This window comes from Corvus cornix, chromosome 4 (genome assembly GCF_000738735.6).
Source record: "Corvus cornix cornix isolate S_Up_H32 chromosome 4, ASM73873v5, whole genome shotgun sequence".
NCBI lineage: Eukaryota > Metazoa > Chordata > Aves > Passeriformes > Corvidae > Corvus > Corvus cornix.
Genome location: NC_046334.1, coordinates 70,757,536 through 70,828,274, shown reverse-complemented (window position 1 = coordinate 70,828,274; position 70,739 = coordinate 70,757,536). Strand labels below are relative to the sequence as shown.

The 70,739-nt window shown below is 48.0% G+C and overlaps 1 protein-coding gene across 1 annotated transcript; it reads left to right on the top strand.

The window, feature by feature from the left end:
* Positions 1–26,719: 26,719 nt before the first annotated feature.
* DDRGK1 (DDRGK domain containing 1) lies at positions 26,720–60,964 on the top strand. The gene is made up of 9 exons (XM_039551115.1): positions 26,720–26,862; positions 33,701–33,868; positions 42,891–42,997; positions 44,549–44,650; positions 51,840–51,962; positions 53,995–54,033; positions 57,165–57,221; positions 57,895–57,943; positions 59,439–60,964. The coding sequence occupies exons 1-9, from the start codon at positions 26,775–26,777 to the stop codon at positions 59,609–59,611; spliced, it is 906 nt and encodes a 301-aa protein (XP_039407049.1). The 5' UTR covers positions 26,720–26,774; the 3' UTR covers positions 59,612–60,964.
* Positions 60,965–70,739: the final 9,775 nt, after the last annotated feature.

The window sequence follows — 70,739 nt, the reverse complement described above, 5'->3', positions numbered from 1 at the left end:
GTAGAGGACCTTGTGCTGCCTGTCCTGTGCTCTGTGGCTGCTCCCTCATGCCACCACTGTGACTCTGAGCACTGCTGCAGATCAAAACATCTTCACCGTGCACAGCAGCAGCTGCGTCTTTGCCTTCCCTTCCCCCCTCGGAGCTTTCACTGCTTCCAGAAGTTCTCCATGGGTAGAAGTGTGTCAATTTGCATCACCTTCCACCCAATTTGAGGCTCCCAGCACATCTCTCAGAGTGGGTATTCCCAAAATACGTGGCACTCACTGAAGCAAGAGCAAAGCAAACACGGCAGAACAGCTCCTGTGCTTTCCAGGATTTTCTCATCTTCCTCACAAATTTCACCAAGCGGCCTTGAAATATCACAAAACTGCAAATAAAAGAATTGAGGATGAAACCTCAGCCTAGGGAGAAAGTGGCTGCTCATTTCTCCTCCTCGTTTGCTTCTCCCATGAGTTGTTTTGTCTTTGCTCTGGGATTTCCTGTACTTTCCCGTATACAGGAATTTCCTGTACCAACCTATAGGTTTGTCTACGCCTTCTTCAGATTCCAGGACAGCCTGTTTATATCCACTGGGACACCCAAAAATTCAGCTGGAGTTTTAGCCCCCCTCAGCTAAGCTGAGTTTGTGTCTCAACATCCCCCTGACACCTCTGGGCAGGTAAACCTGACTTTTAACACTTTTGCTGTCTGAAAATTGTCCCGAATGCACAATGCCTTATTCATCCCAAGGGAATCCCAAGGGAATCTGGGGTAGCCAGAGTCAAAGGATCAAACTGCCAAAGGGAAGGGACTGACCCCACTGCATCCACGCTGCAGGCAGAGGAAAGCAGGCAGAAGGGACCCCTGCAATTCCCTGCTCCTGGATTTTGCTCTTATCTGAGCATCTGCTCTTCCTTCCTCCCACACTGGTGTGAGGACCAGCCTGAGATGGGAGGTGAGCTTTCTTAAAACCCATTCCAGGAAAATCTAACTCCTATCAGATAAGAAAGAGAAGGTGGGGAGCTTTGGGATGAGCTGCAGGACATGAGAGGGGTGGAGGTAGGGCCAAGGCAGTGTTCGCAATAAAATCACAGAATTCCAGAATGGTTTGGGTTGGAAAGGACCTTCAAGACATTCCAGTTCCAAGCCTCCTCTCCTTGGGCAGGGGCACCTTCCACTATCCCAGCTGGCTCCAACCTGGCCTTAGACACTTCCAGGGATCCAGGGGCAGCCACAGCTTCTCTGTACCAGAGCCTCCCCACCCTCACAGGGAAGAATTCCATCCCAATATCCCATCTAACCTATTCTCTTTCAGTTTAAACCCAGACTGACTTCAGGACAGGACAGATCCATGGTAAACATTCGAGATAATGTCAGTGTGTGATCAGAGCTTGTTTTCTTGTACCTGTGGCTGTTTTCAGCATCCAGCACCTGCTGTCTGGCAAGATCCATGAGTCCAGGGAGCAGGGAAGGGAGAAACACCACGCAAGGAGACACATTCCCATCTGCTTGTCTCCAGCAACAGGCAGAAACAGGTGGAGGAAAGCAACATTTTTAGCTGAGGTGATGAGTTGTTTTGTAGGACATCACAACCAGGCACAGCCAGTTCTTCTGGGCTCAACCTCAACCAGCTCTTCTGCTCTGACCTCAACAAACTCCGAGGGGAAGTCACCAGAATCCCAGTGGAGAGGATGAAAGTTTATGGCTTGAGCACTGCAGCCACTAAAGGACTCATGATCTCCCAGCTGGAGGATGAAGTCAGCCCAGGGATGGCAAAAAGAAGGTTAAAGATGCAATTCCCTGCAAGTCCTCTTCCTAGGTATTTACACAGCTGCTCTGCTCTGGTGCCTGGCAAGTTCAGAGGAACCTTTTCACCTCCAGGTGTGGAGCCTGCAATAAATAAATCTCCTGTTATTCCACGAGCGTGGAGCCACCCTCCAGCTTTGGAGAGTGTTTCCAGCAACAGTGTGAGCATTTAAAAATTCAATTTAAAAAATTTCAAATGGACTTTTAAAATTAACATCAAATTAAAATAAACATTTTGAAAATGAAAATAGGCATTAAGGTTTCCAGTGTGAAAAACCAGGGACACAAATGACCGTGATTGAGGTGTAATTACGCCACTGATGAGAATCTTTTGGGTTGGAGGAGGCTCAGGTCCCCCAGCACAACACAGAGCATTGTCAGAAGCAGGCAGCTGGCAAGAGAGGCAGGTATTTTTTTTCCCCCTGTCACGAAGCCAGCAAGTCTCCTCTTCCACAGCAATTATTTGCCTCAGATGCCTAAAAATACAATGCTCTGGGATTTGGAAAACTTTTCTTTTTGAAAACAAAGGGAATGCTTTGAACTCTTTTGTCGTGAAGCAAATCAGCGCTTGTGTGGATTTCGTCTCAGCTCCATCCCTAAGCCTGCCCAAAGCCCTGTTTCAGATTTAAGTCTGTTGTGGATTGTTTTAGGCAATCCCATCACTTTGGAGGTGTTAAATCCGAGTTTTTGTTAACCTTGCCTTTGCTGCCACCACATCCCGAGCACAGGTGACGAGGGAAGGGGAGGCAGTGGAGCCCCCGCGTTCATTGAACGCCACATCTCGACGCACTCACAGCCAGTCTCCACTTGTCACCGAAAATATCCCCGTGGCAGCAGCTGCAGAGCTCGTTTTAGCTCCAGGCATGCCTCCAGCCCACACGAGCCGATGCCTCTCGCAGGATGCAGGCTGGGTGCTCTCCTGCTGGGTGCTGACAGCAGGGCTAATGATCATTAATCCCCGCTTTATTATCATTTAATCTTTTTTTTTCCGGGTTCCTAAGGGAAGGAGAGCTGTCTGTGTCACTCCCCTCTCCTCTGCTTTGATCTTCAACACTTGTTGACCACTTTTCAATGGAATGGAGTGAAAATATCCAGCAAAGGGATGATCTTAAGGAGATTAGAGCCCTTTCAGGCATCACCACTTACAGGGGATGATCACTGTGAGCCAGACCCCACTTTATGAAGAGCATTCATGTTTCTCATGTTCCCCAGTGGAAGATTTACATTTTCCTCCTCAAAAGCCTCTCCAGCAATCAGAGAGTCACAGAATCATAAAATCATGGAGTCATGGAATGGTTTGGGTTGGAAGAGACTTTAAAGCTCATCTTGTTCCACTCCCCCTGCCATGGGCAGACACACCTTCCACTCTCCCAGGTTGCTCCAAGTCTCATCCAGCCTGGCCTGGAATGTTCCCAGAGACGGGAATTTCTCTAGGCAACCTGTGCCAGTGTTTTACCATCATCATTGTAAAAAATCTCATCCTAATATCTCATCTAAATCTCTCCTCTTTTTAGTTTAAAACCATCAGCCCTCATCCTGTTGCTACAGACTCAGCTAAAGGTCTGTCCCCATCTTTCCCAGGAGCCCCCTTTAAGTGTTGAAAGGCCACAAAATTTGGTCTCCCCGGAGCCACCCTTCCTCTGCGTTCACAGGTACCATGTGTCCCCAAGGAGGGAGGGGTGGCCACAGGTTTGTTTTTCAGTGTTGTTTGGAGATCCCAAAGCTTCGGATGCGTGAGTCATTCCCAGCACCAAACCCACCCGTGCCATTTCAGAAGCTCTTCCCCGGGAGTTTGTTCGGCTGCTTGGCTTCCAGCTCCCGATCCGCCGCTCCCAGGCATGTGCTCTGCAATCCGTGGGAGGAAATACTTTCCCAGATCCTCCTGGGTTTGCCCTGAACTCCTCAAGAAACTGGGAAAGGGATGAAACAGAGCATTTCCTGCCAGCAGAGGGGATTTGACCTGGCATTAAACCCATCGCCTGCAGAACAGTCGCTGGAGAGGAAAGAAAGGACAGAGGGGAAATGCACAAGTCCTTTTGCATTCCGTATGCCCGGGCTCCCAGCGAGGAAACCCAGTGCCAATGAATTATACAAATGCTTATGCAATTAGAAGGAGCTACAGTCAGTCCTCCTGCAGCCAAAAATAGCTGTGTGCACCAGCAAAGGGCCTGCCTGCCTTCACATCTCGTTAGGAGGAGAAAACACTCCGGGCTGCTGAGTGGGAGAGCTTCAGACAGAACAAAATATCCCTGGCTGGGAACACTGGAGGGCAACGAGACACAGGGGTGGAACACACAGCTGGCCCCACGTGTCCTCCTTCCCAACGGGTGTCTTGGAATCATGGAATGGCTTTGGTAGAAAGTGACCTTAAAGACCAACTAGTCCAACCCCCGCCATAGGAAAGGACACCTTCCACTAGCCCAGGCTGCGCCAAGCCTCATCCAACCCAGCCTTGGACACTTCTTTTCTGGGCACCCTGTGCCAGGGCCTCATCAACCTTAAATTCAGGTCACTGGATGATCTTTAATGTCCCTTCCAACCCAAACCACTCTGGGATTCCATGAGAGATGGCCCTGAAATTCTCCCCGAAGTATCTACACTCCCAAGTGGGAGAAGGTTTCCTCCAGCAATCAGACATGGAGGAAATGTGCACACTGATGGGAAAGGGGACACAGGATTGCCGTGGGACAGGACTGAACACAGCTCTAAGCCCTGCTGGCCTTTGGGCAGAAAGATGTGGAGGTTTAACCTGAGTCCACAGTAATCTTCAAACTGGGATTTGGAGACACCCACGCTGTGTGCTGGCCAGGGCATGGAGAGGAGCCTGAAGGAGAAGGGAAGCAGAAGTGCCATCTGGGCTTGGCAGAAACGCTCCTGAGATCCCTCTTCTTGGCAAATCCCAGCACTGCCGAGGCCTTCCAGGATAAAGTGGCAACAGACCAAAGATGCCAACTCAGCTGTACTTGGCCCAAGGTGCAGAGAGGGTGGAAGGGGGCCAGGAGTGCTCTGGGAGTCCATGGAAGTCACTGGAGATGTTATATCCTTCCTGGCAGCAGCGCTGCTGCCGGGGGGGAGGCAGATGGCTGCGAGTCCCAGAAATGCCACCGTGGCAGGAAGATGACGAGGTAGGAAGATGTTGAGGTGGTACACACCATTTCTGAACAATTTTGTGGAAAAGAAGGTGGAAAGACAAGTGATCAGGAAGCTAGTCTTCTTCTGGTGGTCCATCCCAGGGTGGGAAATATCCCAGGGCCACACCTGCATCCACGGTAGCTGAAAATCACTGACTAAAAATTGGCCAACAGCAAGGCTTGGAGATGGCAACTGGGCCTGGATTTGCAATCAGAGCTGGAAACCTGCACCTTTCCCACCTGTGTCACACCTCACAGCCTGTCATATTCCTGAGGGCACCTCAGGTGGCTTCTGGCACAATGATCAGGCCACCAAACCACACCCCTGCACTGTGGACATTGGTGTGGGTGTCTCAACGCTGGTGAGACCCCGCACTGGTGATGGTGGCGGTGGTGACACTGAAAGAAACCACCCTGTCCCCAGAGCCTACACCAAAGAGGGACCACCAGGATTCCTGGGATTTATGGCACAGTCCAAGGGCGGTCACTTGGTGCAAGATTTCACATCTCAGTTTGTCTGGGAATGGCAGAGAGGCTCCAAGCCCTGTGTCTGGGAGCGTGTTTACTATCTGGGAGCGGGAGGTGTTGCATGCAGCGGGACCTCTCCAGCCTGCCAGGGAATTGATGTCGAAGTTTTGCTCATGGAAAAAACACATTGGGGTAGATAATGTTCTTGCTGACAAGCCGGATGTCAAAACACGGCAGGATAATGTTACTGAAAGCCTCAGCTGCTCTAAAAGGGAAGGGAAGAGATGATTGTTGCTTCGTTAGACATCAAAATTTGATGGCATATCACTACGACTGAAAGGCTCATGAATGCTTAAAATAAAACAGGGCTGAAAAGTTGCCTGGGATATCGGCTGGGGAGTTTCCTGCGAGAGGCTGACCACGTTTGGTCTCTCTTGTGTGCATGCTCAGAGCCAGGAGATTGGCAGGGCTGTTGGGAGCTCTGTGCACCTCTGGCAAGAGCTGATCCACCCCAGGCGAGTCCAGACAACAGAATCAGAGATTCATTTAGGCTGGAAAAGCCCTCTAAGATCATCCAGTCCAATCAGCACTGCCAAGGTCACCATTAAACCCTGTCCCCAAGTGCCACACCCTCACATCTTTTAAATCCCTCCAGGGATGGTGACTCCACCACTGCCCTGGACAGCCTGCACCTTTCCAGTGAAGAAATTCTTCCTAATATCCAACCTAACCCTCCCCTGTGCAAACAAAGGTCTGTCTAAACCCATGGTGGACAGTAGCCCACAGTGGGTGGCTTCAGGACCATGTAAGAGCTGCGAAGTTTGGGGCAGTGACTTTCCCAGGACACACCACTGTGGTCACTCACTGGAGTTGCCGTGGCAGAGCTCTCTCAGCCCACTTCTTGTCCTGTCCCCTGGGCTCCTGAATGTCCTCAAGGAAGGCTGGTGAGTAGCTTTGCTCATAGAAGGTCCCAGGGTGCCTCTAGAAGATGAATTTGACTTTGACACCAATTTTTTTTTGTTCCCAATATCTAATCTAAATCTTCCCTCTGTCAGTGTGAAGCCATTCCCCCTGTCCTGTCACTCCATGTCCTTGCTCAAAGTCCCTCTCCGGCTCTCTTGGAGTCCCTTTAGGTATTGGAAGGACCAACAGCAGCTCAGTCAAAGGAGTCACTGATTTTGTGACACCTCCGTGACCCTGGTCCTGTGACAGAGCTGCTGTGCTGGGAGCACCAGAGAGCTCTGAATCATCAGCTGGATCATATCTTGCTGTCCTACCAAGCTTGTAAGGAAGTGAGAATCCTGAAAAACATAAAAATTAGAGGGTATGGGCTGGTTGTTGGCTTTTTTTCCCTGAACAAGTGTTGTACTATTTTAATTTTACACGCATGGAATCATGGAATGGTTTGGGTTGGAAGGGACATTAAAGACCACCCAGTTCCAACCCCTGCCACGGGCAGGGACACCTCCCACTATCCCAGGGTGCTCCAAGCCGTGTCTGACCTGGCCTTGGACACTTCCAGGGACACTTAGCAAGGATTTCACAAGGGAAGGTCTCCCACGTCCTCTGGTTAACAAACCTGTTTGCAAACCAAAACAGAGGGTGCTGCAAGTTGATGGGAAGTTACTGGGAATGGAGGGAATTGTCCGCCTGCTTTGGCAGGGCGAATCCTTTGCTCTGTGCAAGTTCAAAGGCCTGGAAAGCCCAAGTTTGCTGCACAAGGTCGGTTGCCCTCTTGTGCCACGCCGCTCCTAGACTGGTGTCTGAACAAGCTCGATGGATCATACCAGGATAATACTGGACAGATGGACATAAACCTACTGAATCTTGCCCAAAACAACAGGCAGAAATATCTCCCACGATTTACAGGCAGAGCCCTGTAAATCCTGCCCACAGAGGGGCTCAGGTTAGATCAACACCAAGGACCAGGGGACGGCTGCCCAGGTCCCCATCGTTTCCTGCCCACACCAATGTGCCAAACACCAGCCTGAGCCCTGCCATGGCAAATGCGACTCCGGGGTACCATCCAGAGGAATCACCATCTTCATTATGAGCCACAGGACAAGCAGAAACTGTTGAGGCTGCTTTTGAACTTTGCTGGTATCATTTATCGACATTCAGTGCTCCAAGCCCCATCTGTCTCGCAAAGATTTTCTCTTGACATCAGCTCTTCGTGGAATTTCTTTATCAACTTCACTGCATCTTTCAGCACAAAAGCAACCTGCCACGACTCTTCCAGGAGGCTTTGTAGCAAAACAAAATGGAAATGATCCTGTTCATAATGCTTTACCTACCTTGGGAGTGATTTATGTGTGTTGCTGAATGCACTCAGAGATAAATCTCAGTCGGTTACGCCTGGCTCATCTCCTCAACACCTTTGAAGTAAAGAAGGAGAAAAAGAATCCAAACATAAAACTAGAGCAAAGACCAGCCCAGAAAAAAGGGGGATTCTTAGGGTAACACAGATCTGCAGGATCTCAAGACCTGTGAGGGAAGCTGTCGGTGCCATCTCCCCATTTTAGAGATAAGCAAACAGAGGAAATGCTGTTCCCACTTGTTTATGAAAGGGCTAATGGATTTGAATAAATAAATAAATAAATAAATAATAACGCTCGCTGCCACGTTTCCTCAGCGTTAGAAATTCCTTCACTCTGCAAAACAAAAAGCAACAGGACTGTGCACTTGGGTACAAGTTTCAGCTCAAGCTCCCACTTCTTCTCAATCCCAAGCAATTTCCTTTGCATTAAAAAGGGATAAAAAATTACCAGATCACACATTTATAGCACAGCAGTTCTGACTTCCTCCAGCACTGGCTGCCCTGTGCACCCCAGAAAGGCTCCCTCGATGACAAGCAGCTCTTTTGGCCAACACTGGTGCTCCCAGGACCGGTGCAGCCACACAAACCCTGGCTATTCCCTGCGTTTGGGGTTGTCCCCACACAAACACAAGTCTGGAAGCCCAGAGCCACAGCAGATCTGAGCATGCTGAGCACATCTGCCCAGAAAATATAGAGCAGAGCAGCCACACTGCGCACACACAACAAAACCCAGCTGGAGATGGAGGGAGGATGGGATGTGGGGCTGGAGGCTCCTCAGCCTTGGTGTGTTCCTCCCTGGGAGCTCAGCCCCAGGGCCTGCAGGAGCCGTCAGCAGCCCCACGTCCCTGTTAATGGTTAAACAGAATTCGTTAAAACATGAAAAAGGAGGTCCTAACACAACTGAGAGGGCCTTCAAATCCCTTTTGCTCGCCTGGGAGCAGCACTGATACGAACCTCACATCCTTAATTTCATGTTAAGGAGCATTTTGATGCTGATCAGAAAACAAAGCCGGGAGCGGAGCTGGTGCACAAAGAAGCATTCAGTGGGTTTGTTCCCAAAATGATCTGTTTCTGAACACCTCACAGAGATGCAGCCCCCACAACCTTCTTCCAAATGCTTTTTACGTGAAAGCCCTAAAACAGCAGGCAGAGCATTTTCTCCGTTTCCCAGTGATGAGGAGCAGTTTATTCATCAGCTGTCGATTTTTACCACTTCCTTTCAGGGTGTTTTAGACACCTTTTCAGGAAAAGAAATCTGGGAGTGCTCTTAATCACCCTCATGCTTCATTAGAGGCTTTCACACTGAGCCGGGAAGGCAACACCCTGTTACATCCTCGCTGTGTCTGGGGACCAAGAGGAGAAGGGATTGCTGCAAGGCCACCCAGGTTGGCGCTGGAGGGAGCAGAATGCAAGGCCAGATCCTTGGAAGCTGTGAGGATGATTTAATTACAGACCCTTCTACACCACTGCCCTGGGCAGACTGTGCCAGAGCTGGACAACGATTTCCGTAAAGAATTTTTCCCTAATATCCAACTTAAACCTGCCCTGGCACAGCTTGAGGTTGTTTCTTCTCATCCCAAACGCAACTCACTCCCACATGGTCTCCATCCTGGATTTCATCAGGGAAAGTGATCCAAACCCTTCCTGCTGCAAGAAGCCCCCCTTTCCCAGGAGATGTCACCAGGCTTGATGGCAGCCTTCCCCACACCCCCAGACCCAGCTCCCCTCTTACATCTCTCAGCACCCTCTCAGCAACTCTTTCTCCTCTGCTCCCCTCCTCTGGAACCCTCCAGAATTCATGTCCTTGGGTGTCCCACACACGTGGATCAGGCATCATCAACTGGCCAAAAAAACAGCTGAAGCTTCCTGAGGGCACCTGGGGATCTTCTGGCCATGTTATCCCCACTCATCCTGGATAAATACCAGAGCCAAGCTGAGCACTGACCTGGAGAAGAGTGGATGGAGGTCCAGGAGGGGCAGGGAGTGAGAAATGGTGACTCCCATCCCACCCAGCCCTGATTTTTGGATAGTGTTCTTCATCACACCTCACTCCTCACCCACACAGCCCAGAAGAAAAGAGCAAATTAGCCACGTCACACCAAAAAAACCCCTTCCTCTGCTTTCAGCCTCGAAAAATGAAAAGCTCCTTGGCCTCTGAGTGAAAGGAAGTTTTCCCACACAATAGCTCAGATCCCATTAAAGCATTGACAAGCAACCACTTTGTGCTTCACTTAAAATTTAGCCAGGAGGGAAAATATTACTTTGGATGGCAAGAAGAGATTGCTTTTAATTGAAACTCTTTCTGCGCTGAACTGCTGTTGACACTCAGTTTTCAATTAACAGTTCCACGGGTTTTAGTTCAGTTCAAGTCAAGGCTGTAAAGTGAGAAAAAAAAAGAAGTAAAATCAAATCAGATCAGAGCTTCTGGCTGATCTTGGAGAAGTTCAAAGGGATTTAAATTCAAGTCTGTGTGGGTTTTTTTCCTTCATGTCCTTGAAGGGGTGTTCTTCTATTTCCACCACAAACATTGAAGGACTGAGTTTGGGAGGGACCTCTGAGGTCTTTAGTCCAACCCTTTGGGTCAGCTTGAAGGTTAGAGCTGGCTGTCCAGAGCCTTTTCCAGGTGGGATGAATATCTCCAGCAGAGTTGGCTGCACCTTTAGGGGGAAGTTTGGGACATCCAGGTTTGGCTGCAGCTGGGATGTGCCCACCCTTGGTGCGGGAGCTATGGCCACACATCCATACAGCACAACAGCCTGGGGCAGGGTGGGGAAAAACCATTTCTGACAATGGAGAAAGGTGCAAATCAGGTGCAACCACTGCAGACACAGATTTAACAGAATTGCACTAAAAATACTTTATATGGGCAAAGTGGAAACACCCCTTATTTTTATATCTAGAGATGTGTTTAAGTGGTGGTGATGCCTTAGGTTTTAACTTTGATATTTTTCAAACCCTGCACTGCCCAGTGTGTAGCTCTGAAGTTTCGTGTGGCCCGTCAGCTGCTGTTCTCCCATGCTGGGTAGACATAACAAACCTCTCTAGGTTTGCTCTTCAAGGACACCTTGATTGTCCCAGGCCCCAAAATGTGTAAACTAAAACCTAGAGGAGGGGCGAACTTGGGGTAATGACATCATGAACTGAGGTTATAACTGGAGAATTAACCCTGGTATGCAAATGGACCAAACTTAGAAAAGTGTGAAGAACCCGTGACCCAAGGTCCATCTTGGGTGTGGCCTTTTGACTGCCCAGGGTGAGCCTTTGAAGGCCCTTCAAATAAACACCTACTTTTATTCTCTTATTCTTGTCCAGTCTCTGTTTTTAGGTGGCCACCTCAATGCATCAGTAGCCTTGGCAGTGCTGGGTTAATGCTTGGACTCGATGATCTTTGCCAACTAACTGATTCTCTTCTGTACATAAAGTCAAGGATTTACTGTTGGTATAACTGGAACCACAAGTGTGCATTCATGAAAATTATAAAAATATTTTTAAAAAGGAAACAAATTGAAAATTAAAAAATCAAAACTGTTTTCTGGCTGTTTCCTCCAGCATTCTTACACATGAAAAAAATCTCTCTTTACTCACCAGCACAGCCAGGGAGGTTATTTCAAGTGGAATTGTTCCAGCCAAGAGCAGGAGGATGCTGGAAGACGTTTGCTCCCGGCAAAGCCTCTCCATGGGAAAACCATTTGGAGAGGAGCAGCCCCGGCAAAGCCCAGCCCTTAAAGCCAGCTCCTGGCAGAGTGGTCCAAGCTGCAGTCAGCAAGTCTTCCCAAAAACATCAATCTTCACATTCCAGCCTGATTCAAGCACTGGAGCTTTCATTGTCTTCGGTCCCCAGAGGTCGATAGAAAGCACGTCCTGACGGTTGGGCAATTTATTTGAGTCGATGTAATGACTCTGCAATGGGCCGTGAAGGCAAAACAAGATGCTCCATGCTTGAGTCTATCCAGAGACTGCGTTTGTCCCTTTTCCCTTTCATCCCTGGTGATAAAAGTGTAACTCTCCCAGGTCCTCCAAGCTATTTGCTCTTGTTTATTACCCACAAACCCAGAGAGAAGTGCAGCTCCACCTCTTAAATTCTGTGCGGGTTGTTCGTTATCATTTTGGTGAGGTTTCTTTGGGAGGGGTGTAAAAGGAAAAGTTGATTTTATTTGTGGATTTTTGTTTCTCTTTAGTAAAAAAGGATGATTTTAAAATTGTGCCACAGAGGTTTATGTACCACAGGCGCTTTTATGGTCTTAAAACTGGCCTTGCTTTTGATCTAAATTGTCTATCCTACAGCACATCCGGGTGGAATTTCAGCCCTCTGGAATTCAGATGCCTGGATTCCATGGCCAGCCCTGCCAGAAACTCACCCCATGCCCCTGAGAAGATCACCCAGGCTTAGATTTGGGTGGGAAAACTCACCATGGAGGCACAGAATGACACAGCCATTAAGGCTGGTAAAGATCTCTAAGATCTCCAAGCCACCCCAGCACCACCACCATGTTCACCACTAATCCACATCCTCAAGTGCCACATCCACATGTTTTTGGAACACTTCCAGGGCTGCTGACTCCATTGCTGCCTTGGGCAGCCTGTTCCAGTGCTGGACAGCCCTTTCTCTGTCTTGCTTTGCAAGCAGTTTGATGTGAATAATTTCACATGCCTCCATCTGTTCCATGTGTCAATACTGCAGAATAATTGAGGTGGGAGGACAGTTTTGGAGGCCTCCAGTTCAACCTCTGGATCAAAGATGAGTCCTCTTCTAACACCAGTTTATTGCCCTTGGTTATGTCCAGCAGAATTTTGAATATCTCCAAGGATGGAGAATCCACAGCCTCTCTGATCCCCCTTGTCCTATGTTCCACTCTCACAGTGGAAACTTTTGCATCTCACTGGATTTGTCACCTCATGTCTTTCCCTGTGCACTTCCAAGAGTCCATCTTCTCTAAAACCCTCCTTTAGGGGTTGTAGACACAATTTGGATCCACCTTAGACCTTCACCTTTTCCCTACCAGTTTGCCACCTCTCCTGCAGACACAGAGGGGACACTGGCTGGGTTTTGGGACACAGCTGCACTTCCCACGGGCACTCCACCACTCAGATGACCTCACAGATCCCAGAGGATTGGGCCTAGGCTGGTCTGCGTGAGCTACAGGAACATTTGGGCTCCTCTGGCCTGAATATTTCTGGAACTGTCAAAAGCAGCTCTGCAGCATATGGTGAGGTTATGAAGAGCTGGTATTTCACACTGAAAACAGGTAGGTTTAGCTTGGATACAGGGAAGAAATTCTTCCCTGTGAGAGTGGGGAGGCCCTGGCACAGGGTGCCCAGAGAAGCTGTGGCTGCCCCTGGATCCCTGGAAGTGTCCAAGGCCAGGCTGGATGGGGCTTGGAGCAATGTGGGCTAGTGGGAGGTGTCCCTGCCCATGGCAGGGGTTGGGATTGGATGATCTTTAAGGTCCCCTCCAACCCAAACCATTCCAGGACTCTGTGATTACGTGGTCTGGGAAGTGGTGGCTTCCCAAGTAATGAAGTTCAGTCCACCTGATTTATTCTCTGGATCAGGATGTGCAGCAAGAAAAAAAAAAAAAACCAGAAAGGGAGGAGAAAAAGGGGGAAGAAAGGGAGATGTGAATCCAGCATGGAAAGCTGATGTAGGGTGGCAAAATGTGTCTGCTCAGCTCTTCACAGGATTTCTTCCACTTGAATTTGAATGGAGAAGGATGTAATTCACTGTGATATCGTAGTTCTGGTGTCCAGCGTGGGTGGAAGAAGATGTGCATGATAAGAGAACTCCAAAGATAACAGCAAATTTTTGAAAGAATTTTTTAAAATGCCATTAGAAGTGGAGGTGGCCATGCAAGCCCTGGAAACAGGCTGTGGGGATGGGTGAGTATCCAAGGTGAGGCACGGCTGGAAGTTCCTCCTGTCAGTCTTCCAGAGCTTCCCATCCACACATCCTTGGCAGGACCAGATCACTGCTGCTCTGCTGCTCTCCAAGAGTGTGCCTGTACTTTTCCCCATCCCTGGCATAGCTTCCACTTTTATTTGAAAAAAAAAAAAAAAAAAAAAAAAAAAAAAAAAAAGTAAAAAAAGTTTTGTTTTGCTGATTTTGTTTTTTAACAGAGCCTAACAAAACTCCAGATAATGACAAACAAGTGAGCAAGACTCTGGCACAAGCAAACGAGATTTAATCTGTCAGCCCGTGGGCGGCTGGAGCAGGATAGCGCTGGCTTATTTTCTTAAGGTGGCTCTTTCCATCCCTGGAGCTGCTTAAAATAAAGCAGATGGGAATACAGAATTATCTTCGATGCTGAAATGTGGTGCTGCATGCAGGAAATGTTGCTTTTTGTGGAGTCTCTGCTCTGACACACTAAATCCACACCAGCCACTCAAGCACTGACTGGAAAATGATTGCCCAGACACTTCAGTGGCAGCGCTGGAGCCAGGGAATCAGAAACCCCGGGATGTTTCAGCCTGGTTTAGGGGTTCAGGGGATTGAAATGTATGAGGAAGGGTCACCTGGACTCGATGAAAAGAAGAAGCCTAAGATAGTTCACTGATAGTTAGAACCCAGAAAGCCCTCACTCGGCATGGGTTGCACAGGGAGGTTGGGTGTGAGAGCTCCTGGTCCATGCTGGGATCCAGCCAAGAGCCCATTTAAGGAACCTGGACCAAAACCATGGAGCTGTTTAAGTCACCCCATGAGCCAGGAGGTGGCAGTGGCTTTTGTCCTCCAGGTCCCGGTACATTTTTTGCTTCCCTCTGATCCAGACTGTGTTGGGGAGATAAAGGTCAGCTTGGTTCACATCAAAGACCTGATGCATTAAAGCAGTGGGTCACACCAGGGTGGGCAGACAAGACAGAACCACTTAACCACAGAATCCCAGAACCATACAATCACAGAATCCTGTCGCGCAGTGGTAGGGAGGAGAAGAGAGATCCAGCAGGCAGGAATTGTGCAGCAAGATTGATTTATTTAATTATTTTACAACTCTTTTATAGACTTTTTTCCTTCATAGTCTAATTGATCAAAGGATCAGCCACCCCTTGGGGTGACTGGCTAAAATCCTAAAATATCCATTGTCGAAATATTTTTCTACTGTACTATAAACAAAGCTTTGCATGGTCACAGGTGTTCATAGCTTATAGAACTCTACTAACATCTTCCGTGAGAGAGAAAAATATCTCACAGGACTGGAAAGGAGCAAGAAAAATTCTTGCTAGCAGCATATTTGTATCCACAGAATCCCAGAACCACAGAATCTCGGAAGTGTTTGGGTTGGAAAAGCCTTCTAAGATCAACAAATCCAACTGCTTCCCCCAGCACTGCCCAGGCCACCACTGAGCCACGTCCCCAGGTGCCACAGCCACACGGCTTTTAAATCCTTCCAGGGATGGGGACTCCAACACTGTCCTGGGCAGCTGTGCCAGGGCTGGACAGCCCTTTCCATGAAGAAATTTCCCTGAATATCCAACCTGAGCCTCCCCTGGCCCAGCCTGAGGCCGTTCCCTCTCCTCCTGTCCCTGTTCCCTGAGAGCAGAGCCCGACCTCCCCCCCCGCCTGCCCCCTCCTGTCAGGGACTTGTGCAGAGCCACAAGGTCCCCCCTGAGCCTCCTTTGCTCCAGGCTGAGCCCCTTTCCCAGCTCCCTCAGCTGCTCCTGGGGCTCCAGACCCTTCCCTATCTCCATTCCCTTCTCTGGACACTCTCCAGCCCCTCAATGTCTTCTTTGTTGGGAAGGGATAAAACTAAACCCAGGATGTTTGTCCTCTCTGCAGGCAAAGGAAAAGTCAGGAAAGGTTACGTGACTTGGGAGCGCCATGGGAGAAATGGATGAGCACAACTCCATCACTGACAGGACCCTGAAAGGACAACGCTCTCAGGCACAGGGTGGGATTGTTGGGGTGCCCTGTGCAGGGCCAGGAGTTGGACTCAATGATCTTTGTGGGTCCCTTCCACCTCAGGAGATTCCATGGGTCTATGATCCTTTAAAAATTTAAGGATATATACAGAAGAAAATAGGATCCCGTGGGCATTCTCATGCCTAAAGGTGATTAAAGCACCTTTTCAGCACCTCCTCCTACACATTCTGTCCTTGTGTTTCAGAAGGAGATTGGAGGACAAATCCCTGTCCCTGTCTCTTGGCTTTCACCCCTCTCTGCTGGCTCGGTGGGAGCTTGTCCAGCTCCTCTTTTTGGGGCGTCACTGCCAGACCGATGTAGCCCATCAAGCCCCTCCCTTGAGACCGGTCCAGTGGCTTCAACGGGCAGCGCCCATGGGATGGCAGCAAAATCCATCACTGGGGACATCTCCAAGCCCAGTTTTCCCGGTCCCTCTTGGCTGGGTACCACTGCTGGCACCAGGACACAGCAGGGCTGGGGCTGGCAGCACAGAGCCCAAACCGAGGCTGCAAAAGGACAGGGATGAGGGGAGGTTCAATGGTCTTTTTTCTCAGGGCTAGTTTTGCTTCTCTGTTGAAAAGCAATCCCTAAAAAAACCCCAAAAACAAACCAAAGAAGAAAAAACAATATAACTGCAAAGCATACCATTCTTTTTGGATGAATCCTCCAGGGCTGGATGCTTTCTGTGGATGGGGAAGAAGGTGGATGGCAGGGGTGAAAAATTAAAAATCTTTGCCAAAAACCCAGCTTTTTTTTTTTCCCCCCCCCCCACAAATCCATATAAATATCTCAGGGTAGGATTCCAAGGCTGTCCCTCTCCAAGCAGGAACCTCTGTGGATGCTGGGAGAGCAGAAGGCACTCAGGGCAGGCAGAACAGGCTGTTCTGCTCAGGGATGAGGAGATCTCTGCCTAATGAATTGGCCCCGTTTCCGGAATGACTGCCAGGATGAAATGGGGTCTCTCCTCCACTTATTCATGGGAATTGGCTGCTTCCAACCTCTCTGCCTGTGTAATTTCTGGGATGGAAAAAAGTGAAATGGGAAGGAAAGGAATGAGTTCATATTTATGTCCTGGTAGGAATTTTGGCTGAACCCCATTAAAACCAAGGTAAATCAGGCTTTTTATCAGGGCTTTCTAAAGTAACACCTACCTGGCATCCTTTTCCTTGCTCCTCTCTTTTTTTTTGAAGCAGATAAAAATTGCAGGAGGGAGGAAAACTAAATCTGTGGGGTTTGGGATTTTTTTTAAATTATGAAGTTTTGGGAATTAATTTTTTTTTAATTATGAATGTTGGGAATTTTTTTTTTTAATACAGTAAACATGTCCTGATTGACTTTCCCCATCCTCCTTTTTAACCTCCGTCACAGAATCACGGAATGGTTTTGGTTGGAAAGGGCTTTAAAGACCATCTTGTTCCATGCCCTGCCATGGGCAGGGACACCTTCCACTATCCCAGCTGGCTCCAAGCCCTGTCCAACCTGGCCTTGGACACTTCCAGGGATCCAGGGGCAGCCACAGCTTTTCTGAGAAACCTTTGCACGGCCTCACCACCCTCACAAGAAAGAATTTCTTCCCAATATCCAATCTAACCCTACTCTCTTTCAGTTTGAAGCCATTCTCCCTTGTCCTGTCACTCCATCCCTTGTCCAAAGTCCCTCTCCAGCTCTCTTGGAGCACCGTCAGGTACTGGAAGGCTGCAGTGAGGTCACCCCAAAGCCTTCTCTTCTCCAGGCTGAACAGTCCCAATTCTCCCAGCCTTTCTTTATGGACAGATGCTTCACCCCTCCTTTCCCCCCAGCTCAGAACAGGAGCAAAGCACCCTCCTCCTCCCTTTTCCACCCGTAGCAATTATCCAGCACCTCAGACCTGAGAGCACTGACAGAGGGGAACCTCCCCACCCATCCCACTTCCTGAAAAGGATGGGGTCATGTAATCATCTTTCCCAGCAGATTTAATTGGGAATCCACCCCACTGACAGAGGATGGATTCACTCCATCACTTTGAGGTCAGTGCGCATACAAATTAAATTCCTGTGCCTCCAGTGTAAAGAGATCTCTTAGGACTGTAGGGTTAGGATTGAAGAGTCTAATAAGGGGAGAGAATTAAGCCTGCAATCACTTGGACTGATTTAAATTAGGGTTGGTTTTTTTCCCCTCTCGCTTTGATTAAAATAAGCCGATTTTCCCTTCCACCTGTGTTTCTTATGCGGGCAGAATTTCCATTAACTTCAGTCAAAGCTTTTTTTAACTTCTTCAAGCTAAAACTTCACGGCATCCCTTCCTCCTGGTTGCCAGGATTTTCCTTAGCACATTCCCACCCTTGTGATATTAATTATAACATCTCCCTGCTTTATGTACCAGTCACCTCTGTTATTAAATGGACCTCCTGTGTGCCTTTCTTCTCTCTTATTAAAGAACACTGACCTTCATTATGTGTTACAGAATATGATGAATATTCATTATGGGATGGGGATGATCTTGGGCTTACATTGTCTGCAGGAAGATTTAGGTCAGGAATAAAGGAAACCCTTGCTGTGACAGGGACAGTGATGAACTGGAAGGGTTTGGAGGTGGGATAGGGTACGTGGCTTTCAAGCATTCAGCCAGATATTAGGGATGCAGCATAGAGGTGATGCTGATTTGGGGTGAATATGTGGGATCCTGGGCAGCCCTCGTCCTTTTGCACGCTTCCTATGGAAACAGGAGTACTGGAAGTCTTCCAGTAAGTTCTCCCAGTAGCCATCCACTAAAAGGGAGAGCACAATGTTTAATAGCATAATTTTCAAGCTCTGCACTAATTGTACAGTGCTTAAATCAAAGAGAAGACAAAGTAACCTGGGCACTCTTCTCTGGCCATCAATTCATCCTCCAGCCCTCTGTTAATGACACTAAAGACAGTGCCTGTCCCCATCCCCATCCCCCAGATGTATTCATCAATACCCAGGGAATCCTCCAGCAGCCACACTGAGCTCATCTCCCCACTTTTCACCTGGCTTGGAGTTGGGATAATGCCCAGCAATGGGATGGGAAGTGCCTGAGGAGCATGGAGAAGGCTATGGGAGCCCTGGGAGCTCTGGCTGGAATCCACTTTCCTGAGTGCCATGATATTCACAAGGTATCCACACCCTCCTCTTGACTTACAGGAAGCATTCCTTTAAACTCCTTGGATGGGGGCAATCCCGAGCACAAACACAGGCTGAGTGGAGAATGGATTTAAATGGATTAGAATGATTTAATTCCTGGCTGTGAGGGTGGGGAGGCCCTGGCACAGGGTGCCCAGAGAAGCTGTGGCTGCCCCTGGATCCCTGGAAGTGTCCAAGGCCAGGCTGGACGGGGCTTGGAGCCAGCTGGGATAGGGGAAGGTGTCCCTGCCCATGGCAGGGGATTGGAATTAGATGGTCTTTAAGGTCCCTTCCTACCCAAACCAGTCTGGGATTCAATTATTTGGTTGCTACTGGCAGATAAAATCCAGTGAATCTCATTTATGAGGTTACTGGGTTTGCACCTCTCTCCCAGTTTAGCCACTTTAGGACCTGCAACCCAGAGCAAAGATCATTTCCGAGCATCTTGACCTGTGCTGGAGACAGATCCTGCAGAAAGAGACTCCTGAAAAAAAGGTTTTCCCTCTGAAACTTTCTGTTCTGCTTTTAAAATGACTCCTGGAAACCTGCTGTGCTGGTCATCGAAGAAAGCAAGGAACTGGATTACCTATGCCTTGAGCCTAATCCAGCCTGACAGTCCTCACAATTCCGTGTTCCCTCAGTTATCCACAGAGCACGGGCAGCACACACAGCTCTGTTCCCTTTTCCCCACCACCCAACCGCTAGGTAGGAGCACCCCCATTTGCGGGAAGACAAGGCAATTCAGTCCAGACATTTAACACAGGCAATAAATTCAGCACCAGCAAGGACTGGTGCCTCCTGATCCTGCTGAACCCCTGCTAAATGCTTTCATTTCAAGGATTTCTTTAATTTATTTTTAAATAAAGATACTCTGTCTTCTCCTGCTCTCCCCTGACTTCCCCCAGCAACATGATCCATTTGGATTAGCTCCAGGAAGATGAAAGCCGCCTTGCTGCTCCCAGAGTTATCTGTGTACTCCACGCAGTCCGAGGAGAAAAGCGAATATTCCTGGTCGCTGATGCAGCTCTTGGCCTGCTGTCAGCGCGGAGCTGCTGAACGGAGCAGTGGTATTTCAAAGACAGATAAGGAGACTCTGCAGGCTGCATCCACGCTCATCTCTGCTTGGACATGCAATTCCTTCTGTTCTGTTTCATGGGCATTTGCAGAATTGCATCAAAATTGAGCGGTGCCTTGTCTGGCTGAATGTGGGACACCTCCAAGGGAAAGCAATGCCCCCAACCCCTCTGGGCTCGTGGTCTAGCATTTCACCATCCTCACAGTGAAAACATTGTTCCTTGCCTCTCAGGATGGAATTGCCCTTGCTGCAAATCCCTGTTGCTTCTCATCCTTTTATCACACCCCTCTGAGGGGAGTCAGGCTCTCCACTCTCTGTAATCTTAATTTACGAAGCTGAAAAAGAAATTAGATGTCACAAGGCAAGACCACAACTGGCCAATTGTTTGTATGCAAGACTGAAAGATGGACAGACACAGGAAGTGTGGAGAAGTCTGCCACCACTAGGGCAGGGAGCACGAGGACCTGGGCTTGTCACTGCAGAAGTCTGAAAGGGAGATGAATACAGGCAGATGAACATCAGCCCTTGGGTTACACCAAGGTGCTGCTGTGACACAGACACGTGTTTTGCTGATAACAAGGTTATCAGAAGCCAGGATCCATCCCCTGGCCAATCCCACCACATACTCAGGAGCACAGAGGGAAGGCAGAGGCAAAGGGATGCTGAGAACGGTGGGGAAAAGCCGTTAGAGGAGGGGAGGCTTTGCCCCAAAGACAACAGGCACCCCACAGTTCAGTCGCCAGCCAAGCCAAAATAAAAGTGCTTTCTTCTGTGCTGCATCCAGAAAGAGAAATGCAGCCCATGACTCAAGCTGCTTGTGCCAAAACCAGGATGTGAAATGGTGAGCAACGTTCCTGTTAAGCAGAGTCTGCAATCCAACTGAGCGCCCTGGATTTATGGGAGTTGGCTGGAAAGGTGGATTTTTGTAGCTAAAAGCCTCCCCTCATGCAGCAAACCCTCAGACAGCTGCAAGTCCCTGTGGTCCCCGGGGACAACCTGAGGGAGGTACTGCTTGGGCACAGGGGCTCCCCTTTTCTTCACCTGCAGCAAAGAAACCAAATTCCATTTTGGCATCTCTGGTTTTCTTTCCCCTTCATGCTGGTGGATTTTTGGAGACAGGAGAACAGTTCTTTGTTAATTTGTGCTGGAAATCCTGATCATCCAGGTCTTGGTCACTGCTCGGGTGTTGTCAGCTGAGTCACGGACTTTGAGGGACATTTATTACAAACGGAGCTGACGCCCGGAGAAAGAGATAGGTTTGTAATTAAATGGGGTTTAATGGAAACACGGAAGGGACAGGTGAAATTAAAGCGGGGCTGCAGTGACCGACTTCTTAACTAATGACTTGTAAATTGGTTACAATTTACATTTTGAAAAGATACAGGAAACTCATTATAAGGCTCTAGACAAACAGCTCAATGGGCATGAGCAGAGAGGACAGAGCTCTGCAGTGGGAGCAGCTTGCACTGACAAAGAGCCAAAACAGCAGCGACCTCTGAACATTTCCACCACCGCTGTCTGTGATGGCTGCCCTCCCCAGGACTGACTTTAGGAAGAAAAGTATTTTAATCTTTGATTTTCAGCTACAAAATGCCAGAGGAGTAGCCTGCTCAGTGCTGGGACCATGCTCAGATAATACAGCTGGAGCTAAGTCTTGGAAAAGACCTCCAAGATCAAGTCCAACTTTTGGCCCATCACCACCTTGTCAACCAGCCCAGAGCAGTGAGTGTCACCTCCAAATGTTCCTTGAACACCTCCAGGGATGGGGACTCCAACAGGTCTTTTCTATGAATGTGCCCATTCCCAGGAAACACTGGTTAAGAGTCATATGGAATAGTTTATAGTCCAAAGAGATGAAGAAAACATCGTAGATGGATAGCTGGAAAGACATTCACAGATGCAGGTACAGCCACACAAGGTGTGGTCAGGGACATCCAAAACCACCAGCTGTGTGGCTGCACTGTTCACCAGAGCCTTTGAAAAGTTTTGGTTCTGTGCCCACAGGAAGGAAAGCATCTGAATTTCAGACACAGGGATTTCACTTCACCACTATTTTTTCCTTTAATCCCCTGTTAGCACAACAATCTTGATCTTCAAATATTTTTGAAGACCTACTCAAAGAAATCCTTAGCCTGGCTGAATTTCTTTTAGACTGATATCTTTACTGGCATTATTTGTTTCAAATCCTCCCCCAGCTTTTAAGGCAAAAGAGGCCTTTATCTGATCAAGTCTCACTCTCTGCATCTCTCAGACATCCTGGCCCAGAAGCAGCTGTGGCTGAACTAGACCAGACACTCAAACCTTCAGAGCAGAAATGAGCTGCCATGAAACACAACACAGAGGGAATCACCTCACAATGATTTCAAGCCTTCAAATTTTCATGCATTTCTTAATTTTGTAATGTTGTTTTCAAGAACTGGGATTCTATTTCGATTATGACCATTACTTGTATTTAAATTTCACTGTTCAAGGTAGATTTGGAAGGTATCTCAAGCAACAATAAACCATCTTACTTCTCCTGAAACCAATGACACAAGTAGAGCAGTGAGAAGGAAGCAGCAGGGCCTCAACAGACCAAGACAGATCTCAGAAGCTTCTTCAGAGGCTTTGGGGAGGTGCTGAGCTCCAGATGGTGCAGGGAGGTCCTGGGTGGAGCTCACTACCCTGCAATTATAGAATACACCAGCAGCTCTTTGGCACCCTGATGCAGACACTCCCCAGAGTGTGATCCTGCAATCCAGAGCGCTTCCTGGAAGGTGCTGTGTCCCACTGGCACAAAGGAGTGACGCAGAAACGCTCCCCTCCATCAGCACATTTAGAGAGGAGTTGGAAGAATAGCCGAGGTCCACATCCAAGTGCGAGGGAGGCAGCAGGCAGCACTTGTAGCGTTTCTCCGTGTAAATAAATTCTCCTGCACGAAGGTTGCATCCCTGCTGGAAAATAAGGCGTGTCCAGGCACTGGGAAGTACATCCATGGGAGAAAATTGTTAGAAAGTCCCGCTGCACAAACTTGGGTGCCAAGCTACATTTTCCTAGATAATTCCCGGTTCAAGGCACAGAGCAGTCCAGGAACACCTCCCAGCAGGCATTTTGCATCCAGCCACTCTCTCCTGGAAGGCGAGGCAAGCTGACAAGTGTGGAAGAGGGCGTTTTGTGCCAGTTGGCCCCAGGGCCCGGGATACACCGAGTTCCTGGATGCACTTTAGTTTATTAGCAGGGAATTGCCTCTCCTCAGAGCCTCATTAGTGGCCATCGATACCTGACGGCCCCGCGCGTCACCGGATCAAAGCCTCGGGTTTGCTCTGCCAGCTGGGCGAGTTCTCCCGGCTGCTACGAAGAAGGGACGAGCGCTCACACGTGGATGTGCCTCCTGCCCGGCAGGGATTTAAATTTAAAGGGAGTTTAAGTGTAGAGGTGGAACTGCGGGGTGGTTTAGTGGGGCTTTGGCAGTGGGGGAATGGTTGGACTTGATGATCCAAGAGGGCTTTTCTCACCTCAGTGATTCTGTGATTTTATATAATTTCTATATACAATGAGGTGTTTGAGAGGGGAATGTACTATTTGACCTTTTGTTAAAATAAAGAATAAATTGAAAAGATACCTGTTTTCCCCCAAAACTGCCTGTACTGGGACCAGGTGCTGCCCCCACGCTGGGTGAGGAAATTCCATAGGTCGGCATAAATACTGGATTGTTGTGATACAGGATTTCCAACTGCTGGGACAAGGAGAAACACTTTTAAACTAAATGAGGGCAGATTTAGATTGGATATTAGGGAAGAAATTCCCTGTGAGGGTGGGGAGGTTCTGGCACAACTTTCCCAGAGAAGCTGTGGCTGCCCCTGGCTCCCTGGAAGTGTCCAAGGCCAGCTTGGATGGGGCTTGGAGCAACCTGGGACAGTGGAAGGCGTCCCTGCCCATGGCAGGGGGTGGAATGAGATGGTCTCTGAGGTTCCTCCCAACCCGTATCATTCCATGATATTCTTGCAGTATTTGCATGACTGAGTGGAACAAGTCACGCTCCAGCAGCAGTCACCAAACTCCATCACCACCCACAGCTCATCACAGCCTTCACACATTCTCCCAGTGTCCTGGTAGAAAGCCAGCCTCAAAATCCTCTGGAATTTACATGGCTATTAAAGAAACCAGAGGGATTTTTCCAGACCTAATTTAGGAAAAATATAAAAAGGTTTCTGTAAAACACAACCCAAGGGATGTCAAATATTTCAGAAGACTGGTGTCCTATCAAACTGACCTAAGCATCCCTTGCTCTGTCCTTCCTCGGGAGTTTAAGCTCAGTTTCTACACGGGGCATTGGTGACACCTACAGGAAAAACTCCTCTGCTCCCTCTGCAGCCCAGAGAGGAGCGGGTGACATCCCATCGTTAACATCACCTCCTTATAAAGGCTGTAGGGACCATGCAGGGAAATAAAGCACTCGGCACTGGAACAAGTGTGTGCTGCCTGCAGGGCTGGGACACAAACAGGGCCTGGGAACCTCCAGCTTCCCCACATCTGCTTTAGCCAAAACTGAACATGAGGGAGTGTTGGGGGTGGATGAGAAGCTCGCACGGCCCAGCCAGATCCCTCCGTGCCCTGGGCTGATCCCCCAGCGTGGGCAGCAGGGGAGGGGGGATTCTGCCCCTGTGCCCTGCTCAAGTGGACTCCCCCTGCAGAGCTGCCCCAGGCCTGGTGTCCAGCATAAGGAGGCCAGAGGAGGCCACGGAGCTGCTCCAGGGCTGGAGCCCCTCTGCTCTGGAGCCAGGCTGGGAGAGCTGGGAATGTTCCCCTGGAGAAGAGAAGGCTCCGGGGAGAGCTGCGAGCCCCTTGCAGGGCCTAAAGGGGCTCCAGGAGAGCTGCAGAGGGACTGGGGCCAAGGCCTGGAGGGACAGGACAAGGGGGAACGGCTTCCCACTGCCAGAGGGCAGGGATGGATGGGATATTGGGAAGAAGTTCTTCCCTGTGAGGGTGGGAACGGGCTGGCAGAGGGTGCCCAAGGAATGGTGGCTGCCCCTGGATCCCTTAAGTGTCCAAGGCCAGGCTGGATGGGGCTTGGAGCAACCTGGGATAGTGGAAGGTGTCCTTGCCCATGGCAAGGCGTGGAATGAGATGGGCTTTAAGGCTCCTTCTAACCCAAACCATTCTACAATTCTATGAATGATTCCCAAAATAAGATTTGAAAGACTATTACAAAAATAAAACTTTGCCATAAAACACTCAGGCTGTAGTTCAGTTCCTTTTTGAGGACTTCCCACCATGTTGCTGGTTCTACATTGCTAAAATTCAGCAAATCCCTCAGCAGAAGCTGCTTTTCATGTGCTGCCAGATCTGAACTCATCTCGAGCTCGTGACAGGGACACAGGCAGCTGTGGAGGCCACGGCAATGACTAATTAGCTAAAACAGTGCTTTTGATCACCTTTAGATGTCCCATAGCCTCTAATTTGCATTTTCAATTTATTAAAACACTTCCCACACCAAGAGTGCTTTAAAAAGCCATACTGAAGGCATTTCTGAAGCAAGAAATGATCAGCCAGAACTTCACAACTACAAAGCAAGTGAAAATGGGTAGAGCTTAAAACACTTCCCTTCTGCCCAGGATTGGGGCAGAGCCTGACAAACAGTTTCAGATCTAACAGTGGGTGACCATCCAAAGAGGGGAAATTTGTTCTCCATCTCTAGTGCAAGTTACTGCATCTTTTTGGGCTGAGACTTGTCCTGATCTAAAACCGAATCCAGAAAAAAATAAAGAATGAATTAGTTGCCTGCTCTGTCCTGTTGCATGGAGCACTGCTGCCTGCACAAGGGAGAGACAGGAGGCAAAAATCCTCATTCGGCTGCACACCAGCATCAGGCCAGCCTGAAACATTATCTGCAGCCAAAGCCCGCCCACCCGTCCTGGCTCTGCACACAAAAATGCAAACCTGAGTTTTAAACAAATCACGCAGAACCAAAGACCTCCAAGGTCATCACGTCCAACCTGCGAGCGATCCCCACCTTGTCACCAGCCCAGAGCACTGCGTGCCCCGTCCAGGCGTTCCTTGGACACCTCCAGGGATGGAGACTCCCCCACCTCCCTGGGCAGCCACTTCCAGTGCCTGACCACCCCTTCCATGAAGAAATTCCTGCTGGTGTCCGACCTGACCGTCCCTGACACAATCTGAGGCCGTTCCCTCTCCTCCTGTCCCTGTTCCCTGCGAGCAGAGCCCGACCCTCCCGGCTGCCCCCTCCTGTCAGGGAGTTGTGCAGAGCCAGAAATTCCCCCCGAGCCTCCTTTTTCTGCCAGCTGGGAGCCCTCTTTGAGTAGGTTTGTTTCCTCCGTTTTTACCAAGTTAAGCCAGATGACTGCATCAGACAGCTGGTTTTGGGCCAGCTCAATGTCAGCCTGCCTAATTTTGCCAGGGGCACGTTTGGTTCAGGCCAAGTCAGGACACAGCTCCTGACACGCTGCTGAGCCAGGCAGCTCCAGCTTCATCCCATTCCCAGAGACCTAAAAGGCAGAAGACAGAAATTACTCGGAGGCGTAACTTAAGTTTCACCATTGCCAGGGACACCCCGACAGCTGTCAAGGCCTGCCTGCGGTGGAGCCGGTGCGGGGTCACGGCTGACGATCTGCCCAGCCTGGGCCCACCCGCCGCGTGTGGAGGACGGACGCGTCACCAGCCGCCCGCAGCACCCGTGCCGGGCGGCCAGGCCCGCGGGCGCCGCGCTCACGCCTGGTTTTGGCTCAGAGTTTTTAATTTCTCTTTTAACTCCTGCTTTAATTCCGCCTTTAATTCCTTTTTCCGCGCCCGCCCTCAACGCCCGCCTCAGGGACACGCCAAGACCCTTCCCGCGGGCTGCCCGTACCGCGCCTGCCCGAGCGCAGCGCGCCCGCCGCGCCGCGCCGCCACAGGCACCCCGCGGGGCAGCCCGCGCGCGGGGGGCCTTGCGGCAGGGGAAGGGGATGGGGCGTACCAAGGGTGATGTGGGCGGGGCCGCCGCTGCGGGATGGACGCGGTTCTGCTCGCCGCCGCTGCCGTGCTGCTCGCCGTCCTTCTCTTCTTCGCCACCCGCCTCCGCGGCCAAGCCAGGGCAGGTGGGTCGCGGAGCCGAGCGGACTGGCCGGGCCTCCCTCGCCCCCCCGCGGCCCGTTCCGATGGGCGCGGCCCTGCTCTCAACCGGGTCCGCACGCGCGGGGGGTTGGGGGGGGGCGCGTTTCTGAGCTGCCGCCAGGGGGCGCCGTGCCGCGGGCGGCCCCCGAGGGGGACCCGCCATGCTGGGGGGAAGCGCGGATTTTGGGGCGTCCCGAGGGGTTTTGGGGTGTCCCGGGGAGGGTTCCGGGGGTGTCCCGGGGTCTTAATCCTGCCCTCCGTCCGGGTTGCCCCGCAGGCCGTGGGGTGGGAGCGCTGAGGCCTGGTGCCGCTGGTGCGGGGGGCTGGGGGTTCCCGGCCTGAGGCGGCCCCAGGGTGAGGGCGCCGGGTTGGAAGTCTGAGTTCTCTCTCGGGGGTTTTCTCAGGGGCTCTGGGCTGGGAAGGTGTCCCTGAGGTTCCTGCAAACGGGGAGGGGAATGGAGAACAGGTCCAGAGAGTCGGTGTCAGGGGCACAGTGTGTAGTGGGAGGCCTGTCACTGGTGGTGTCCTCCAGGGTTGTGTACTGAGTCCAGTGTTTGTAACTTGTTCAGCAGTGACTCTGACAAAGGAGTTGATGCTCCTTGAGTAGTTCGCTGATGGTACAAAACAAGGAATGGCCGATGCCTCAGAGGGTTGTGCAGCCCTTCCGAGGCACCTCGAAGGGCCGGAGAGAGGATCCGAGAAAAACCTTCTGAAATTAAGCACAGACAAGTTCAGGGTCTTGCACGTGGGCAGGAACAACCCTGAGCACTGACAGAGACTGGGGTCTGCTTTCATGGGAAGGACGTGGCTGTTCTGGTGGACAACGAGCTGTCCCTGAGGCAGCAGTGTTCCCTTGTGCCAGGAAGGCCAGGGGGATCCTGGGGTGCATCAGGAAGAGCATTTCCAGCAGGTCAGGGGGTGATCCTGCCCCTCTGCTCAGCACCTGGGGGTGCTGTGTCCAGCTCTGGGCTCCTCAGGATAGGAGCGACCTGGAGTGGCTCCAGCAGAGGCTGTGAGGATGATGGAGAGGCTGCAGCATTTCCTGATGAGGAAAGGCTGAGGGAACTGAGGCTGTTCAACCTGGAGAAGAGACAACTGAGAGGGGACTTCATCCATGTCTGTCAGTATCTGCAGGGAGGGCTCCAGGCATGGCCCAGGCTCTGCTCCGTGGGGCCCAGCAATGGCACAACAGGAACAGGCAGGAACTGATCCCAGGAAGCTCCACCTGAACATGAGGAAGAATTTCTTTACTGAGAGCGCTGGAAAAGATTGCCCAGAGAGCGAGGGTGTGGAGTCTCCCTCATTGGAGATATTCCAGAGCCATCTGGATTCAATCCTGAGCCATGTCCCACTTCTCCTTCTCCACCTCTCCCAGTGCTGGCCGTGGCAGTTCAGGTGTTGTGGGAAGCAGGTGGATGATGCAGCACTTCCAGCCCTGTGTCACTGCTGACCAGTGTTAGATCAGAGAATCATCTGGGTTGGAAAAAACCTTTAAAATCACCGAGTCCAACCATAATCAGCACTGCCAATTCCACTGTGCTGGAAGTGGCCTTGTGTGGATGGGAGCTGAGTGTTGTGGGAAGGAGTCAGATGTGGCTGTGAACTGGCTGACCTGGTTGTGTTCTCACAGTGGGAGGAGGGAGGTTGTTTGGCTGCCAGGTGTCACATTAAGATGTTTAGTCAGGACAAACTCTGAACTCCTGGTCAATATCTCCACAGATTTTGGGGATGTGGGGTGTTTGGGGATAGAATTTGTATTATTTTTCTTGTGGGGGAGTAGCTTTGATAATTTTTAATTAAGAGGAAAATAACCCCACACCTTTATTATAAACACAGTCACTCAGTGCAACACTGCTGGTAAGGAATCTGTGTCAAAAGCAGGTTTTGCTGATAATAATTAAATTTTCCAACACATTTCTCACACACCTCTGCTTCCACAAACCTGGTCTAAATCTTTCTCTTGGAAAGGTTTAGAAGCTGATGTCATTTCATTGGATTCTTGTGAACGAAGAGATGAACTTCTGGTAAAAGTGAGGGATGCATGTCCTGGAAAAACCTTATCATTTCCTGAGCTTGACTCCTGTCATGATTTAAATAAATCAGGGGCTGTGGGGCTGGGGAGGATTTATTTTCTCTTTAAGCATTCAAAGTTCTAAATTGAAGCCGAAGCATTTGTTTTAAATAGTGGGAATTATTTTTTTTTTAAAGTTTTAATACTGATTTTGAGTACGTTGGTTGAAGTTAATTTACATTCAGGATAATTTAATCATGTTGAAGCCTTTTATTGTGGCAACTTTTTGACATTTCCAAATTGGTCTTGCATTTTTTACTGTGGTTTCAAGATATTTTTTACTTTAATATATTGGTTTCTGTCATGATAAAGCCCTTTACAGGATTTCAGCTGCCGAGGATGACTTTGTTCTCTGTACACAACAGAAATTATTTTTCAGAACCACTGGGACTGCGGTGTATTTAATAGCTACAAAATTTAGTTTTAAGCAGGAATTTGCTTTCCTGTTCAATTTTCTTAGGTGGAAAATGGAATCTGCCACAATTCTGCCAATAAATCTGTGTTGCCGCAAGGAAAGGACTTGAAACCAGGGACATTTGTCTTAAAGAAGTGGTGGGAGCTCTCACCTTTCCTCGTTAACATGCAGGGATTGGGGCAGCAGCTTCCTTTCATGTTTTCTCTTGGAAATTGCTTTTTAAAAATGTTCAAGACTTGCATGCTTTAGGGAGCTAAGGATCAGGAGAGGTAAATCCTGTACCTTTGTAGTCCTTGGAAAGGTCACTTGGAGCAGCACAGTGTTTCCAGCAGGATCATGCCTGGACTTGTTCTGCTGAAAATGAAAAAAAAATAGTATTTTTGGTTTTTCATGTGGTTGCCACATCTCTTTGTGATAAACTGCACTGGGCTAAAGCACCTCGCTGGGAGGCTTCCACCTGTTAAATGTTGAATCCCTTTCTGAATTTGACAGGTTTTGCATGGAGGCAGAAGGTGCTGGATGGTGCCACCAGCGTGGTGGGAAGTGCCACCACGTGTGAGGGTGCAGCAGGTGGAGCTCTGTCCCTTTCTGAACACCCTCCAGACCTGCCAGCCCAGGTGTCACCTGCTTGTCTGATGGAACTGAGAGGAAGGTGCTGTCATAGGCAGGGGGTTCCTTCTCAAGAAAAGCAGCTTTGCTGTAAGCAGAAGTTTGCACGATTTTGTGAAGGGGCAGATTTCTACCTGGAGAGTGTAAAACCAGGTCCTGATCTGGGCTCTGAAAGATTCCATGGTGTTTTTTGCAGTGGTGCTTCACGTCCAGTTCAGGAAATATTTCTGCTTTCAGAGCACAGTTCAGTTCTCTCTCCCTTCGGGAAGCAGACACAACCAGAGTCTCCAAGCTGCTGCTGTGCCCTGGCTGACAAGTCAGCTGAAATAATCTCTTGACTGCACTGATGCTTCCTGAACACCGAGGTAGAGCTGCTGTGCCCAGCACAGAGCTGTTCCTGGGCTTTGGGGGCTGAGTCAGACCCTGGACAACACAGCTTAAAATACAAATTGAGCCCATGTCCATTTCCCAGACGGCTGTTGAGTGTTTTGTTTGTATTACCTGCTAATTTGAGGGGTTTATCTCATTAATTTAGGCTGGTCTGCCATTTTGCAAAGCTTGTGGATCACTTGTCTCACCTCTTTAATGCTGGCCATTAATTTTCACTTAGATGGCTCTGGATCAAGGCTAATTAGTGCTTGTGTGACTAATCTCTGCATGATCTGACTAGCCTGGGGTGCCACTTCTGAGACCTCTGCAGCTACAGGAAAATGAAGAGATGTGTTCAGATAAGTGCAGCAGCCAAACCCCGCCCTGTGCTGCAGGAGGGGGTGAAAAAAAACCCCAGCAGGGACAGACCCCAGAGCAAATCATTCTTGAGCTCAGATCTGATGGTCAGTCCAGTTCCAAGAAAAAGCAAAAGTGATTTTTAAGTGTGTCCTCTATTCTGTGGAGCCTTCCCTCTGTGTGCCATCAGTGGCATGGGGGGAGAGAGAGCACAGCTTAACTTTCAGCGTTCTGCAACAAAGGCTGTGTCTGGAGTCACGTCGACAAATCCCTGACCCCTGAGGGACCAGGTCCAGGTGTGTTATAGCAGAGCAAACGAGGGTTTGCTCTTCCTCCTGAGAAGGACAGGAAGAAATGCAATGAGTAACATTCGTGTTTTCCAAATGACTGCCCAGCTGAGTGCCTGGCAAACAGAAGCTGTAGAATGCTCGAGTCAGAAAGGTTGGAGAAGCCCTCTAAGATCATCCAGTACCAGCCATTCCCCCAGCACTGCCAAGGCCACCACTGACCCCTCTCCCCAGGTGCCACATCCACACGGCTTTTAAATCCCTCCAGGGATGGGGACTCCAACACTGCCCTGGGCAGCTGTGCCAGGGCTGGGCAACCCTCTTGGTGAAGAAATTTTCCATGATATCCAACCTAAACCTCCCTGGCCCAGCCTGAGGCCGTTCCCTCTGCTCCTGTCCCTGTTCCCTGGGAGCAGAGCCCGACCCCCCCCAGTTGCCCCCTCCTGTCAGGGAGTTGTGCAGAGCCACAAGGTCCCCCCTGAGCCTCCTTTTCTCCAGGCTGAGCCCCTTTCCCAGCTCCCTCAGCCTCTCCTGGTGCTCCAGCCCCTTCCCCAGCTCCGTTCCTTTCCCTGGACACGCTCCAGCCCCTCAGAGTCTTTCTGTGAGGGGCTCAGAGCTGCCCTCAGCACTGGAGGTGCCCCAGCCGTGCCAGCACAGGGGACGGGCACTGCCCTGGCCCTGCTGCCACCCCAATGCTGGCACAAGCCAGGTGCCACTGGCTCATGTTCAGCCAGCTGTGTGCTGCTGAAAAAGAAACTGCAGTCAGGAAAAATATTTTAGGAACTGGAAGGAAGAAAAAAGCTTCATTAAAACATTTGTTTTCCTACTAAATGACAGTCCATAGTGGCTGGGTGTCTTCTGCTGTTAATGTGGATGTTTGGGAGATGTGACAGATACTCTCCAACAAGTGCTTTGTGTGTTTGACTGTGATATGGGTCAGGTTTGGTGGGGTTTACTGCATCCTGAGCCCACTCCATGCTGGTCACCTTGAGGACTTACTGAGTCTCCTGTAGAGAATTTAATGGAGAAAAGAAGAGAGCTTCGTTCATACATTTTTATCTGTGAGGGTTGAGCTCCTTGGTTTGAAATAAATGCATGACTTATAAATAGATTCCTCTTTCATGAAATGCAAAGCAGTCTCTGTTTCACAGGACAACAGGAACCAAAACCAGAATGAATGAGTGCTGGAACTGCACAGCTCATCTGCTGGGCAGGAGCATCTTTGGAATTACTGAGGGACAGTGAAGCTTGCCAGGTGGAAGGATGCTGACGTTTGAATTGCAGCCTATCTCAAGAACTTAGGAAGAGAAATATAGCATTTGTATAAAAAGCTTTTTGCAGTTTTTGGCATTTATCAGTGTCCAAGAAGGGATCTGCTGCTCTGCCTCTGCAGGAAAATGTTTCCTGTAACATTCCAAACAAGCATTATCATGCCATGAATAGCACTGGGCAAGCCTTGAAGCGGAATGATGGCATCTGGAGTTTGCACTCGGTGCTTTCTCACAGCCCTGTTTTGTCTGCAGAGGTGGATGGGACCGGGAGGGTGACAGCAGTGTGACAGTTCAGTGACTCACTTCCAAATGTCACGGCGTGCTGGGGCTGGAGTTTGTGGGGGGCCTGTGACATCTCTGCTGCAGCAGCCTGAGCTGCTGAGGGCTCTGCTGGCCAAACCCTGCCCCAGGTGGCTCTGCTCTGCAGTCCTCCTGAGCTCGGGGCTGCAGCTGTGTCCTTATCAGTCCCAAAGTCGGTGCTTTGAAGACTGAGATTACTGAGGTGAGCTGCAGGCACACCTTTGGCCGCTGCATAGATTCAGTCATAATGAACCTCATTTTCTGATCAGAGATATGCTAATAGGAGTTTTTTTAGGAAGGCATTGTTTGGATCAGGGGATGCTGGAGACTTGGCACGGTGTGCAAGGCATTTTGTGCTCCTGCTGGGACACATCATAATGCAGCAGATCACAAAATAAATGTGTCCTGAGTTGAAGTAAGTGAGTAGTTCTTACTGCAGTTTTCCGTGAGACTATTTGAATATTTGCCTGAATTAAGGCTTCAGAATTCATACTTTGGAGGATGGAGCAGATAACACTGTACACAATATTGGTTAGGCTTATCAACAGAATATGCAAAGCAGGTATCAAGCATGATGATATTTTACCATTATCTAATTTTTTTTTTTTTTTTGCATGACTGCCGTAGTTAATAGCAACAGGAGGCCTCAAAAAAAAAAAAAATCTGACCGTTTTCTCTGGACAATTTCTGGAATGAACCCACTGGTCAGTTCTGTCCTCCCAGCTGCTCCTGTTAGGATAGTCTTCATTTGCCAGATCTTAATTAGTGACTGCAGCATATGCCGAGAGGATGGCAGTGAGAGCTGCAGTGACCCTTGGTGTCCTGTGTGTACCTACCTGTGTTTTGGGGAGTTGGAATGAATGAAGTTACCCTGTAACTGTGTTTATTTCAACTGTAATTTGTGATCCTTGTTTGCTCTTCAGGTTTTGTTTTGTGTGTAATGATTTACATATTCCTCTCTGAAACATTCATACTCCGAGGTTTCAGTCAGACGAATCTAAGTTACACAAATACGAAATAAAAATAAATCTGAATACTTTAGAAAGAAAAATGCCCTTTTGGGTCCTTGCTGTTTGATAACTCAGAACTGGAGGCAGAAGGGAAAGTCAGATTTAATAGGAATATTTTATTTCCTTCTTGCAGCTGACGAGGAGCACCAGCAGAATGTGGCAGCAGCAGCAGCAGCAGCAGGGGCCAGGCCCCGGCCCCACGGGGAGGAACGAGGAGAGGGGATGCCCAGGCGCCGCAGGAACATGGGGAACAGGCTGATGGCCCAGAGGAGAGCCCAGCAGGCAGAGGAGTGGCTGGAAGGTAACAGCGGCTTCAGCTCGTCTTGCAAACACTGAAACAAACCTTCACGGCAGAGGCTGAGGTTGGGGAAGGGGTGCAGCTGCCTCCTGGAGGAAATTGTTGAGTTTTTCTGATGGATTAGTTACAGTTTGTCTATAATCTGTCTTCTCTCCCTACTTCATCCCCTTTCTCTAAATACTCCTTACATTTAACCTCTGCCTCCTCCTGAGGTGAATCCTGGCTATTTGTGGTGCCACTCTTCCCCTCCTTCCTAAAATCTGCCTTTTGTATTTCTTGCTCAGCCATGCAGGGAATTAAATTAAATTTGGGAAAACAGAATCCACACCTTGCACTGAACAACAAGCTGTAGTAAAATACTGATTTCCTGCAAATTGGTGGGAAGCATTAATTCCCTAATGTAATGTCTGCAAAATGTGGAGTTGTCTCTCCGAAGAGCCATCCAGGTGGGTGATCAGGATCATTTAGATTACCTGGAGATCACCACAGACTGCAGCATTTTGCCAGCAGGTTGTTGGCAATTTACAGTTCACAGCTACATTTCTGTGGTGTGGTTGTAGACAAAAATATGGTGATAAATAACGTCTTTCTACACCCTGTAAGTATAACTCCCTTTTCTGGTGAAGCTTCACACGTTATTATCTTTATTGCTGGAGAGATGATATCACCATGATTCACCCCCCTGGATTCTTTCTACTTTCAGATCGTGGGTGAAGTGTTCAGGCTTTCTGCTCAAGTGGGCTCTGCTGCACTTGAGTTTGCAGTGGAGATCAGGGTGTCTTTGTGGTGTGCAGGAGGTGAAAGCACTGAGCACACACCTCTGTGATGCCTTCATTAGGGACTGTTTGCCCTTTGTTCAGCTCTTCTTGCCCTGCAGTTTGCAGAAAGCCTCACGTTGGCAGGTGAACGTGCTTTTCCAGCTAATTATGCTCAGCACTTTCACAGATGGAGAATGGACAGGTGTGAACTTTTCAACTTTGGTTATTTCTTCTCATGTGATAACATCCTGGAAAGAAAATGGAGTCTAAAAATATTTGGTTTTCAACTCCATACATCAAAAGTTTGAATGCTGAAGGCCGACAGCGAAGCTGTCAAAGCAAACGGCTCATCTTATCTTATCTTATCTTACTTTGTCACTTTAGCAATAGAAGAATCTGTGTCATTGGGCTTTATAAATAATTCTTTTGCAGCTTTCTGTACATCACATGCAAGTGCTGCTGCTTTTGCATGAAGTTCCCTTTGAAATGACATGCCTCCTTTTATTTGTTTTCTCTAATTTCTTACCCAAATTAAAACGGCTTCTTGCTCTTTGCTTCTGTTTTGTGCTGCTTCTCTGGGTGGTTTTATTCGTATTTTGGGATGGTTTTTCCAAGTGGCTGAGCACAGGTGCACAGCAGCAACACCAAAGCCTTTGGAGACTGAGCACAGACTTGAGCAGAGGAGCTGTGGAGAGAAGCATCTGTCCCTGGTTCCCCAGTACTGAGGTGCTCGGTGACCAGTGGCCATTATTGATTGGGATTAGCCACCCTCTGTGCTGCAAATCCTTCAGCCTGGCCCTGAGCTACCTGTCTTACTGTGGGGTTTGGGTTTTCCCCTTACAAAATGATGTGTTACATGATTTAAAGCCCTCTCTGTGGACATGTGGCATAAGCCTGGAATCACTCTTGGATTTATCCTCTTTTTTTTTGCATTTTCTCTGTGTCACTGCAGTGTAGAGCAGTTCTGCCTAATTGCTGCCTGCATTTGAACCAGCTGGAATAGCAAGTTCTCTCCACAGCAGAGTTTTGTGCTAAAGAATTCATTGACTCCATGGGAAGAGAGCCCAGTGCAGTGCCAGGCAGTGCAGGACAGGGCTGAAGAGCAAAGTTATTTGGCAATTTAGACAGAAACGCCAAACCCAAGCCAGTCTGCTTTCTCCACTCTTATCTTGTAAATGCTCTGAAAACTTCTGAACATCTGCAACTGAAGCAGATTTTTTTTGTTTGTTTGTTTGAATGTGTTGCAATACTTTACTGGTAAGTTTCTGTTCCATGCGTGGAATTTCCACTCTGGGCCTGTGCTGAACTTTGGGCGAAGCTGCTTGATCCTACTCTGTCACTCTGATTCACTCCAATAAGTGATTTCTTCACCAGCCCCTCACAGCAAGATACCAAGCACTGACCTCAGGGAGGGTGTGAGGATGCCGTGACCATCCCTGTGTCCCTGTAGTAGTCACAGGGTGGAGTCAGGTGGGAAGTGCTGTTGCCACCCAAGAGTTCTGCCTGTTGGGAGCCAGTTCTGCTGACTCTAGGAAATGTCCCCAAAGCAGCACTTGCAGACTTTGGAGTTGTGGTTAGCACGAGGGTTTTCTGTTTTCCATCTAACAATCAGATTTCAATTCCAGAATGAGAAAGAAGCTTCAAGGGTAAAGTCGTAGGCCACGGTTTCTGCTGCCTGTGCTGAGCTGCTGCATTTTTGCCAGGACTCAGATCTCTCACAGAGTAATGGGGGAGGAAAAACAACCCCAAACCCTGGGCATGAAGATTGAAACCTTCTAATTGTCCCTTCTGTAGCTGAAATCTTACTTGCAAGTCTGGATAAGCAGTTATTTAATACAGACAGGGATAGTAAATGATTATTTTCAGTATTCAAATCCACACCCATTGCCAGTGGGGCTAAACCAAGTTGTAATTCTTCCTTCAGCTTGCTGGGGTAGGGAAAGACCTCTAAATTAGTGATAGATTGTCACAGACAGAAAACAGTGTAGCACTAAATATCTTGACTTTCCTCCCAGAAGGAAAACCCAGACAGGTGCTGGGTTCCCGATTCCTGAGTTCCATGTGGGCTGTGCTGTGGGACGGGCCCAGTCAGGTGCCCACCCTGCCTCAGTTCACTGAGCAGTGTTTCTCAGTGGGGCTTGAGTGCTCCAAGGAGGTCACCTGTCAGGAGAACATCAGCACCTGCAAATACCCTCTGATAACCAAAGATTGCTGGGAGATGGTTCTCCTTGGTGACAAAGTAATTCTCAAAATGACTGAGACCCCTGAGCCGTTCCACCAGCGTGACTTTCAGGCTGGCTTTTTGGCTGATAAATGGTCTTGATTACCTTAAATTGCTCAATTTAATTCCAGCCACAACAATCCTGCCTTTCCTGCAGCCCTCTGCAATCTGGGTGACTTGTTAAAAAAAAGCCTCTGTGCTCTGCACATTGGAGCAGGGTGCTGCTCCTCTCCCTGGGGAAAAGGAGTCTGGAAGGAGAGTTGTGTATTCATGTGGTGAGGTTGAGATCCCAGCTAGCAGACTTAATTAACTCTGTGTGTCTTAATTTAAATTGAACCCAGACAGAGGTGGCTTTGTGGACTTGCTACAGCCAAGATGAAAATGCTGCAAGGAATAAATGGGTGAGGATTTCAGGCATTAATCATTTCGGGCAAGAGAGGCCAAGCTAAGCAGTGGGAAAAGGGGATAAATTGGAGTTGGACTGAGGGTTGTTTGGGGCATGGGGTAGTGTAAATAAATAGCATTACCCATTTCTAATTTCAAATTCCTTTTATTTACCATCCAGGGAGGGTGTGCTTGGCTCTTGTTTTGCCTGACTGATGCTCTGAGTGCATCCACTTGAACCCTGCTCACCTCTGGGTGGACATAAGGGTGTTTTGTTGAGTGCTTTTACTTGGTTGCTGATCATGTGCAGAAAAAACACTTGTCCAGCTCTCAAACTGAGCTTGTCCCTCCAAACCTGCCCGTTGTCCTTGAACACAGCAAAGAGATCAGAGGTGAAGAAGTTGCTTCTCTTGAGACTGCGTTTTGGAGCAGAAAGTGACCCATCCGTCCGATATTTACATCAAAAATGTCATTTCCTATGAAGTAACAGGAAACTCGTGAGGATGAAATAATGACAGGTACGGTTGGGTCATCTTGATCCTGCCATGGTAAAAATGACAAGAGTGAGGATGTGAGGCAAATGTGTTTGCTTGGAGGACTGTTGGACTTTATTTCTGACAGTGGCTTTGTAAAAACATGCAGGGAGGGAGCCTGCCTGCCTTGGCACTCTGTGCGAGGGCTTTGTGGAGAGGCAGAGGCACAAAGCCTGTCCCAGCCTTGTGAGTGGGACTCAGGTCTTGCAGTCTGAGTTTTCTGTCACTTGGAGGGATGTCTGGGCTAAAACTTGCTGCTGTTGATGTGAGGGAGAGAGAAACTCGTGAGTGTAACTGCCCTAAATCATGGTGTGGTGAGCAAGAAACAGACTTGTCTAAGAAATGACAGCACTTTCCAAAGTGTCCAACACAACAGGGCCCACTGGGCAGCGCTCTGGGCCTGGCGGGGGTGTGGGTGAAGAAAAGAGGCAAAAGGGAGGGATGTGCCAGAAGAGCTTCAGCAGCCCAGTCCTTTTCCAGGGAGTACTTTGGAGGGTTTAATTTTGAAAGACACTCATTTTCACATCCTCAAAATGACCTCTCTGACTTGTTGCAAAAAGTGTTGCCGAAAAATGGGACTTAGTGCGGATTGTTAGGTTTTGCTTTGGTTTTTTAACAAACAGAAAGTAAGGACTCCCTCAAAGAAATAATCTGGTTTTGGCAGGTTGCTTTTATTATTTACCCCAAACTGATACAAACTGTGGGCTCTCTACTTCTGGCAGCAACATAAAACTCCAAAAGGTTAAATATCCCAACATCTGCATGGCTTTTCTCTGAGCTTTTAGCATTGTACATCTGAGCACAGGTGTTGGAACCTCCACTACAGTGAACATCTGGTTAAATTATTTTACTTCCACAGCATCAGTAATGATAAATCCTACAGCTTTTGACAGTCTGGGTGCTCGAGCTTGTAAAATAAAACATGATAAAGAAAAGTTAATGAGTGCAACATAAATGAAATCATAATTTCCTCTCTTCTTTTGCATGGCAAGACTTGGAGATCAGAATCTCACATTTTTCTTTGTGTTAATCACTATTGAGAAAGAAAGCACAAAAGAAAGAATGTTTTTAAAGTTTTTAAAATTATAATAATTGGGCATTTTAAAATACCCTTTATTGCTTTGTGTAGCATTTAAGATCAGCATTCAAATCTTGCAGCTAAAAAAAATCTTGTATGAATGTTTTCTGCTGTTTTTTTGGGGGAAATAATATAAAAATAATTTTTCACCCCCATTGAGTGATGGATATTGTGCATAAGTTCAAGAAGAATGTGTTTGTGCTGAAATCTCTTAAAATAAGCACTTTTTCTGAGTGCTGAAAGATCTGGAAAATGTGTAAATTTAGAACCGGTGATGTGGTCCCACGCTGTTCTTGTGAAATGGAGCTGCGTTAATTGGCGTAGTAGTTGAAATTATTTTAATGCTTAATCAGTAGGAAAACCTTTCTAGTACAGTTAAACTTTGACTAATATCCCAACTAGTGAATCAAAAGTCAATTTTGACTTGGTACCACTCATCCCGTGAGTTTGGTGTTCTCGGAGTGCCCCCAGTGAGTGTCTGATCCAGTCCAGGCACAGACAGGGTGTGGAAAGGGGAGGTGTGTGGTTTCTCACTTCTGCCAAAGGGCTTCAGCTGAGAATAAACTTTACATTCTGCTCTAAAGGTCTGCTGTCCTTTGTGTCTGCTGCACTTTTCTGTCCTAAATGTGGCCTGCTTTTTGTGGCTTCAGATTAATAAACCAGTTTCTTGTTCAGGTTCTAAAGTGGATAGCTACCAAATTAAATTTAAAATTAAAAAACACAGAAATTAAGACTAGTTATTAGACTATAATTAATCCCACCACAGGGTCATGTTACTCAGGAATGGCCACACCTTCCCAGTGGCTGGTGTCACACATCTGCTGGATATTAATTACATGCTGTTAATAACATCTTCTGCTTTCAGGACGAACTGTTTTGCCTGGCATCTTCCCCCCCCTCCCCTTCTTTCTTTCACTCCTTTTGTTAGGTGCTGCATAAATAATAAATAAGGCAGCTGGCTGTGCCCAAGGGACTTTCTGTGAGTAACCACATGTGCAGCTCTCATTCTTTTTCATGGATGGGAATCCATTTGCTTCACCCAGAACTTAGAAATAAACAAGACAAGGACAACTAGATCAGGTTGGATGGGGCTTGGAAAAACCTGGTCTAGTGGAAGGTGGGAGTGGCAGTGGGGTTGGAGTAAGATGATCTTTAAGGTCCTTTCCAATCCAAAGCATTCTGTGATTCTGGGATAACTGAAATACCTGATGCTGGTTGTTGATTTTGGAGGGTTTTGTCTGTTCTGTACACAGTACAGAATTCTGCTCAATTTCTGTCCTTACAGAGAACATCAGCACTCCAGCACTTTTTCTAATGGTACTGGCAAGCATCTTTAAAAAGAACTCTGTAAATTTCAAAAAATTCAGACACCTGTGTGACTGATAACTATTGCCTGTTGTGCTGCCTCTCAGTATGTTCAAAATATTAAGGAAAAGCAGAGGTGCCCTGAAGCCACCTCTCAGCTGGGCAGCTGAGCAACCCCACGTTTGTGTAAAGCAGGATATGTCTCACTGGTTGTGCTTTCTGACTCTCGAGATGGGAACTGGTGGGAATGCTGTGCAAGCTCTGGAAATCACAGAATGGGTGGGGTTGGAAGGAATCTTAAAGATCATCCAGTCTCACCTCCTGCCATGGGCAGGGACACCTTCTGCTATCCCAGGTTGCTCCAAGTCCTGTCCAAGCTGGCCTTGGACACTTCCAGGGATCCAGGGGCAGCCACAGCTTCTCTGGGCACCCTGTGCCAGGGCCTCAGCACTTTCACAGGCATGAATTCCTTCCCAATATCCCATCTAACCCTGCCCTCTTTCAGTTTTAATGATGTCAGTGTCGTGGGGTTTCCCAGCTGGGCACAAACACAGGCTGCCCCAGCGCAGCACGTGGGGGATGCCAAACTGCTTTCACACACCATTAACTGAACATCTTGCATCACACCCAAGGCTCAGGGACAGATGGAGTGCAAGTTCCTATGGACTCACCCCCCATGGAGTCTCCCAGTGTTGTCACAGCCACGAGTGTGTGAGAAGTGATTGTTAAAAGCTGCTGAAACAATCAGTACTTTATTAAAATGAAATAAAGAATTGCTGGCTGTGTGTGCAGCACCCTCCCTGCTTTTGGTGGAGCTATTCTGCTGTAACAACAAATTGATTCAGCAAATACTTGGACCGTGTGTTTATGTTGCTGTCAGCATGTTCAGGTTTATTTAGTACATATTAGTTGCTGCCAGGTTTGTGCACTGGTGACCTTTCCAGCTCTGCTGAATCACGTGCTGTGTCTGCATCACCATCTCTATCTGTTGTTGGCTGTAACTCCATGCACTAGAGAAAGCTTGGAGGAAGTGGTGCTTAAGGGGTCACATCAGATACTTCAAACAGGAGGAAGGCAAATGCTGAACAAGAAAGGCACATTTGATCCAGGACTGGAAAAAAAAGCTTTAGAAGCAAGCCTTCCTTAGATTTCTGCTTAACCTCTGGCTCAGGTGATCTTAATATAAATGAAATCTGAGAAGCCCTCAGGTGGAATAGTGTCATAGGTGGGGTTTTATACTTGAAGTGTTTGCAAGAAATAATTTTCTAAACAATTAATTTTGGAGTAATAACTGCCGGTGCTGGGTGTGCTCACTCATTGTGTTTGGAACTCCCCTTGATGCTGTATTTAAAATACAAATAAAGTTATTTTAGGCATCATTAAAATTGTAGAAGCAACTGTGTCAGGTCTGAGTATCCCTCCTTGCTTTGTGTGGTGCAGGAAGGGGAACCCTTTTGATCATCTCAGTAATCAGACTCCAGGAATTCTCTGAAGCCCAACTCAGCAACCAGGCTTAATTCCATCTCCTGAAAACAGCTCAGTTATTTGAGAGCCACCTACACAGCTCTCAGATAGATTTATTTCTCATGATGTCTCGGTGGTTTAACCATAGTCCCATTCTGTGTCTTGGAATTAGTAAAACAAGAGTGTTTCCAACCTAATTCTGCATGTAAAAGAAGGGGGAGTGTCATTCCTCCATATGCTCCTTTCATAGCAGCTTTTTGGGTTCCCAAAAAAGGGGACCAGGTGCTCTGGAGAGAGCTCCCTCCAGAAAACATCCTGGCACCAGCCCTGCCAAATCTGTTGCAGTTTGGATCTGAAGTCAGCATCGAGCAGAACAGCACTGGGGATGCTCAAAGTATCAGTTATTTTACCCAAAAAGGGGATCCATGTGTGAGGCTCCTTCATTTTGATCCTGCCGTGACTGTGAATGTGTTGTGTGGTGTTTGTGCAGTGAGCTGAGGATTTCTCTTGGAGTGTTGAGGTCAGTCCCCAGTACTCTGGTGGGATCAAGGACTGATTTAGACCAGCAAATAAAGTGGCCAAATGTTCCTGAGCTTTGGGCAGGGAGGAAGTGGTTGCCTTTAAAAGCTCTTCTTCCTCAGCCCCTGAGTGAGCAGAAACCCTCATTTGCACAGCCTTTGAGCAAAACTCTTTCATATTTCCCTGCTGTAGAAATCACCTCTCTAAACAACCATTTGTCATACAACAGGCAGATATTTACATTTTGCAGGCAGACCCAAGATTTGCATTTCAAGGGTTTTTTTCCCCTCATCCCTGAATGGTTTGTTCTGTCAGGCTAGAACCAGTGGATGAGGGGTGTGCCCCTGAATCCCACTTTTTCAAGGGATGTCTGCTGTGCAAAGCCTGAGGGTAACTGGGAAGAAAGTCTCTGCAGGCCAGTGTTGAGCAGATAAACAATGACAACCATTAGCACAATTTCTGTATCAGAGAAAGTCTCTCTTTTAATTGTGGAAAGCAAGAAATATTTATGAAAAGCATTCCTTCAAAGGATCAAGGAAATTTTTACTTCTGTCTTCACTTGAGTGTGTGTTTGCCTTGTTACTTCTGCTCTGTGGCTTTGGCAGTCGCCTGTGATTTTTTTTCCCTTTTTCCATCTAAAAGGTCTTGTCTGAAGTGCATGTGTGTCTCCTTTTCATCTGCTGCTGCTTTAGGCAGCACTGAAGTTTCTCCAAGGGACTTTTTTACAGATGATTTAAAATTTGTCATTTATGCAATGTTGCAGAGGAAGAGGATGCTGAGGAGGTGCCAGAATTTCAGGTGTCTGGGAAAATTGGAGCAAAGAAGCAGAGGAAACTAGAAGAGAAACAAGCCAGGAAAGCACAGAGAGAGGTGAGTATTTCCTGCCACGTATTGAGCAGAGCCTGAACAGCTCAGCAGAGAACTGGGGATGAGACAGCCCAGAAAGGCAAAGGCAGTGTCATCCCGAAATGGTTGTTTTATTTTAAAATTGTAAATTCAGCTTTTGCTGGCCCAAGAGGGCTATGGAAAACAGTGTCTTATTTTCTTTCCATTCAGACTTGTGGGGAGGAAGGGAGTTAAACTCTTGAATAGTTAAACTCTTGAATGCTCTTTCTTGGATGTTTCCACTGCGTTCAGCTTAATGTCGGCACTGTCTCCCCTTAAATACACCCTGGTGGTGTTGTAACACCCTGGGCAGTTGTGAGGAGTGGTTCAGGTGCTCTCAGAGTGCAGAAATTTGGTTTGGTTTTATGTGCTTAGCCACATTTATTGTTTTTACAGATTGGAGGATATGAAAAGCATTTTGCTTTTGTTAATTTCAGTGAGGCTTTTCAGCCTTCTGAGCTGTGCTTGTGGAAGGCAGCAGTTTGTGCATTAGGTCCTTGGAATTGTTCTATATATTTTTTGCAGACTCTGTATTGTTCTGTATGAACATTTCTAAAGCTTGTGAAATCCCAAGTTGGGGATTTTAGTGTCACCTGAGGTTTAAATCCAGTGTAGTAGATGGAGCAGTTGGTAATAAACTTAATTATTGGTTAAATATAAACTTCCATTATGAACCTTTTCTCACTCAGTGCTTTCATGATTTTGTTGTTACTTTCCATACACATTGTATTTCATTTTCCTTTTTTTGTTGTGGAAAATCTGAGAAAAGTTGGATGAATGAAGTTGGATAAGCATCAGTTGGTGGAGTGAGGAATCTGTTTCATTTTAAAACACGCTGATTTTTATTTTCCTATGTAGACAGATAAATTCCTTGGATGGGACTTTTTCTCTGAAACACTCAAAGCCAAATCCTCCACTGGAATATTTTCTGCTTGTCCTCTTAATATATTTTCAAATTTAAGTATCCCAAAGAGCCTGAAAAAAAAAATCTTTAAAAAATACACTAAACACCCTTCTTATTTTTCCCTCATTTCGCAGCAATCTCTTTGGCTTAAAAACAAAAATAAAATTATTTCAAGAGACCATTTCAGCTTTTTCTGTAAGAGAGTCTGCCCAGGTTAGTGATACATTTGAATGCATTTATTTTTACAGTTTGTATTCCAAGCCCTCTTTTTTTCTTCCTTGGAATCCAGTCTAACTAAACTTCAAATGAGGAGAAATGGAATGCCATGACACAACATTGCTTAGTATCACTGTAGTAATAAGCTCATAAGCACATTCAAAGTTAAACTGTTACTGAGATACGGATAAGACAAGCGAGGAGGGTAATTTCTAAATTTACCACAATGTCAAGCGTGCTGAAGGGGAGGGGAAGTGAAATGAGAATGACTTTTTCTGATTATTCTTTTTGATGTTTCTTTCCGAGCAGGCATCTAAAAGGTGGTGAGAAACCCCCCCTGTGGTATCACAATATGAAATTTTAAAATGTGTGTATTAAAAAAGAGTAAGGCTTGGCTTGCATAATGTTTGTTTTAGGCTGAAGAAGCAGAGAGAGAAGAACGGAGAAAGCTCGAGTCAAAAAGAGAGGAGGAAAGGCGGAAAGAAGAGGAGAGAATTCGTCTGGAGGAGGAACGACAGGTGGGAATAATTGTATTTACATATGGAAATACTGAGCCAGGTTTGGTTTTGGGATTGCTTCTGGGGGACTTCTGTGACCAGGGACCTGCAGGGACCACAGGGTCTGTCCTGCTCCATCCACAGCCAGCATTTGGAGCTCAGGGCTTTGACCAGCCCAGCTCTTGAGTGTCTCCTAAGGATGGAGATGTCACAACTTCCCCTGTTCCTTTGAGCTGCCAGCTGTAACCAGCAGGGCAGAAAGTGAAAGGCAGCAGCAACTGATTTTGCAAGTGTTGTGTGAAATTGTGTGATTTCATTCTAACTCTGTATATTTGCATGTGCTCCCCAATTAAAGATCCCTAAGCTATGCGTGTGTTAGCAGGAGTGACCCAGAAAAACAGGTACTGCTCAGCTGAAATGCTTTTGTTGAATAACTTTTCATTAGTGAGGGAGACAAACTTGAGTTCAGAGCTGCTTTTTGTACTCAGGCCATCAGTGCTGCTGGCTGAGAACTTCATGCTCTGGTGCTGCTTCAAGTTGTGTGGTGGCTTTTCTTCTGGAGGAAAGGACAGAGGTGTTCTGCACAGTCCTGAGATGAAAAATTGCAGCCCTCAGCTCTCACTGTGAATTTTTTTGGATTTTTTGGAAATTTATGTCTCTGCTTTGTAGAGATTTATTTTGATTTGTTCCAAGTGCAGGTTGTGTAAGTGGAGTGTGTTGCTGATGATATTTTTAAAAGGAAGAGAGAATTTTTCCTTTCCTCTGTCAAGGGCATGAAGGCAGGATAAAGAAATTTAAAATCAAATAATCTATACATTACACATACAGATTCTATCCGTGAGATCTTTATGTGAATGTCCATTTAGCTCTGGGGTTGTCCCCCCAGTCCTTTCCCTTCTGAGCTCTCATTTCCTTTCCATCAGTAGAAGTCTTGAATTTCAGAAATTGAAAGGAGAGAATGTCAGTACTACAGCGTCAGGATGTGTAGAATAGTCTGAGACTTCGTAAAGCAGCTTGACCAAACTTCCAGAGGACCAATAATTCCACAGCCTCCCTTCCAAGAGAGATGTACAAATGTATTTTTTTAATATTTTCCTAAAGTTCTGGGAATTTCATCCTCTCGAAACCCCGAATAATGGGCTGGCCTGCTCAGAAGGGGCTGTAGCACAGGACTGAGATTTTCTCCTGGGATTTTACCTGGGCTTTAGCAATTCAGCTACATCATCAGGATCACTCAGGCATCATCGAAAAGTTGAGTAGAAAATAAGGGTGAAATTCTAACCAGAGATCTCTTCACACAGAAATATTTATTTAGGTTTTTTTTTTTTAATTTTGTTTCTGTTCAGTTGAGGGGCTGTGTAATTAATATTTGGTTGAATGAAGGAACTCTTATTTGTTTCTGTTTTAATTTACAGTATTCCTAGTAAAGACTGCACTACAGCACTTCTCTTTCACCAGGCTCAGGGAAAAAGAGGAATATAAACTAAGGCTCTGATTTAATTAATTAATTAATTTATTTATTTATAAATTTTGTGCCCAGCAATCCACAGAGTACTTCCTAGAACTTGGAAAATTGTTCAAATGCCTGAATCCAGCTTGATGGTTACTTTAGCCAGTACCTTCCTCAGCTACTGAAATTCTGTAAATTTTAAGCTGTTTCAGTTTGGTTTAATTATTTGTTTTCCCAGTATTTATCAGGACAGCAAGCCCACCCACCAGGCTACATCAGGAATATTATTCTGCCTCTCAGAGGAAAGTGCTTTCAATTATTTAATTTTTTTGCTTGTGTTTTAAGTTGATAATCCAGTAACTGCTGAACATTTGGAGCGTGGATCAAAGTAAATGTGTCTGACATCATTTAATGTCCATGTTCAAGTGTTTTCTTGTAATTTTAAATCTCTCTTCATCAGTCTTTAACAGGAAACAGATCAATTGAAGAGCTGTCCATGTTTAGGTTCCAGTTCCTGCAAAGGCAGCAGCAGCATGGGGAGTGTGGTAACAACAAACCTTCAGTGATTGAGCCTTGACAGGGGGATGGGAGGGGAAACAAATTGAGTGGATATTTGATTGCTGTGCCTGTAAGCAGAGCCTGTCCTTAGGCTCAGAACATCTTATCTTTCCAATCTTGTTATAGATTCAGGATGTGATGGAAAAGGACCAGCCTCTGTGAGCAGTGAGAGGATCATTGGGTTATGGAATACATAGGATAAAATGTCATTTGTTTTCCTCTAGAGGAGGAATTCTTCATTGCCACGAGTAATGTCTTGGCACCTTGTGGACTTCACACATGATGAAACCATCCCTCCATCTAAGTTAGGAGGTGGAAAGGCAGAATTCTGAAAGGTAGCTCAGGTAGTGACTGATAGTCAGGAGATGAAAACTGGGGGGAGCTGGTTTTTTTAGAGGCATTTTGGTCACTGACATTGCTGTAGTTTATGTAATCCCACAAGGCACAAAAAATTCAGTGTTTGTCACTGAAGTTTGCCTGAGAAATGTTACAGTTGTCAGATACCTCATTTTCCCCTTCCTTTCCCAGTACCTGAGAGTATTTCTGCAGGTACACTGACAGTGGCAACTCCCCAAACAAGCACAGCCAGCTTTGGTAGCTAAATTCCACTTTGAACCTTTTTTTTTTCAGTCTCTCTCCCAAGAAGTGCTACTAAAATTGTGCTGACAGGTGGGAGCTGTACCTTGAGGGAGTTCTGGGAGCTAAAATTTTGTCTAGTCTTGAGAAAAATACCCTCTGCTTCTATTTCAATGTATTTGTATGCACTTATAAATAAAATGTGGTTGCCCCTTGGCTTGAGTGTTGCAAACCAGATTATGTATTTTTAAATTCAAGTTTCCTTTCCAGTGTTCTGCTGACCTGATTGGCTACAGGCCTGAGGAGGCTCCTTTGTAATTGGCATTTGCTTCAGCTCTGCTTTACCCTGGGGATTTCCCTTTCACTCTTGGAGTTTTTTGGTGGTGAGCTGGGTTTACCAACCGACACCTTATCAATGAGAGTGAACTTCCTCTGATGTTGCAAAACAGAGTCCTCAGCCAAAACCTTGCAGATCGCTCACATTAAAGGCTCTTTTTCCTTTGCCTGTGCACAGAGATTTTGGTAAATTTGCATTTAAGTGCCTAAATAAAAATGGTCTGGATCTGCAGAGCTCTAGAAGTGGAGGGTCAGCAGGATCACAAGGAGCCTCTGCAAGGTTTGACCCTAAAGTTTTGCCTCTTTGATATTTGATCACATGAGCAGAGGCACCAAGTTTTAGTTGGTTTATGATGTGAACATCAAGATTTGTGTGTTTCTCAGCAGAGCTGTTCATTATCTGTTTGATATTTATATCCATTTTTCCTACATAAACAGTGCATTTCTAGGGGCTGATGGAGAACCACTTCTAATTTCAGTTGAAGCATCAGTTTTCAAGTGTGTATACTTCTCTCAAAATTAATTTCTCCTAAGGGAGTACAAGCTGAAAAGCTTGCAATAAACCTCATTCTCCTGTGATTTTGAAGGGATAAGGACACTTGCTCTGTCTAAGCAGTGAGGGGGACAGGAGTCCTACAGATCATCTGCTCTGTGCCACATTTTCACTGCAAAGTCACTTTTGGCTTCCTGCAGAACCTGCACTGACAATACAAAAGCTGGATGCTGTACAAGGAAGGTTTCTGTGGTCCTTGACCCTCAAAACAATCAGGATGCTCTTCTTCATCCTACAAATTAAGGAAACAGCCACAAATAAAGGAATGACAGGGAGCAGGTGGTGGCTGAGGAGTGTCCAGTGTTTGCTCTGCCTTCCTCACTACCAGTGAGACCTTTTCCACCCAAGCAGCATCCCAGAACTCCTGAGCACTTTTCAGTGATCCCAAAAATCAAGTTGTGCCTCCAGCTGTAAGCCATAGAGAATTTTTGGGATGCTGTGGGTTTCACTTGATAAAAGGTTGGGCTCTTGTGCAGCTGGCACAAGGAATGTGTTTGGCAATAATCCCTGGGACCAAGGTAAGAGGCAAACAGAGGGTAATGATCTGAAAGGAGCCTCACAGCAAATCCAAGTCCTCTGTGGGCAGGGGGGACTGGGTGAGAAAAAAACCAGAAGGAACAAAGGTTTGAGTGACTAATTTATTTATTTGTTCAATAAAAATGTGGTCAGAGTGGGGTAGTTTGTTCTTCACATGCAGTGGAATAAACTGATCAAAAAGAAATCTTTACACTGTTCAAGCCCCCAGTGTGGGTCACATGTAGATGGGTGAGGAGAGAGGCAAACCTGCTTCAAAAAAACCCACAGAATAAAAGCAGGCAGCTGAAGATGAGCATCTGCAGATACCAGATTTCCATCTGCTGGGATTTCCCCAGCACCCCACCCATGGCTGCAGGGTGGCCCAGCCGCTCTCTGATCTGAGCCACGAGCTCAGAAGGCAGCTGAGTGCCACAGATGTGGGGTTTGAAATGTGGGTTTGAGCCCAGCGCCCTCTGTGTGATGCACGGAATCCTGGCCTCAGCTCTGTGAGGAGAGCCCGAGGGGCTGGGGGTGTTTCCGTGCCTGGGTTCTTTGTATGGACACACTGGGCTTTGTGGGAATGCTGCTGCCTGAGTTTCACCCTGCAGCTCCCATGCAGCTGCTGCATGAGCATGTGAGAGAAGAGGGTTAGAGAGATGGTGGAACAGAAAAAGCTGGGAATAAATATTCCCAGGAATCCTGACTCTGCCAGGGCTCCCCTGCTCAGCCTCCACATTGCCTCTCCATGGGCACTTGTGCAAAATTGTCTCTCCTCTTGCTCTGAACCAAGCTACAGTTTGGATAAATCCTTTTTTCCTCCAGATTCAATCATAGGTGAATTTAGGTTGTAAAGCATGTGAGGCTCTGGATGAATTTTTAATTTTTAGATGAAAAAAGCAGCTGGAAATACTTAATGTCATGGAGGAAGCTACAACCACCAGGAAGCTTTGAGGGCTGACACACTTTAGCAACCAAAGCAGTGGCTCAGAGCACCTGGAAATGCTCTGCTGATCAAAATTTAGCATCTGGAAAACGAACTTCTGTTGGCAAAGGAGGGGCTGGTGCTGAGTGCTTTGCCAGTCTCGTGGCAGAGCTGCTTTTCTGCGTGTCTTGGGAGTGGAAGTGCTGATAGGAACGCACTGGGATGCCTCCAGAAAATGCAAGGTGCTGTTTGTCAGGTAGGGAAGGACCACAGGAAGGAGCCTTGCTCGTTTGTGGGACCTTCCAGAAGCAGGAAAATATATTTTAATTATTGTTGCTCTCAATTACAAATGGGACACTCTTCTGATCTTTTCTTGGTTTTTTGCAGAACCATCTAGAAATTATTTACCAGAGCAGTATTGAGGCTTTTTGATTGGTTTTTTTTTCCCCCTCATTTCAAATCCTGCTGAATTACAACCTCTCTAATAGACAGGGGGAAGAACATTATTTTTGTCTTTCCAGGGTCAAGATTAAATTTAATGCTCTTACAAGAGAAGAACAATTTGCTGTTGCTTCCAAATGAAATATGGTTATGTTGCTCTTGGCATCTGAAGTGCATATAAGGAAAAAAAATCTGCTGTTGGATTAATTGTTGTGGTGATGAATGACCCAAAAAATGATCTTGTTTTGTCTCAAGAGCTTCCTCAGACCTGTAGATTTTTCATGAGATAGCAGTTTAAAAAAATGGATTTGGCTTTGCAGATGCACTAAGATCCGTTCAGTCCTGTTTTTCTCATTCTTGGATGTTGGCAGGATTCTTCCTCCTGACTTTCTGGGAATTTGATGGGAAAAAAAAAAGAGACCAAATACTCTTAGTGTTTTATCAAAGGGCAGCTCTCCCATCTCCATCTCTGGTACCTTGCTGGTTTTGGCCTTACGTGGCATCTTTTATAATATGGATATTTTTCTCGGTACTGAATGACCTGTTCCTGTCTCTTCCTGTTTTAATGGAACAAATATTTACACCCCAGCTATTTAAGGAAGCAATTACCATATTACTGTCACAGATGTAGCATGGCAAGCATTTCGAAATCAATATCATTGTTCTTTAAAAGATCAATTCCCCTGCTAATGATAGAGGAGTGTCCTGGGCTTGTCACTGAAATTTGAAGAACTCCTCTGTTTGTTTTAATCAGCCTCTGGAATGTGATGGAGGCAGAGGCCAGATCCTTTTGGAATTTCTTTGTACCAGGTGCTGCACAAACATAAATTTCTCTGTGGAAGAAACTGTCCTGTAAGGAAACATTTTTGTTCTGTGTGAGCCATGGAATCTTTTAGATTGGAAAAGGCCTCCGAGATCATCAAGTCCAACCTTCAAAGTTAATCCAACCTCCTCTTGGAGAAGAGCAAAACAAATTTTAAATTAAAATAATGGAAAGCTGCAAATTTAGGTGTTCCTGGTAAAAAACTGTTGTTATTTGAAACATTTTCAAAGTAATCTGTCATGTTCCCAAACCTTTAATCACCATTTTGCTTTGTGAAGGTGTGAATTCTACAGAACCAGGCATCACCATGCTGGGCTTGGAATTTTCTGGGTCAGCTTTATGGCAGTCTTTAAGGCTTTAAGATTTATTTCAGGGGTAGGCAATGAAGGTTTTTTTTATTGCAGGTAACTAAAAGCAAAGCCTGAAGCTTTTGTTTAACAATCAAATGTGTGAAAACCCTTGTGTTAATATAATCATGCCTTGCCTCCTGTGCCTAAAACACTTTATACAGTCCTTTCCATTCCATGGAGGCACGGCTTGCTGGAGGAAAGTTTTCATAAGAAAAGAGATTTTCCTTGAAAATTTTGATTTTACTTGAAACTTTTGCAGGCCAGCTTTTCCTCTCCACTGTGTAACTCCACTGTACTTGTGAGCCCTCCCAATGTCCTGTAGTGGCAGAGCAGAATTGGGGCCAGTAACCAAAAGTGTGGATGTTGCATCAAAGTGCAGGGAGGGGCAGGGACTTCCTGTCAGAAGCAGCAGATTCATGCAAATGAAGCAGGCAGGTTGCTATTTAAGAGTGGTTTTCTGCCCTCTGTCAGCTCTGGTAAGAAGCAGCCTTGGTGTGGGAACCAGCACTGGGTGTGAGATGGTCACTGCCTCGGGGGTGGCTTGTGACACTCATACCATCAAGGGAGAGCTTGGACTCATTTTAAAAACTTTTTATGTGCTGGCTGCAGATAAAGAAGATGCTGCTTCACTTAAAACCTTACTTGGGAAAGAGCAAACTGACCACTTGTCATCTTTCCTGTCCAGGAAGAGGAAAAAAGGAAGGCAAAGGAAGAAGAGGAGAAGAGAGAGTATGAAGAGTACCTGAAGCTGAAGGAGAGTTTTGTAGTTGAAGAGGAAGGGGTTGAAGAATCAATGACAGAGGAACAGGTATGTGAGGCTGGTTCTGCAGTTCCCCTTCTCTTTGTTAGACTTGCTGCGTTCTGTCTCGTGTAAAATGAACTCAAGAGCAGGAGTCAGGCAAAGGTTTTTCCTTGTGAAAGCTAAATTGTGTCCGTGGCACAGGTTAACCTGCAATATTTCCTGGGGAATGCTGCAGTTCCTCATACCAGTCTCCTATGGGTTATTTTAGAGTTCTGAGGGAAATGTCTCTTGCTGGAAATGAGTTCTGTCCTCCCTGTGTCTAAGAGCTGAAATAAAACTCATTCTGGAATTCAGATAATCTCACCATCAGCAGCTCTGCCTTACCCACAGAGACTGACCCAGCAAAGCTGAATTTGGAGTTTGAAAGTGCCCTCAGACCTTGGGGGCAATTTCTTGAGTTTGGGTTTATTTTCTACACCAAGAGAGCTGCTGTGAAATCAAATTGAAAACCAAGCTCTTGTCTCAAAAGGCTTCTGATGAGGGAATTCTCAGGACAAACCCACACTGCTGCTCCTGTGGCTGCCTGCGGAGCTGCTGCGGATGGAGGTTGAAATGTGATACTTGATATAATATCACAGCAAACCTGAAAAAGGTTTCCTGTCGTGGGAGGCAGAGTTCTTGTTTTGTCTGCTCAAAACCTGTTAGACACAATTTATTTGCTATCACATCCTGAAATTGCTCTTGGGTTGTAGCTGCCAATTTGAGCTGTCCAGTGCATTTCTGGGGAAGGATTTATTTCAGGGCCATGTGTACATTTGCTCCTCTGCTAAAGAGACTCTGGAATTAAATGGATTTGCTTTAGTGTGACTGAGAGTGGCTTTGAGCACAGCAGATTGTGCCTAGTGTCAAGCAGCATTGACTCATTACAGACTCTCACTGTGGACCCCTTGCCATCAAGAAAAATTCCTCCACCACACCAGGATTAACACGAAGAGAAGTTGTATCTGGTGATGGGGAATTCCTTAAGATGCAGTGAACAGCAAAATGCACACTTTTATTGACAGTTCCTTCAAAAATCTGTGCCTGTCCTGTTAGGAGATGAGATTATCCCTGAATTTTGATGTGTTCCACTTCAAACACCCGTTAAAGCTGGGATGTGTTGATTGTCCATATTCCTACAGCTGCCTGTCAAAGAGAAATTAATCTTTCTGGATGTCAGAACAGAGAAGGGTGTTCCTCACCTAGAAGAGCTTGGCAGGCAGTTGATGATGCCTGGATCTCAACCCGAGATAACTTCGGTAGGGGTGAGGAGTTAGAATTTGAACTGCAGGTGATTTAAAAGTCATACTCAGAAATTATAACAGGTACAGAGTTATTTGGAGACAGCAGAAACGAGAAAGAAATTAAGTAGCCTCCTTGGCCTCGTGGTTCCTGAAGCATTTCAGGATCCTGTTCGAAAAGCTGACTCTGCCTTGTGTTGTCGGAGCTGCTGTGCCAAAATGCTGTGCTGAAAATCCACCTCCTGAGTCCAGGGCTAAGCAGTTAATTAATTAAGGCTGATTGACTTCCAGGGTTGCAGAGTAAGCTGATCTCCTGTTAACGTCAATGCACATTGTTTGCATTGCCTCTGCAATGGAGCTGCTGCCGTTAATGCGCTGCATTCCAGGTGCATCCCTTTGAAATGCTTGAGCCTCCCCAGCTGTTGTGCAGCTGTGCTGCACTTGGCCATCTGCAGGAGCTGTGTCCTGAGTCACTCTGGGTTTACCTCTGCACAGAATGTCCTTGGTGTGTGACTTAACCATGCTCAAACTCACTCAGGTGTGGTTATTTTGGGGAAGAATAAAAAATTTTATAACCTTTCAGAAAATGCATAAATTGTACCTGAGCCACATTCTGTCTGAGAAAATACCTGTCAGAAATCCCTCGTTAAGATTAAATCTGGATTATTTTTCTTCACAGTTCAACATCTCAGTGTGTGTAGTTAAAATTTAGGAATTATGCAATCTAAACACTTTTATAGTATTCATACTCAGCAAGTTTTTGATGCATTTAATGCTCATGAATTTGAAATAACAATTGTTTTCCTTGCTGTCTCCAGTCTCGCAGCTTTCTTATGGAATTCCTGGAATATGTTAAGGTAAGGTGCCATTGGTTTTTCTCCTTAGATTATGTCAAATCCCTTTTGTCAAAGAGGGACATCTTTACTTCCTCTTTCATTTACTTAAATATTCAACGAGTAACAAGAGTGATACCTTCACTAAGTGTTATTTACGGAACCAGCACGAGCACATCCAGCATTGCTAAAATTGTTTCATTCCAGCTGGGTCTTGGCTTTTGGAGCAGGATGTGGCTCTTGCCCTGTGTTATAAAGACAGCCTGGTGGATCTCCCTCAGAGTTTATGGAAGCAATGTTTGCTGTGGATTGAGATTTGGGACGTTCAGGTTTTTTTGTTTGTGAACATCAGCCATGGTTTTAAAAACCTGTCTCTCCATGTGAGCTCAGCAGTAAGGAGAGTTGCTGTACCAGGAGGGTGTTTCTGGGCCTCCAACATTGGCATTGGAAAGCTCAATCCCGACTTTTCCTGTGATTCCTTCACTTTTTTCTATCCCTGCAGCTTGCATAATGGTCGGCAGGGCAGTTTAAGAAGCAGCTCACTTGTTTTAAACAGGGTGTGTCAGTCTCCCTTTCATCCCATTGTATGGTTGGGTATTTAAAACCTGAGGTGTGTCCATGAGGATTTAAAACCGGAGGTGTCCACCTCCGATCGGTGAGGACAAACGCTCTCCACTCTTGCTATAGATAGCAAAGGTCAGATGCATTTTTCTCCTCTCACTCTAACAGTGTCATGCCAATCTTTTTTTCCTAATGAATCCCTTTCTCCCCTTACTGGAATCTGAACTCTCAGGATGTGTGACGTGTGTGGAAGGCTTCTCTAGCAAGCAAATCACTTGGATACTTAGTGAGCCCCTAGTCATTTTGTATTCCAAAATCTCACGCTTTGGGCCGGTTTTGCATGTCCATTATCCCAGCAAAACCCTGGACTTAGAGCTGATTTATCTCCTGGACTCACAGATTGGCCTCATGGATAACTCTCCTTAGGGAGTCCTTTGGAGTGATTGCCAGGCAGTTCTGGACAAGAGCTCAGTGCAGAGCCCCTCCAAAGCTCTGCAGGGCTGCTCTCTGCCTCTGTTCTACCTCTGTAGGTAAAAAAGGAGATTCCAGTGTCCCTTGGGATCTTCCACAAACACTGGGAGTTTTCCAAGGGATGACACGGCCGGGGCAGACTCTGCCCATTGCCCCGGGGGTTGTGGTGGATGGACCAGGTTAGTCACAAACTCCCAGTTCAGTGTTGCAGCACTAAGTTTTATATCAGTCACTCCATCTTGACGTCAGAGAAATTAAACTTGGGCTGAAAACTGAAGTCTGAATATTCGACACCTGATTTCCTCTGCAGAGCTGAGCTGCAGAACTGGGGCATCGCTTTCTTTTACGAGTTTTAAGTATTTTTCTTTAATCTTGAAAGTGTGCTTAACATACAGATTACATATTGCCCTCATCTTCTGTTCTGTTCACAGAAACCATTGACAGGAAGCAGCGCTGAGCTGCTCATAGCTGTCTGAAAAAATGTATAAATTAATTGGCATTTTTTAAAAAATAAAACTGAATTTAGCTCTTCTGTTGAATAATTTCTTATGCTGGTATCGTTGACTGGATATAGCTCAACCACATGCTTCATTCTTAAATGTTGGAGTTAAAATGCAGCCTCTTGCTCTGTTTCACCCCTTGCTGAGGACAGCAGCAGCATCACCCCTCAAATGAAATGAATTCAGGAAAATGTGGATATGTTTTTGTTGCTGAAGGAAAGTTAAACCTGGCTCTAGAACATGATGCATGTGGAGAAGTGTTTCATTCCCTTGGGACCTCACATTGTCCTTGTATTCCAGAGCCTGCGTGTGGGGTGCATCCTAATCCCACCCCACCCCCTCGGGCTCTCATTCCCAGCAGGATCTGTCGTGGAAAGTTTCCACTAAACGTGGTCATTGAGGGGGGGAACATCTTTAAGTGAAGGTTTAAGTCCTGTTTTTCTTGTTCATGTGGCTTTGCACCAACACCCCCCCAGTCCCTTTAAAAGAAGATGTGACGAATGTTGGCAGTTCCCAGCTCTGAGAACTGAATTCCATGGACTGGTTCCAGTTCCATGTGTTCAGTCCATGGTATTCAGTTCTCTAGCTTGGCTGCATCGAACTTCACAACTGCTAAATCTGTGTGTGGCTTTTTTTTTTCTGTCTGATTTTATTAATGAAAGAGATTAATCTATTTCAGCCTCTCTTTATTTCTTCAGTGGCCTCCCAGTGTATTCTCAAGACCAGAAACAAAGGACTTTATTGTTTGAAGTATTTAATTTGTTAATGGAGATGCAGCTCCTGTGGCTGTACATACATGGATTTTAGGAATGTAGTCCTGAATATCAACTGAGCTTTCCAACAGTTTTATCTTTTCCAAGCTCCTTACAAACACCGCATCCTTTTGCACCTAAACAGTTGAGTTCCTAAAACTTTGGCAGAGAAGAAAACAGGAACCAAGTAGCTCAGACAAGCAGTGCAGGTGTTTTCTCTGGAGCTACAGAGAAGCACAAAACCAGATGTGAGCAGTGGTGGCTGCACCCTGACTGAGAAAAGCTGCAGGAAGAATCTGTCAAAAGCAAAGTGACAATTTGCAGTTCCAGCAGTGACAATTTTAATAAGGTGTTGGCTTGCTTAGGAAGATTATTATGGCATTAATACACACGACATCAGTAAAACAGACTAAAGCACTTAATGCTGCCAGTCTTGCCTGGGTTTTATGTAAGTGCTGATGCACACCAGTGAGCGTTTTAAAAGGTGCTTTGAAACATCCCTCGAAGAAAAAAGGGACCTTGATGAAACACACTGGAAATTAAAGGTAGCAGCTGAGGAACTCAGGAGGTGGGGGAGCAGAGCCATGGCTGTTCCTTGTGGTCATCCTGATGGAAGGAAAAGTCCAGGATCAACGCTGGCAAATGTGTTTGAGTCTTGCCCTAAGTGGGTCAGAGCACTCAGTCTTTCCACACAGCTCACTGCTTTAGGTAACTTGAGAGCTTTTTTCATCAGAGGAAAGTGCTTACTAGGAAAAGTTAGTTACAGGGACAGGTTCTGCTTTGTCTGGTTAATGCATTTTTTATTTGAATGGAAAAAAAAAAAAATCCCAACCTTCTCATTCATCAGCTTAACTCTTGTTTGTTTCCACAGAAAACAAAGGTTGTCCAGCTGGAGGACTTGGCTTCACATATGGGTTTAAGGACACAGGTAAGCACTGACTTTTGGGGTGGAAGCACTAATTTTTGCTGGGTCCCTGCCTCCCTCTTAAACCAGAACTCCATTTAAGTGTGCATTGGGTTACTTAAAGGAATTTATCTGGTTAAAATCTAAATTATAATTTCCTTCTGCAGTCATATAACGACAAGAAAAAGAGAGGTAGAACTGTAGAAACCAGTCTTAAGGTCCAGTGGACCTGCATGCTTGGAGTAACTGTAGAGTAAACTCAGCCATAAATTCAACAAGTTGTTGCTTTGGGTTGGTAGGAGAGGTTTGCTTCTGAAAGGAGCAGGAAAAGACATTAAAAAAATGTGGAATTATTGAGCAAGGACCTTGGAGAAGGACCTCAGTGTGCTTCATGGAACTTCATGGCACTGCACAGCCTTTCCATGGGAAGATTCCTATAACCCCCTGCTCCTTGAAACAGCCAGGTAATGGAAATAAAAGTCTCATTTAAGGAATAGGGGAATTTAATTTGAACATTCCAAAACGCAAAAACAATTCATCCCTCTAAGACCAAAGGGCTTACTGCATCTCTCCATGTACTGAATTCCTTAACCCTGAGGGATTTAAATGTAAACCCCTCTGTAGTTTATCTGAATGTGTGAAATGTTTTTTGCTTCCCTTTTGATCAGCCTGTTATTCCTCTTTCTCTTCTGCACAGGATGCAATTAACAGAATCCAGGACCTGATGGCAGATGGCACCCTGACAGGTGACAGCCAAAGCACAAAGGGGATCTTTCGGTAGCTGGTGAAGAGGTGGTGGTGCAGAAAATGCCTGTTGCAGAGAGAGACTTCCAGTGTCATTCCTGTTTTAAGGATCTAGTAGGACTTGATAGCTAGATGTTTCTATTTTATTTGTTTACCCATCTGCTGAAGGCCTCTTGGGGTTGCTGAGCAGCAAATGGTGCCCTCTGAACTCTGAATTTGAGAGGATCACTGGGATGATTCGGGGTGGCTTCCAAGCCTGGTGGCTGAAGCCAGGGCTGGGGTATGGCACGTGGGAGAGACAAAACATCCCAGAGCACTGCAGGATGCTGGAGTCAGTGAAGTGTTTTTCCCAGCCACGTATCCACCCAGTCCAAGTTGGAATGGCAGCAGAGACTGAGCATGAGCAAGGCTGGTTTATTGCTGGGCAGCCTTGTTCTTTGCAAGGGTGAAGTAGGGGAAGGTGCCAGCACAAACATTTACTGACCTGATCCTGTGCTCGTGGCTGGGGAACAACTGTCTCAGCAGGTACATGTGGATGCCCTTTTAAATGCCCTAAAAGTGCTTGGAATAAGGAGAAGGATGTGTGCTGTCCTGGCTGGCTGTGGCCCAAAGCCAGGGAGGCTCTGCCTTGGTGTAGTACATAAAAACAGAGTTCTGTTCTCAGTCAGGTTGGAGCAACTGAAATATGGAAAGTGAGCTGCATTCCCTGTCACAGGGGAAGCTGGAAAGGCTGAGCTGGGCCCCACAAGGACTCTCAGTGCCCTCCTGGCCCCTCCTGCTCTGCCTTTCTCCACCAACTGCCTGAGCTGAGAACATGAGCACCAAAAAAGCAGGGCTATGAGGATGGGGAAGGGTCTGGAGAGGAATCCTTGTGAGGAGCAGCTGAGGGCACTTGGCTTGTTCAGCCTGGGGGGAGACGGAGGTCAGACCTCACCATGGTCTGCAGCTCCTCCTGAGGGGCAGTGCAGGGGCAGCTCCGATCTCTGGGACAGTGACAGGACCTAGGAAATGGCTGGAGCTGGGTCAGGGGAGGTTTAGGTCGGAGATCAGGGAAAGGTTCTTCCCCCAGAGGGTGCTGGGCACTGCCCAGGCTCCCCAGGGAATGGGCACAGCCCTGAGGCTGCCAGAGCTCCAGGAGTGTTTGGCCAGCGTTCCCAGGCACAGGGTGGGATCGTTGGGGTGGCTGGGCAGGGCCCCGGTGGGTTCCTTCCAGCTCAGGACATTCTGTGATTCCATGAAAACGAGGCACCTGTGGAGCTCCCAGCCAGCTGTGCCCAGTGCTCAGAACGTGTTCCTTCGAACAGAATGAGCATTCCCAGGGCCCTGGGCTGCTGGCACAGCCCTGCTCCAGCACCCGGCCGTGGCGAGGAGATAAAAGCCAGCCTGGCCTAGATAGGAAGTGCTGCCTCAGCAGCTGGAACGTCCCTTCCCAAAGCAGTGACTGATGCCTGTGGGGAGCCCAAGTGCTGACTGCAGGGTCCTGTCTTTGCCCTGCAGGTGTGATTGATGACAGGGGAAAGTTCATCTACATCACTGCAGAGGAGATGGCAGCCGTGGCCCAGTACATCAAGCAGCGAGGCCGAGTCTCCATCGCAGAGCTGGCCCAGGCCAGCAACTCCCTCATCAACCTCCAGCCTGACAGCAGAGCTGTGGCTCCAACCGTGGCCTGAGAAAAAACACTGCAGGAGTTCAACCTCTTAATGAATAAACCACGTAATTAAAAGCAAACAAGAATCTCCCCGGTCCGTTCGTGGTGCCTGAAGGTAGGATGCTCTTGGGAAGCATCAGCTGCAAACTCAGAAGTTTTGCTTTTCCTTCTGTTAGAACTGGTGTTAAATGGGAGAGTTGATTGTACACAAGACTGGCCAGGAACTCAAACACTGATGCACCTGTAACCCTTGGAGATCAGTAATTTATCCCTTGGCAGTCAGTCTCACGTTGCTATAAACAAACCTTTTGTCCTTTGCACGTTCTGATGTCTGTATCAAATAGATTGGGGGTTGATTGCATTCAGGATTCTCCAGGCTTGCTCTGCACTGTGGAGCTGTTTAACTTCATGATGGACACAGCCATAGGTATGTAGGTTTTGGCTGCTGTACCCACACTGGAAGGAAAGAGTAAAAAGAAAATATTCTAAGTTTGTCTTTGTTCTTGCTGAAATATATCCCAAAACTCTGGAAAGAATGGTTGCTCTGTTGTGAAAACTTCCAGGGGCTAATTCAGGAAACCTTTGCTATATAAGTATGTTTTCCTTGGTTTATATAATATAAAAAGTTGGCTTGCAGACAAGCTGCATCATTTCCCTGTAGCCAAGAGACAGAAGCCCCTCCAGGGAAGGGCTAACTCGGCTCATTTATTGTGCAGGCCAGTTCTGCTGATACCAACCAGATCCTGGTGATTCATCCTTTGAAGTCAGAGCCAGCTCAGAGTGTCTGAAGGTCTCAGACACCCCCACCCTGTGGCCTCTGTGTTCTGCAGCTTTGGGGGTTTTAAAATAAAAGCTTCAGACACTCTGAGTCATGCAACTAATGTTCCAAGTTAATGATTATTAATGTATTAATTGTATGGGTCACTGTATTTCCTGCGTAAGAATATTTATTTTTTAGATCATTCCTTCTCCTTTCTGAAATCAGCAGAATCTATGTGGATAAATTGAGGAGGACAAGAGGCTTTGTCTTTGCCAAAGTTCGAGTTAACTTGAGCAGACTAAAAGCCACGTTAGCAGTGGGATGAGACAGCAATAAAACAATGGAAGGAAGCACTTCCTTTTAATCTCTGCACTGCTGCTGGATGTGAGAGTGCAGGAGAGTGGAGTTCCACCAGCACCACGTGTTGGTGTGAAAGATCAGCACATTCTTAGTGCTGTACAACCACAGCCAGCAAAGAGTTATTTAACATTTGAGGCTTGTAAAGTCTCTTACTTATGGATTTCATATTAAATTTTAAAAAACATTTGGTTTTGCCATTATTTTTTTGTTCCGTCTTAAACTACTCTTGTAATAAAATCAACAATATTGAAAGAATTGCAGAGGTTTGTGTTAGAAATGGGCAGGGACACAGCTGGGGTAAGACATGACTGTGTAGCTCTGCCAGCAGCTGCTCTGCTCTCTTAATCCTCTCCCACCATTTCCATTCCTGTTCTTTTCACCCAGCTGCATCCTCTCAGCACTTAGGAAAACTCCTTTTTCTCTCATTTTGGGGTCTTTGCTGCATGTGAATTGTGAGGCTGGGGACTTCCATGAGCCAGGGGAAAATAATGCAGGTAACAAAAAACATGAGGGGGCTTCTAACTCTGCTGAAAACTCCTGTGGAACAAACTCTGCTCTGCCTTGAAGGAATTCTTCCACTTCTCTGTGTTTCCTGAGTGGCTCTAGGAGGTGAGGACAGGTGGCTGTTGGTGCTCTGACCCTGTGCCTTGGGGAACAGCCACCACTCTTCCAGCTGCAGCTCAGTTTTCTGTTAAGGAGCTCTTGGTGTTTTCTAGGAATCCACTTCCAAAGTCCAAGGAGGCAGTTGAAAGTCTGGAACACCATTGCTTCAGGCCATCTGTTTGGATGGTTTATAAATGAGGCAATTCAAACCTACGCTGCTGTTTCAATCTGCGTCTCTGGAAGTGGAGGGGGAAGAAATTCAGGGCTGTGCCCCCAGAATTACTGCACTGACTGAATTCTAAACAGACATTTCATATATCCCAGAGAGACATCTAATGGGAGGAGAGTTGTTCCCTCCCTGCTGGCACTGAAATAGGGAACACTCCTGGGTGTCCTGGCTGAGCTGGGAGTTGTCCCCAGTGTCGTGGGTGAGGATGGTGGCTGAGGGTGCTGGAGGAGAGGTGAAACAGTCTGTGGGTACTGGAGTGTTCCTCTTTCCCCAATGTTTAGGTATTAAACTGTCTTTATCTCCCTCCAGCATTCCAGAGCCTAAAGGGGCTCCAGGAGAGGTGGAGAGGGACTTTGGACAAAGCCCTGGAGTGACAGGACAAGGGGGAATGGCTTCACACTTAACAGAGGGCAGGGTTAGATGAGATACTGGGAAGGAATTCCTGGCTGTGAGGGTGGGGAGGCCCTGGCACAGGGTACCCAGAGAAGCTGTGGCTGCCCCTGGATCCCTGGAAGTGTCCAAGGCCAGGCTGGACAGAGCTTGGAGCAACGTGGGATAGTGGAAGGTGTCCCTGCCCATGGCAGGGGGTGGAACTGGATGGGCTTTAAGGTCCCTTCCCACACAATTCCATCATTCTGTGGTCTCAGCCCATGAGTTTTCTTGCTTTTACCCCTCTGATTCCTTCCCTCATCCCATGGCCCTGTGGTTCTGTGAGACTCAGCTGCCAGCTGGGGTTAAGCCCTGACAGTCTGGCACAGTCAGCACCAAATACAGGGCAGCAAAACCCTGATAAAATGGTAAATACAGTAAAATTCTGGGCAGGAGATTTTGGGACGATGCATACACAAATGGCTCATCAGGATTATCCTGTGGGCAAGGGCAGCTCCTCCCACTGCTCCTCTTTGCTAGAGGCAGGATGGTGTTGATATTTTGCTTCCTGCTGCTTTGTCCAATCTGCTTTCATCAGTTTTAAAAGGGTGGAACATCCCCCTATTATCTGACTTTCAAAAAACTCCATTCCCTATTTTCTATGAAACTTTGTCCATGCATTATGCAGCATTTTTCTTCATGTTTTCCCTCTGAAGTAGCACAGGACTCCCAGGTACTCTGGCTGTACATGGAAGGAATACTACTACTACTACTACTACTAAGTACAAGCTCAATTGTCCTAATTTTGCCATTCCACCCAAAGGTAAAGGCCAGGAAAAATGAGATTGGAAACCTTGTCTCCAGAACACACAAGGTGAGATCTCAAGGATCTCACAAGGATCACAAGGAAAACTCCAGCTTCTCTTCCTATGAAATAAATGGAGTTTATGTGAAGTGTTTACAGGTTAGAAAATAAAAGCAACAAATGTCACAACTTTTCATTTTTTACCCATCACCCTCAGGGTCTCTGAGTTTTCTCTGTAACTATGGATACTAGGAACAGATTTGGGGTTTTTTTTCTTGTTTGGGGTTCTGTTCTAATTCATGTTGCATGTTCATCATTTTAGGAAAATGTTAAATATCACAAGATGGCAGTGAATTACAAAGCTGCTGTATTCCCCTCTGCGCAGGAACAGCCACGTTCTGCAATCACAGATTTCTTTCTTTTTAACCCTAAAAGCAAATCCAGATCATTAATACGAATCTGTGGCTGCAGGGATCCCTGCAGAAAAAAGCTGATACCCAGGGAAGTGTTGTGCCTGCAGCACTGCAGGGTTGGGACTTTAATTCTTTTCATCTTCTTTGCTACAAAAGAAAAGTAAAACAAAGGAGGGGGGAAATATCTCCTTCCTGCCCTAAGGACAAAAGAACATTTTATGACCTCTCTGGATACATCTGGAGTCATCAAATGTGACATTTTCTGTCCCTGGGGATGAGGTGGAGCAAAGAGCAGCATCAGCTGGCCTGGGATAAAACCCCCACACCTGGGGTGCCCCAGCCCTTCCCAGCCCACCTGGTCCAGGTATGGCTTTGCCTTCCTCACCCAGCCTGGTGTTCCAGGCCAGGCTGGACAGGACCTGGAGCAACCTGGGAGAGTGGAAGGTCTCCCTGAATGAGATGGGCTTTAAGGTCCCTTCCAACCCAAACCAAAAGGGTTCTTCAAAAGGCATCTCATACTGGCATGGACTGGTTTGGTGATGACATTAGAGGAGCTCCAGTTTTATTCGTTGTCCAGTAACCCAGTTCATTTCCCTCCTAGAGCCAAAGACCTGCCCTTCCCTTTCTGAAGTGAACCAGCTGAGCTGGTTATCCCTGAAGCCCACAGGCCCTGTGCAGACCTGCACTCTGGGATGCAGTCCAGCAGCAGAGGCACAATTCCCTTTGGTCTCTCTTTTTCAGACCTTGTAGTGGCCTGGAAGTTGTTTAAGATGACCAAAAGCAGGGTCAGAATGGTTGCAGAGGGGATCTCGCCCTGTGCTCAGATGTGAACTGCAGGAGGGATGGGCACCTCCTAAAACACCTCCTGGCCAGGTGGATCCAGGGTCCCTGCAGAGGACAGAGATTCCTGGTTTGTCTCAGGGGAACATTCCTGCCAGCACCAAATTAAGAGCAGGGGACAGAGCAGAACAGTGGCCCTGCTTGAGCCTGGCAGGGGATTCTGGGATCAGGAGTGTGGGTGCCACAGTCACGGAGCAGGACATGGATATCCTGGTTCTGATGGTACCTTTGGACCATCTCTCACACCCAGAAGAGCTGGGGGACACTGGTGTGGCTTTGTTCCCCATCCTCCTGCTAGGAAGATGCTCCTCTGGAATGCTGTGTGTGAACTTCTCCCACTTGGCCTGAGCTCTTTGGGAAGGGCAGAGCTCAGGTGTCTGAGGGGATCAGCGGGATCATGGGCCCAGGATGTCCAAGCAAGGAGAAGGCTGGGATGGGACAACCCCTGCAGGAGGTGCTGCTGCAGCTGGGGTTGAGCTGGCAGCACCAATAATCCAAATTTCTCTCGTCTGCTTCAGGGTGGGATGAGGACATCGCACAGGAGCACGGCGGCTCCTGAGGACACCTTTCCCTGGGTGATGGTGACCAAGCACAGGGTCAGGCTACCCCACTGAAAATCATTTAATACCTCAGTGTTTCTGGCCATCAGCACAGGCGATCCCATGTTCCAGCTCCTGTCACCTTGTCCCTAAAATGATCACTCACAGGAATCCAGGCCGTGTCTCCCATCTCCTGCCCCACAGTGTGTCCATGCCATCCAACAGCCTGGCATGTGTCTCACGTCACCTTCACGACCAGGAGCCACCCACAGCCGAGGTTTCCATCCTGTGCGCTGGGATCCCTGATCCCCGTGAGCGCCTGCTGACAGGAAGGACGGGAACGGATGGAAAAGTGCAGCAAAGCTGCAGCTCTTGGTTGTAACCCTGAGAAACGAGGCTGAGCTGCAGCTCCAACACGTCCCACGCTCATTGTGGTGCCTCCACACAGGCAGAGGAACCTCACACCCATCCCCTCCCATCTGCACCCTGTGCTGCCACATTTATTTCCTTGCTGCCGCTTCCATCAGTGCACTGAGGGTGGGATTAACTCCTTCAGGGTGTTCTCTTCCAAGGGCAGCCACTCTTCATCCTGGGGCTGACCTCACCAGCCCTTCAGGGTCTTCCCAGGGAGGCCAGTCCAGCACGAGATGTGCCCAAAGCTCCCAAAATACAACATGGGCAGTTCTGGGCATGATCCTGGTTTGTGCCAGCGCTGGTGTGGCAGCAGGGCCAGGGCAGTGCCCGTCCCCTGTGCTGGCACTGCTGGGGCACCTCCAGTCCTGGTGGCTCTTCTGGGCCCCTTGTGACAAAAAGGACATTGGGGAAGGGGCTGGAGCACCAGGAGCTGCGGAGGGAGCTGGGAAAGGGGCTCAGGCTGGAGAAAGGGAGGCTCAGGGGGGACCTTGTGGCTCTGCACAAGTCCCTGACAGGAGGGGGCAGCCGGGGGGGAGGTCGGGCTCTGCTGCCAGGGAACAGGGACAGGAGCAGAGGGAACGGCCTCAAGTTGTGCCAGGGAGGTTTAGATTGGACATTGGGAAAATTTCTTCATGGAAAGGGCTGTCCAGCCCTGGCACAGCTGCCCAGGGCAGTGTTGGAGTCCCCATCCTTGGAAGGATTTAAAAGCCATGTGGGAACATGGGTCGGTGGTGGCCTGGGCAGTGCTGGGTTCATGATTAGACTGGGTGATAGAGGGCTTTTCCAACTTTACTGACTTCATGATTTGGGGTCATGGCCACTGGTTAAAGTTTTTCTGGCAGAGCCCGCGGATTCAGGGTGACATTCTTCCAGTATCTGGTGGCCCCAGGTGAGCTCTGCTGTGCCCAGACCACTCGGTACCAGTGTCCCTGCCCAGGTTTGCGCTGAGCTCTGCCCCGAACATCTCCGACCTGCCCGTGCTCTTCCTAACCTCCCCTCGCCATCCCGGCTCCTCCAGGAGATGGCAGCAGCAGATCTCGCATCCCCCCCTCCCGCGCAGCATTTCCATGGCAACGGCAGCGAAGCATCCCCTAGAACCTGGAGGGCGACCACAAGGTTAGGGAAAACCATCGTATCCCGGCACACAGCCCCTCTCCCGGCTTCCCGGGGCTCGGGAAAGGCTGGAGGAACCCGCTGGTGTTCTGCTCTTCGCCCAGCATTGCGACATTGAGGTGACAACCGGGGATTGGGGTTGAATTAACCAAGGCTGCCGAGTTTTACTTCTTTTAACAGCACAGAAAAGCCCCCGGAGAAATTACGCAGCTCCTGGATGCACTGAAAAAGGCAGGACTGACAAAAAGCTTTGCAGCATCTTCAGTGTGTAGCGGCCATCGGCCGGGAGCAGCCGGAGCAGGGAATTATTGGCGAGCTTAGATCCTGCTGCTCCTAAACAGAGGCTCCGGAGTGTTTGGGAAGCTGGCTGCTCCCGGCTTTCCTCCCGGAGTAGGCAGCTTAGCACGTGTGGTGTAATCCACGGCCGCGCTCGTGGCAGGAGCAGCGCGGGGAGCTCATCAGCACTTGGGGATGCTCCTGTTGGCAGCGCGGGGAGCGCCGCGGCTCGGCCGGGGATTTGCACGGCGAGTTTTTGGCAATTAGGCACCTCCCTAATTTGAACAGAACGCTGAACTGTCGCCGGGGACGTGTCCCTCCCTCTGTGGCTAATGCCACTCGCAGCGGGGTGAATCCTGCGCAGATCATGAGCTGAGCTCCGGGATGCAGCTCAGACCTGGGCTGGAAAGCTCCAAGGAAGGGGTTTTCCATAGAATCACGGAATTTGGGTGGGAAAGGACCTTAAAGATCATCCAGTGCCACCCCCTGCCACGGGCAGGGACACCTTCCACTATCCCAGGTTACTCCAAGCCCTGTCCAACCTGGCCTTGGACACTTCCAGGGATCCAGGGGCAGCCACAGCTTCTCTGGGCACCCTGTGCCAGGGCCTCAGCACCCTCCCAGGGAACAATTCCTTCCCAATATCCCATCCAACCCTGCCCCCTGTCAGTTTAAAGCCATTCCCACTGTCAGCACAAACGTGCCATCGTTCTGTGGAGTCAGGGCACGGCTTGAAGTGCTGTTCAAGCAGGGCAAAGGCAGTGTTTGGAAGGGGTTGTATCAAGTTCTCAAGGCTGCTCTGTTGTGTCAATAAATTACATTTGATTGCTCAGTTTGATGCTTTCATCCCTGGAAGTGCCCAAGGCCATGTTGGATGGGGCTTGGAGCCACCTGGGATAGTGGAAGGTGTCCCTGCCCATGGCAGGGGTGGAACAAGATGGGCTTTAAGATCCCCTCCAACCCAACCCCTTCTGTAATTCCAGTGTTATTCCCCTCAGCACTGGGGGGATAACCCAGCACTCCTGATTTGTTCTCTGTCGTGACTCACAAGCTGATCCCTGGAGCTGGTTCATCCCTTTTCCCCCCAGCAGAAAGCAGGAACAACACAGATCTTGTCCCAGGGCCGCTCTCCAGCTGCTGGATCTTTCCCTTTGGGATTCAGCTCCAGCAAGAGGTGCTGACCGTGCTGGTGTCACCCTGCTGGGACCTGACACAGCACAACCAGGCACTGCCCTGCTGCTGTTCCAGCCCTGCTGACCAACTGCTGTGGTTTCCAGTCCCAGAGAAGGACTGACACAGCAGATACGACCCCACAGAAAAACACACATCATCATCATCATCATCATCATCATCATCATGCCTTTGGGATCCTTAGGAATTTGCCAGATGGCTCCTACTCTTGTGCAGTTTTGGGTTTCCTCTCTGGAAGGATTGCACCTGTTTTCCTTTGGAAGTTTCGTTGGACATATCCTGACTTGTTTCATTTTATAATTTGAACAGCTCTGAAGGGCTGCAGCTTTTACCAGCTCAGCAGTGGGTGAGGTGCCCTGTCCCAAGCCATGTCCCCACGGTCTGGAGAGTCAGGAGTGGAGGAGGATGGCACAGGAGCAGGACAGGGACCTCAGCTGTGGTGCCCAGCTCCATAGGACCCGGTCAAGGAGAGTGGGAATGGCACAGATCAGCTCTCCTGGGCTGTTTGGTCGCTCTCCAGAGATGCTGCATGACTCTGTCTTCTTTTTCCCCTTGCTAATTTTCCCTGCTGTCATTATTTGCCTGACTGGCAGAAAGGATTCGCACTGAGTTAGCAGTTTATTCACATGCACACTCATCCCAGAGAGCTGCCACTCACCAGCATGCCGAGATATTTTGGGTAAATTGAAATGGAATAGAATAAAGCCAGAATGCAAAGCAAACTGCTTGTGCAGACGGCAGAATGCACCGGTGGTGCTTGCAAAGGACCTTGGTTTTCTCTGCTAGAAGGTTGATTATGCCAGGGAAGTCATCCTGCCCCCTGTCCAAAGCAGTCTGAGCTTTATTTTTAATCTCTGAGGAGCTTCACAAACACCCAGGTCAGCCCAGCTGTTTGTCCTGTTCTGAAAACCCACCCCAGCCTCTGGACCCGAGGGAGCTTTGGCCGCTGGCAGTGACCTGACCCATTCCCTCAGCCTGTGGGGCTCCTCTCTGTGTGGGACAGCAGAAAAGGAAAAATTCCCACACAAAAGCACCCCCCTAAAAATCTCCCAGAGCTCTGTAGTGAGGATGTGGGGTCACCCCATGTTTCGCATGCCCAGGGATCAGCTGTAGCAAGAGCCAGGGGCTCCCTCCCTCGCAGACCACAGGGATTGGGCTTCACCACATCCCCACCCTTCCTCCCAAACCCAACCCCCTGTGTCTACTCCAGACAATAAACTTGGACAGAAACGTGGCAGAAGGATCTTCTCCAGAGGGTTCGACTCGTGCCAGGCGTCCTGTTGTTCTCCCAGCCAACTGAGCTCAACAGGGAACATCAAATCTTCAGTTTGATGGAGCCTGCTCTGAGCCAAGGCCAGAAAAAAAGGGAGAAAAAGGAGTTTTTCTTCCTCTGCAAGACTTAAATCAGGCTGTCAGGAACCACTTCCTTCCTCTACACCTCTAGATATTGAAATTGGCACGTTCTTAAGATGTCCAGACACCTTCTGTGAGGAAAAATCCTACACTGAGCAGAGTGGTTGCAGCTGGGCTCCCATGGCTCTGTCCCTGCCAACAGCTTTAAATAAAAATGTATTTTTAACATAAAAGGGCAGGGACCCATCAGGACAGGAATGACCTGTGCCACCAGAGAATCCAAGAGGTCCCTTGGGTAGAGAGGGGATTCTCCCAGGTCTCTGGAAGCAGGTCACGATGGGATGGTGTCAGGGCAGATCCAAGGGGGACAGAGGAAGCCTTCAGATGCATTCAAAGGCTGTGCTGGAGGCTGGAATGTCTCTGCTTCACTTTTCCTCCCTCTCCACCTTCCTGGGAGAGTGTCGGTTTGCTGCCAGCTGGGAAAACATTTTGGCCGAGGTTTGGGCATCCTACTAAGATCCTTTGAGACGAGCTGGAGCTGAAACTGGGGTTGGAGAGGGAAGGACACTAAAGGCCCAGCAGGTCCCAGTAGGGAACAGGGTCTCCCCAGAGTGAGGGACACCAGCAGCACACCCCCTGTGCCCCCCAGCTCCTCCCAGCCCCTGTCACACCTTGTCCTGGGCTCTGCAGCGACGTGAGCTCAGGGGCTGAGCTGAGCCAAGCACAACACCCTGGCTGAGGCTGTTCCCAGTCCCACCTGACATTTGCCAGAGGAGGTTTCCAGCCCCAGAGCTGCCATTCCCCGCTAAATGCAAATCCCTGGCAGTGCAGCATCCCCGTCCTCTGGTCCCTTCCCCGGGAGCATCCCCACCTGCATCCCTCCATCGGTGACACCTGAACTGGTTGTCATGGAAACCGCTGGGCTGCCTGTCTCCCCGTGTCCTGCCCGGCGCTCTGCTCCCTCCAGCAGTGGATGTTTGTGGTCTGAGGTGCTCGGAGCGATGGTTTCCCTGCACACCTGAGAGTGGAGCAGCCCGTGGGCTGGGAATGTGCTCCCGGCAGGTGATGCTGCTGGAATTAGTGGGAAGTGAGGACAGACTGGGCTCACAGTGGACCCCACGAGTATTTCCCAGCTGCAGGTGCTGTTGGCTGAGCTGGAGGCAGCGATTCCCAGCTCTCCCGAATCCAGGATTGTTCACATCTGCACATCCTGGGTGCTGGTGGGGATATGAGTGAGCAGAGCCAGCTGCAATGCCAGCTAAATATTGCCAGGAAGCCTCTCATTTTAAAAAAACCCCTAAAAACCACCAGGATCCACCCCCTCTACCCATCCCCAATACCAGAATATTTAGGGGTGTTTTTAAGAAAGCTGCAGAGGGTGTTGACTCTGATTAATTTCAGGGTGGGTTTGATGCTGTTGGACAAAATCCCAGAGAATAATGGAATCACAGAACCATGGAGTGGTTTGGGTTGGAAGGGACCTTAAGGATCATCCAGTGCCAGCCCCTGCCATGGGCAGGGACACCTTCCACTGTCCCAGCTGGCTCCAAGCCCCAGTGTCCAGCCTGGCCTTGGACACTTCCAGGGATCCAGGGGCAGCCACAGCTTCTCTGGGCACCCTGTGCCAGGGCCTCAGCACCCTCCCAGGGAACAATTCCTTCCCAAAATCCCATCTAACCCTGCCAGTTTGAATCCTTTCCATTATCCCCACACTTCTTTTATGACACCAGTTTGGGGTTTCATTCTGAGTTGTTGTTCTGGGAATCCTTGCCCTGTGATGAGCATAGCTGGGAAGACGAGGCCAAGGCCTGTGGGAAGACAGGGATCACTCAGCACCTCAGCTTTTATCCATCATCCCTAAGGAAGACCCCAGGGAAAAGCTGTG

Coding starts and splice junctions, on each gene's coding strand:
- DDRGK1 (XM_039551115.1), top strand. CDS start 26,775: ATGGACGCGGTTCTGCTCGCCGCCGCTGCCGTGCTGCTCGCCGTCCTT. Junction 42,998..44,548: donor CCAGGAAAGCACAGAGAGAG/GTGAGTATTTCC, acceptor TGTTTGTTTTAG/GCTGAAGAAGCAGAGAGAGA. Junction 54,034..57,164: donor AATTCCTGGAATATGTTAAG/GTAAGGTGCCAT, acceptor TTGTTTCCACAG/AAAACAAAGGTTGTCCAGCT.